Source organism: Hippopotamus amphibius, chromosome 3 (genome assembly GCF_030028045.1).
Source record: "Hippopotamus amphibius kiboko isolate mHipAmp2 chromosome 3, mHipAmp2.hap2, whole genome shotgun sequence".
NCBI lineage: Eukaryota > Metazoa > Chordata > Mammalia > Artiodactyla > Hippopotamidae > Hippopotamus > Hippopotamus amphibius.
The window spans coordinates 126191596-126252543 of NC_080188.1; the positions used below are offsets into that span (position 1 = coordinate 126191596).

The 60948-nt window shown below is 51.9% G+C and overlaps 2 protein-coding genes across 5 annotated transcripts; one reads left to right on the top strand and one right to left on the bottom strand.

The window, feature by feature from the left end:
* Positions 1–30224: 30224 nt before the first annotated feature.
* On the top strand, positions 30225–42138 carry SCYL1 (SCY1 like pseudokinase 1). Of its 2 annotated transcripts, none has more exons than XM_057726281.1 (18): positions 30225–30402; positions 30755–30895; positions 31109–31231; positions 31315–31541; positions 31967–32057; positions 32135–32290; positions 34819–34977; positions 35857–35964; positions 36755–36868; positions 38602–38757; positions 39344–39532; positions 39654–39729; positions 40004–40168; positions 40403–40545; positions 41222–41293; positions 41385–41597; positions 41690–41744; positions 41874–42138. In XM_057726281.1, exons 1-18 carry the CDS (start codon positions 30292–30294, stop codon positions 41996–41998), a joined length of 2424 nt encoding a protein of 807 aa, XP_057582264.1. In that variant the 5' UTR covers positions 30225–30291; the 3' UTR covers positions 41999–42138. The 2 variants fall into 2 exon arrangements, with proteins under 2 accessions (XP_057582264.1, XP_057582265.1); XM_057726282.1 differs by having other exon boundaries at positions 41225–41293.
* Positions 42139–42250: 112 nt separating this feature from the next.
* Positions 42251–59271, bottom strand: LTBP3 (latent transforming growth factor beta binding protein 3). 3 transcript variants are annotated; one of them, XM_057726279.1, is made up of 28 exons: positions 58809–59271; positions 55662–55991; positions 55314–55516; positions 55019–55124; positions 54689–54781; positions 54394–54516; positions 53735–53890; positions 53463–53648; positions 52941–52957; positions 52792–52864; positions 52525–52614; positions 50565–50690; positions 50349–50480; positions 50101–50229; positions 49737–49859; positions 49378–49500; positions 46546–46668; positions 46179–46298; positions 45175–45303; positions 44704–44871; positions 44439–44522; positions 44000–44128; positions 43758–43895; positions 43519–43659; positions 43211–43372; positions 43031–43111; positions 42814–42945; positions 42251–42670 (listed from the first exon to the last, which is right to left on the bottom strand). In XM_057726279.1, exons 1-28 carry the CDS (start codon positions 59128–59130, stop codon positions 42519–42521), a joined length of 3891 nt encoding a protein of 1296 aa, XP_057582262.1. In that variant the 5' UTR covers positions 59131–59271; the 3' UTR covers positions 42251–42518. The 3 variants fall into 3 exon arrangements, with proteins under 3 accessions (XP_057582262.1, XP_057582260.1, XP_057582263.1); XM_057726277.1 differs by having other exon boundaries at positions 53735–53893; XM_057726280.1 differs by lacking the exon at positions 46546–46668 and having other exon boundaries at positions 53735–53893.
* Between the last annotated feature and the right edge of the window lie 1677 nt (positions 59272–60948).

Consider the following 60948-nt stretch of genomic DNA (forward strand, 5'->3'; position numbering starts at 1 on the left):
AAATGGATTAGCTCTCCTACACCTGTGCCCTTAGGCCCAAATGAAGACCAGGTTTCAGACTGAGGTAGAGGGGAATAAACGGGATATTCAGAGCAGCTGCCTTAGGACATTATGAAGTTACAAGGAACATGGATGTAGGCCCCAGGAAAGGTGCCCTGAAGAAAATTTCATTTTATGTTAAAGGGAGCCTTAGCTCAAAAGAATTGCACGAAAGGCTCATCATCAAATGTATTATTTATCTCCTCACCAAAAAACATGGCGATTTTAGACCATCTTGTTTAAATATAGCTTCCAGGAAAAAAAAGAGACTCACTTTATCAAGAGAAGGAAGGAATTAGAATATTTTGGAGACAGCTAGTCAGTTCTTTGCAGCAAAAGCTAGAAAAGATGAAGGCAGTAAACCTTAGGGCCTAAATAGTATAAAGGGGGTTCGTGTCCATAATCTCTAAAATATTTTTTACTTACCAACTGGGGAAAAAGAGATAAGAATTTTCTCTCTGGCCCTGGCAAGCCATCTCTCCAGCGCAAGAGATTCCTCTTCCCCCAAATTCAGGGAGAATTAGCCAAAACAACACAGCCATTCTAACAGTGTAAGGAACATGCTGCAATCTACGTGTTAAGGGGAATGGAAATGACTAGTTAGCTACACTGACAATTATTTAAAGCACTTCAGGGCTCTTAACATTCATTTCAGCAGCTCCAGAGTGGGAGATCATAGATAAGAGGGGGGCCTAGGTCCTCCCCGCATCGCACCCCCCGCCCCCCAGCCCTGGAGAAAAGGGCAGTTAAGGAGGCTGACATAAGTACTTGGGGGGGAGGGGGGGAGAGAGTTGGGGAGAAAGGGTGGCATTATGAGGTTGAAATTCTCGGAGTCAAGAGTAAGTTCTGGTACTAATTAGCTGTGTCTGATTTTAGCAAATCACAAACTCCCCAGGCCCCCAAGTCCCCATTTGTAAAATGAGGTGACCCAACTCAGTTTTTCCTCCTTCCAGCGCTAACATTCTACTAAAAATTTTCCAGTCCCAGAGCAAACATCAAGACTGAGTCTGAAGGGAACCATCTGCATCTCAGTAATATTCCACTCTTACAGGGAGAGAGAAAGATTGCTTAAATGAGAACAGCTTCACACAGGGTCACTTTAAAGTAGCTGCTTAAACTAGCTCCGCTTTATTGGGTGTAGTAGGGGAGGTGAGAAGTTAGCTTAGGAGACAGTACCCTCACTTGCTAGAGCCCCCCAGGGCTGCTCCCCCACCCTTCAACAACCATTTCCATTTATAGGAGCCGAAGGGGCTTTAAAAACACAGACTAGAGACTTTTTACAACTATGTCATTATTCAGCTGCCATCCTAACCTATACCATGCCTATAAACTCCCTCTTCCCCTCTTAGAATTTATTGCCTAAACACAAGGCATTGCAGAGGTTCCAGAATAAAACCCCTGGAGGTGAGAGGCGGCGAGAGGGTGGGTGTCGCCACTCTGTCCTGGGCTCTAGGCTCTAAACCACCATGTGCCCTTGTGCGCTCCATTTCATGTCACCACCACTCCATTCTTTTCAAAAAACGAAACAAAACAAAAAACCAGGCAGCTGCTAGGTCAGTCTCTGAGACCCCTTCCGCTTTGAGCATTGTAGACTAAGATCTGGTGACGTACACACAGTCAAGGGATGTTACAGTAAACAGAATTAGGTAACTACAAGGGAATGATGTGCGAATTTTTAATTAACGGATGACTTTGCGACAATTAGGAGGCAATAACAAAGGACGAGGGAGGGGAAGGAAAGGCCCACCGGGGCTGAAAACGGAAGGAGGGCAGCAGGCCCTTAAAGCGGTGAACGGGCGGAGGGGCGGCCAGGAAGCACCCCCGCGCCCGGCCTAAGCCAGCTGCCACCCTCCCCCACGCCTCTCTCCTGGACAGGCACCGGCCCTGGGGGCAGGGCGCGCGTGCGCAGTGGAGCGCTGCGCCAACCGCCACCGCTCCCGGAGGCGGCCCGGACCGGCTGGAGCCGGTTAGAACCGGCCCGCGAGCCGACGCCTCACAAAGGGAGTCGGCGGCTCACAGCCAGCATATCCCTGCGCGAGGCGGCCGAGGGTGGGGGGGGGTGGGGAGGTGGTGCTCGCGTCGCGCCCCTCCCCCATCCCGCATCCTCTACGCTGGCGCCCCGGCCCCGGAAACATACATCTCCCCCGGCCGACCCGATCCGGCTGTCGGAGGGTTCTGGAGGTCGAGCGGGGCCGGCGGGGTCGTGTCCGTGCCGCTCGGTCTCTCCCCAGCTTCTACCCGTCGCAGCCGCTTTAGCCGCGTTGGCAGCCGGTGTCCGGGAAGCTCCCGGCGCCATCATCTTTTCTAAATCGTCAGGCCTCGCCCGGGAGGCAGGTCCCCTTGTGCCGCCCCGGGAACTGAGGCTTCTTTTAGAATCTTTGAGATGCAGCAGCCAGTTCTCCCGTCCCGGCGCTTCCCTCCGCTTTCCCTTTAGGTGGGAAGCTACAGGGGATGTTTAAAAAATAAAACGGATTACACTGCCCAAAGGAAAGGTTTGGAGGAAACCTTGGGTTTCCCTTCCGGCTCCACTTTTTAAAGTCTTGAGGGAGTCAGACCATAGGAAATACATAATTTGTAAAACAAAGGAACCTAGAAAAGCAAGTAAACATTCGCAAACATTTCAGAACACGTTCCCTACCTGAGTGCCTACCCAAGGTCGCCCTGTCTTTGGAGGTAAAACAAGTAGCTTTTTCATGTATTTTAGAGGACACATAACCTTGGTTTTGACAACTTTAACGGAGAGAGAAGGCTGGAAGCTTAGAAATGATTTGCGTTTGGAAAGAACAAGAAGTTGATCCATGCTTGATTTAAAATGTCTATAAACAGGCAGCTGGAGTGTAGGGGTCTCCTTGGTATTTAGTAAGTACAAAATCAATAATAAAAAAGCATGTAACACGTCAAGCAGCTAACACAAGGCCACTCTGATGCCTGGATTTTAAGTCTTTGAGATGGGTGGCCAGCTCTGCTGCAGGGAACAGTAAATTGTGGCGATTTTCCAGAAGTGGGTTTCTACTTTTAGTAGAATTTTTAAGCAGATAGATAACCTGGACCCACCGGATTTCATGAATAAAAAGGCCAACAAGCTGGGTGTAGTATAAACCTTAGCACCACCTCGCAGGATTTGAGGCTGTTGGGGGAGAAACTCCAACACTTCGCTGCTTCTAAAATGGCTGCAGTCTGTACTTGTGAGGCTGAAACTTGGTTATATAATGGAAAGGAAGGGCAGCAGTAAATCAAATTTAACCTTCCTTCAAAAAGCACTCAATTGTACCCACTGGGCTCCAAGGAAACACGATAAGTATTTTTTGTTACTGAAACATCCCCAAATAAAGGCTCTGAGTTTTTATGAGCTGTTTGACGGCCTAAGTGTGATTTTCATTGTTTCCCCCCAAATTTTCAGCTCAAATCTACTTGCTAATAAGTTTTAAATAGCTGGGTACAGAGCTTGCAAGTAAGTTGCATAAACTGTTACGAAAAGTCTAGAAAGTCTCCTGAACCAGATTCTATTTTTTCCCCTCCGGAGGAACTATGTTTGCTTCCCTCACAAAGGCGGCGGAGGGGTATATGAAGGCTGGCGGTGTGAGTTGTCCTTGCTCTATAAAAACGCCTCTGCGGGCCAGGCTGTAGGCATTGAGGCAGCGATGGCAGAGGCGCCTGTGAGGGAGGAGGCGCTGCTTGAGGAGCCCGCAGATAAGTTTTTCTGCTGGAAAAGATAGGAGTTAGTTTAATTCTGTAGGAATTGTAGTGAGAATACCGAGCTATTGCTTTGCGTTGGATTCTTAAGAGTAACTTTGACAACTTAAGATTATTTTAGGGAAAATATGAAGACTGACTTAAAGAGTAGTTTGAGAAAGGAAGAGAGAAGAAAAAAGAATTTTAGAACATGAGGGAGGTTAAGCGCTGAGGCTTCTTGGAGTGAATAAGTTAATTTTAAAAGGAATTGCTGAGATAAATAGGACTGCAAAGTGCGGAGTTTTTAAAATAAAAAGCCTTAAGTTGAAGGTCAGTCTTCTAGATTAACGTTAAAATGTAGGGTGAGATAAAGAGAACCTGACCATCATTTTAAAAAGTTTAGTATATGATAAAAATATTTTAGAGGCCATCTTTTTGAAAAGATTAATTGAAGGTGATTTAAGAAATAGGCCTTCAAATTCACTGTGTAATAAAAATTGCGTCCTTTGACGCCTACTTGATCCTAAGGCTTTATTTGCTAGAAGTGATAGAAAAATTAATTAGGAATGGTAGGATAAGGATTTGGAGAAAGAAGATTAGAAATTTGAAGTGGAAAACTCGGAAGACAGAAGTACAGGAAGGTGAAGAAAAGACAGAAGATAGGAAAACTAGAAGATAAAAATACGCCTTTTAGAAGACAGGAAAACTAATTTAAGCCCAGAAGGTAGGAGGCAGAAGAAAAAGTAGACAAAACTAGAAGAGAAACAAGGTTGAATACGGTCGAGTATTTCAGGTAGAGAATGAAAAATCAGCTTTCGGACGCAAGTATACAAGGTAGACGGCAAAAAGAAATTAGAAGATAGAAGAGTTCAAAGCCAAAAAAAAAAAAAAGGATAAAGTACAGGAACAAAAAAATAAGGAAATTAATTTTTATGGTTATAAAAATTTATTATAAAAGCCCATCAACTTAATTCTGGTGGTGCAGAAGTTAGATCTGAGAAGATGAAGGTATTTAAGCTACTGTAGACCAGGACCAACTTAGGAGACTGTCCCAAATCTAGAAAGGAAGTTTTTAAAATCACAGCAGAAAGCTACTGGAAGGACTGAAGTAATTTAAAAACTAAGAATGTTTTTGAAAGTTAAAAGTTTGAAAGGCCTTAAATACAGTAGCTTAGTTTCCTCTGGAAAATTTAAAGGACTTTATAACTGAAGTAAATCCAAGAGCAAGAATAACTAACCATCAAGTTAACGTTTTTGCATTGGACTTTGAGCTAAGATGAATTCTTAAATCCCGAGGACTAGGCGCTAATTTACAGCTGACCCAGGTGCTACACAGAAGTGGATTCAGTGAATCTAGGAAGACAGGAGCAGCAGACAGGAATCCAGGAGCCAGTGTTTGGTGAAGCTAGGACTGAGGAGCAAGCGGCAGTTCGTGAAGATAGGAAAGAGGAGCCCGGAAGCCAGTGCGGTTTGGTGAAGGAAGCTAGGAAGAAGGAAGGAGCCCTAACGATTTGGAGGTGAAGCTAGGAGAGGAGTCCAGGAAGGAGGAAGCCAGTGCGATGTGGTGATGAAGCTAGCAGGCGGCTTGGCGGCTTGGCTTGGCAACCACGCGGAGGAGGCGAGCAGGCGGTGTGGAGGATAGATAGAGCATCCTAGAGCGGCAGCCCAGTGTGCAAGGCCCGCAGGGAGAGCCAGTGGTGTGGTAAAAAATCCGTGAGGTCGGCAATATCGTGGTTCTTTGTTTCTTTGTTTTGTTTCTCTTTTTTGTAACAGTATGGTAATATCTTTGAATTTCCTAATGGTAATGGGGGAGTTGTATACTTAAGCATAAAGGGTTTTATTCTGGGGATGTAGGCCGATGTTCGGGTGTCGTAGGTTTCTCTTTTTCAGGCCTATTTTCTCATGCATCTTTTCTGGAGCTTTTGAGGGCAGACTTCCAAGGCCCGGAGGAGTGGTAGATGGCAAGTGTTTTTGTTTTTTAACCAATATGCGAGAAAACGAATTTGATAGAACAACTTTGAGACAATCTCAGCAAGTTTTGTAAGCAGGTTTTCTGTTTAGCTTGGGGTAATGAAGCATTTCAGTTTTGTGAATAGAGGACCTATTTTTCTTTCCTCGCCCTGTATTCTAAAAAGTTTTCTAAATATGTAGTTTGGGTGTGTAATTCTGGGGGAAAGTTTGGGGTGGGGGGCAAAATATGTTTTGAGTTTTTTTCCCTTTAGGTCTGTCTAGAATTCCAAAGGCAAATGACTCAAGGTAACAGGAAAAAAGAAAATCCAGTATCAGGATAATCAGGACACCACAGGTTTACAGTTTCTAGAAACTAGAGCACAAGCACCTCTCACTTTGAGGTCTGTGACGGAGCTGTCCATTGGAGAAATGGCTGGTAGTTATCCTTTTTTTTTCCCACCCCTTAATCAGATTTTTTAAAAGTATGTGACTGGTTATTGTTCCTTGAAGTAATTTGGGGTGGTTTTAACAGGGAAGAGGGTGGGGGAGAAAATGTTTTTTTCTAAGATTTTCCACAGATGCTCTAGTACTATTGACAGACTGAGTTAGAGAAGGATTGTACTGCTACGCTGTTTGGCACCAGCACCTTCAGGGATTGGAGCAGCTTTTTTCCTTGGAAGAGTATTCCCAGTGAAGCTGAAATTACAGCACAGTGCAGCTTTGGTTCATATTCAGTCATCTCAGGAGAACTTCAGAAGAGCTTGACTAGGCCAAATGTTGCAGTTAAGTTTTCAAATAATGTGAATTTTAAGATACCTTTCATTGAAGGGGAGGGGCACATTTTGGCAATTTGTAGTTGGCAGTGGCTTATGGTTGGGATTGGGAGGGTTGGGTTTAGGTAATTGTTTAGTTTATGATTTCAGATAACTCATGCCAGAGAACTTAAATACTTAGGATGGAAAAACTAAAGAAATCTCAACTTCCAAGTTGGCAAGTAACTCCCAATTCTCTAGTTCCTGTTTTTCCCCAATTTTTGAATTTGACAGCTGGGGAAGTTCATGAAGATCCACTGGATTTAAAGTGTAGGGCTTGGGAAAGGAAAATGTTGCACTGGGGGTTGGTGTAGCCCACTGGGCTGACTTAGATAAAAAGTTGGGAATTTTTTAAACGCTTAAGTTGTTTGGATATGGTAGTGTGTGGTTCTCTTTTGGAATTTTTTTCAGGTGATTTAATAAAACTTAATACTACTATAGAAACTTCAGAGCAAAGGAAGTGGCTTAATGATCCTGAAGGGATTTCTTCTGATGGTAGCTTTTATAATATCAAGTAAGATTCTATTTTCAGTTGTATGTAAGCAAGTTGTTTTTTTAGTGTAGGAAAAAAAATTTTCGTATGACTGCAAAACAAGATGTTAAGGTATGCTTCAAAATTATTGTAAATTGTTTTGAATTTGCATCTAAGTATTTGTAAATCATAACTGATAAGAGGGTGGGCTTCTGTCGATGAGGGAGGGGAAACCTTTTTTTTTCTGTAGACTTTTTTCAGATAACATCTTCTGAGTCATAACCAGCCTGGCAATATGATGGCGTAGATGGAGAGGGGAACAGCTCCTTGGTGAATGATAAGTAAAGGCAGAAAAAATTGTATTTCATACCTACATTGGGGAAAAGCATAACCCTGAGAATCCTTACTACTGATGAACACATTGTCTGCATATGCAAAAAAAAAATTAAGCAAATGAAACCTACCAATTTAAAGTTAATGGAGTCTACTACTTTAAAGTTACGGCTTATCAAGCTGTATCCACAAAAATAATGAATTGAGAAATAAAATAACGAAATGATGAGAAATACAATGAAGATCAAATGTCCACCTCAATACTGCTTTTACAAAAGCAGAATAAAAAAGCGAAATGAAATGAAAATGATAATACTACACATTAATGCTGGAATAAAAGAAGCTGAAATAATTGAAATGAGTGGGATCAAGTGGATTGAAAGGAGGCTGTGCTGTTTGCCAATCTTTCGTTTGCCTCAGACAGGTTTCATTATCAGAAGAGTTGCTTCATTTCATCTGGGAGCAGAAAACAGCAGACAGCTGTTAACAGATAAGTTTAACTTGCATTGCAGTATTGCATGTTAGGGATAAGTACTTTTACTAAGAGCTGTGGAGGGATTCCAGGATTGTGAGGAATTTTCCCATCCAGCCATTTAAAATTATACAGGACTTGGTGTGCCTGTGGGCTTCCATGGTGGGAATAGCACACTTGACTCAGAGGCTGGTAATTCCTTAAAGCCTCTTGAGATTAACAAAGGTAATGTGTATAAAACTAAGAACACTTGTTTAGCATTGCATCTCTGAAAACCCAATTAAAGGATAGCATAATGTGCTGTTAACCAGAATTCAGATTATGTTAATCTTGCTAAAATTTAAATGTTACATGTATTGTGCAGAAGACCGTTAAATCTTTCAAAATAAAATACTTTATTTAGAGAATGTATGCTTTTAGAAAGCTGTCTCCTTATTTAAATAAAATATTGTTTGTCTGTAGTTAGTGTTGGGCAATCTTGGGGGGATTCTTCTCATCTTTCAGAAACTTTGTCTGCGAACACACTTAAATGGACAAGATCAGGAATTGAGCGGAAGAACGAATTTAACTTAAGGCAGGAAAAACAAATTTTATCCTTCGTAGAAGTGATGAGCATTTAATAATTCCAGGCACATGGCAATAGAGGCCCTCTAAATAAGGAATAAATACCTCTTAGACAGGTGGGAGATTATGATCAGAAGAACAGGTAACTTACACCTACACTGTTTTCAGAAAGTCAGGAGTCTAGTGGTTAAACTAGAGTTATGAGATATGCTGTCCACATTTCCAGTTTGCATGTTAACTTTAAATGCTTACAGTCATATCATCTAGTGTTAGCCAGTGTTTACGCTATTGGCCTTCTATATAGGCACTTGGTGTGGTGGGAGGGCATGTGGGTTTTTTAAAGAATTTTCCTTTGCAGAGGCTTCATTTCATCCTCCATGAAGCTGTTCAGGATTTTGACTTGCATATAAACGCTTGGCTCTGCGTTCTGTTCTAGTGAGTGTGTGAGACCTTGCAGTGAGTTTATCAGCGTACTCAAGTAAATTTTTTCCCCCAATTTTGGAGGGAAGGGAGGAGAGGGTGGGGCTTACTTGTTTTAGTTTTTTTTTTTTTTTTGCAGACTACACAGAATGCAGTTGTCTTGACCTCAGGTCTGTCTGTTCTGTTGGCAAGTAATCAGTACTGTTCTGATCCGCTGCTATTAGAATGCATTGTGAAACGACGGGAGTATGATTTAAAAGTTGTATTTCCCCCAATGTTTGGAGTAGTGATTGTTGAAGGAAAATCCAGCTGAGTGATAAAAGGCTGAGTGTTGAGGAAATTTCTGCAGCTTTAAGCATTCATGTTTGTGATTGAAGCAAAGTCCCTTTTGCTGTGCTTTTTTAGGTAAAATGCTTTTTTGTTCACTTCTGGTAAGGGGGTGGGAGGGCACTGAAGCCTTTAGTCTTTTCCAGATGCAACTTTAAAATCAGTGACAAGAAATAAATTCCAAGTGAGCAAGTCTTCAAGAAATGTAACTGGCAAGTGGAAATATTTAACAACAGTTCAGTGGTCTTAGTGCAATGTCTTTGTGCAGGTTTTTCTCTCCCCCTCCCCTTGGTCTTAATTCTTATATACAGGAACTTTCAAAACAACAGACGTATTCGAAGGGCCAGAGAAGCCAGACCCAGTAAGGAAATAGCTTATTTACTTTTAATAAACAAACCAAACATTGCATTTTAAATGTGGGGATTGGGAACCACTAGTTCTTTCAGATGGTATTCTTCAGACTATAGAAGGAGCTTCCAGTTGAATTCATCAGTGGACAAAATGAGGATAACAGGTGAACAAGCTTTTTCTATATTTACATACCAAGTCACATCCGTTATGGGTAAATTAGTGCTAAGTGACTTTTCAGCTTTATGCTGGAGTCAACAGCATGAGCAAGTTGTTTGTTGGCCTGGGGGTGGAGGGGTGAGGTGGGCGCTAAGCCTTTTTTTAAGATTTTTCAGGTACCCCTCACTAAAGGCACCGAAGGCTTAAAGTAGGACAACCATGGAGCCTTCCTGTGGCAAGAGAGACAGCAAAGCGCTATTATACCAAGGTCAATGGTGTCGGCCTCACAACTCCATCTTCTGTTAGGAATGAGGACTTGCCTCAACACCCTTGGCAGACAATGCATTGAGGCTGTTTCTTTTGGGGAGTGAAGCATCCAAAGGAATGCTTGAATACCATGTATACCCCCTGGGCTTGTCCTAACACTTAATTCAGCTGTTTTTATAGCAGCTCTTACTTAATAAAAGCCCGAACCTCGAGTGATGCTTGAAGGGGAGGGAAAGGGGGAAAGCGGGCAACCACTTTTCCCTAGCTTTTCCAGAAGCCTGTTAAAAGCAAGGTCTCCCCACAAGTGACTTCTCTGCCACATCGCCACCCCCTGCCTTTGGCCTAGCGCAGACCCTCCACCCCTCACCTCGATGCTGCTGGTAGCTTGGATCCTTGGGGGCATGATCCATAATCGGTCTTAAGGTAATTGGTGCCGAGGTCTCCGGTGGGTGCACTACTAGAAACGACCACTCGTTTGCCTGCAAATAGTTACTGATATTAAGACCACAACTAAAAAGCTCTAAGATGATGTAAATGTGTGGCATTGTGATCCAGTGATTAGAAGAAACTTAAACCAGTAAGAGGAGAAATTACATTTAAGAACTGTCATGTTGGGTGGGAAAGTATAACATAAACTGAAGGAGACAGGTGTGTTAGCAGTTGAGAGGGCTGTTGGGTGGGATTGCAAAAATTTTCTGCTAAGACTTTTTCAGGTGAACATAACAGACTTGGCCAAGCTAGCATCTTAGCTGAAGCAGATTCTCCAGTGCTCTTCAGTAGGGTTATTTATAAAGGTTTTTCTTTTCCTGAGAAAACAAAATCTTTTTGTTTTGTTTTCTCAGGTTTTGCTTTTTGGCCTTTCCTAGCTTTAAAAAAAAAAAAGCAAAAGATGCTGGTGGTTGGCACTCCTGGTTTCCAGGACGGGGTTCAAATCCCTGTGGCGTCTTTGCTTGACTTCAACTTCTGCTCTCAAGACTTTCCATTTTCCTCCTCTTTCCTTCAGGCGCTAGGCTGTAGAGTTAGGGGAGGTGGGAGATAAAGTTGGTTACAAACTATACCTTTTCATTGGATTTGTCAGTCAGAAGTGGTTGGTATTTGTATTTACATGAGAACTTAATATAACTGCCTTGTCTTTAATTTTCAGGTACTCCTCATGCATCTAGTGCTTGGAGAAGTCTCACTATTTTGAAATTTTTAATTACGTATTAATAAAAATTGAAAAGCTTTTCATTGGTGTGATTCATTTGTGTATAACCCAAACTTCTGTCCATGAATAAGGCAGAAGATGGGTGTTTCGTGGGTGTTCTACCTTGTTCCTGTTTAAGCTGTCTACTTATACTGCACTGTAGTGCAGCCTAATCCCCAAGTAGAGCAGGCACCTGGAGGGGAAAGTGGTATAGTGGGTGAGTGACCTGAAGGACCCAGTAACAGAAAGGACACTTCCTTTAAGACAGCCTACTTTGCTATTTAGCAGTTGTCGGTGAGTTGGGCTGGGAAAAAGAAAAACAGCTGGGGGACATGCAGAGGAGAGGTGTTAGACCATTACTTCTATGAAAGTACTTACAGCCAATTAAAAAGCCCTGCTGTTCCCCTGACGTCTTGGGTGACTCTTAGTCACAGTCTTTTTATCAGTTCCCGAGCTGCAAGTTGGGCATGTGGCCACCTGTCCTGTGGAATGGCCTGTATACCAGCAGATAACCCCTCTCAATTGCAACCGTTAGGTCCCACCCACCCTCTAAAACCCTGAGATGGTGTTTATGTAGTCCCTGAACGGGTAGGAGAGGCTCCTTCCAGTAAACCTGGCCAGTGACACCTAAGTGGAACACAGTTCTGAAGATGCTGCACCCAGCACAGGTCTCCCAGCCTGGCTACACCCTCAGCCCGGGGGGCCTCAGCAGACAGCTCTTTGTGCCATGTTACTGAGCTCAAGTTAAGTTACTCATGTGCTGCAAATGGGGAAGCAAGCTCTGATTGGGTCACTGGCAAGGCAGCAGGGCTGGGATTTGAACCCTGGTCTCCAACACTTCAACTCTGTTGCTTTTACTTCAGTGCATGAATGTCCTCACATAATCAAATGTCCAACTATATAGAAAATAAACAAGGGCCTACTGTATAGCACAGGGAATTATATTCAATATCTTATAATAACCAATAATGGAAAAGACTGAAAAAGAATCTATAATATGTAATTATATATATATTCACTTTACTGTTCACCTGAAACACTGTAAATCAACTATACTTCAATTAAAAAATAAAATCAACTGTCCAGACGTGTCAGCAGCAGACCAACCCCCAACACAATGGTCCCTGAACTGGGTTAAGTGCCTATTCTGAACTGATGCCCAGTTTCAGCATCTTTTGGAGACTTCTCTGTTCTTGCAAAGCTGGAAGACTCCCTGGAAGCACAAGGACTTCACTGGAGAGCAAAGGAGTAAGAGAGGAGAAGCTGGGGGTTCACCAGTGGCTACATGGTTCCTGGTGCTGAGCAGGCTCAAAATTGGCCAGGATTGGAAAATGTCAAGGCCAGAGACCAGTGACAGGAAGGGGCAGAGAAGGAGGCCGGAAGTCATTTCCTCCTCAGCATGAAAAGAGGATGGAGGGCTTCCCTGGTGGCCCAGTGGTTAAGACTTCACACTCCCAATGCAGGGGGCCCGGGTTTGATCCCTGGTCAGGGAACTAGATCCCACCTGCCGCAACAAAGATCCCGCGTATTGCAACTAAGGCCTGGAGCAGTCAAATACTTAAAAAAAAAAAAAAAAAGAATGGAAAAGAAGGCCAACATAAAATTCCTCTGAAGGTTAGGTCCAATTCAAGGGCTAGGTCTTGATAATGTAAACTAACCCCAGGCAAGTCCTTTATTTACTCCTCCAACTATACAAAGGGCTTTCACATTGGGTTTGTTTTTTGTTTTGTTTTGTTTGTTTGTTTTTTAATTTCATTACCCTCATAATTCCAGTACTGCAGTGTGTGACTAAAACAAACCTGGTTTCACGTGATAGCTCCACCATTTCCCAGCCTCTTTAAACTTGCCCTCAAGTCTCCCAGGCCCAGGGCTAGTTGGTTTGGACTTGGGAAGCAGATTTCTGATTTCAGTAGAAGGGTACAACTAGGAGAACGAGAAGAGTTGGAGGGAGGGGCAGGGTATTGAGGAAAGTGAGAAGTGGAAGTGTCTAGCAGGGATGTTGATTCAGAAGCTCAGAAAATCTAGGAGACATGGGTCAGATCCTGGCTCCTGGCTCTAACAAGCTGGCAAACAGAGTGTCACCTGCCCTTTCCGGGTCTCTGTTTTCCCTCTGGTTAAATGGGAATGTTGCCCTGTCTGCCTGCTGTGGGAAGAAGAGTAGCCAGGGAAGATGCAAATTTACGGAGCTGGAAATGAGTGGACTTTTGCCGCCCTCTAGTGAACAAATGCAGTGTTGCATACCCTGTTCTTGGAATATTTCATAATACACTTTATTCAACAAACGTTTATTTTTAATTTTTTTTAATTGGCTGTGTTGGGTCTTTTTTGCCGTGCGCGGGCTTTCTTTAGTCGCGGTGAGTGGGGGCTACTCTTCGTTAAGGTGCACGGGCTTCTCATTGCCGTGCCTTCTCATTTGTGGAGCACTGGCTCTAGGCACGTGGGCTCAGTAGTTGCAGCACATGGTCTCAATAGTTGTGGCTCACAGGCTGTAAAGCGCAGGCTCAATAGTTGTGGTGCATGGGCTTAGTTGCTCTGTGGCATGTGGGATCTTCCTGGAGCAGGGATCGAACCCGTGTCCCCTGCATTGGCGGGCAGATTCTTAACCACTGCACCACCTAGGAAGCCCAACAAACGTTTATTTTTATTACGTTTATTACTTGAGTAGTATTCCATTGCATGGATATTATAATTTGCGTTATTTCCCACTTTTGGTAATTATGACTAAAGCTGCTGTAGACAGTTGTGTACAAGTCTGTGTGGATATAAACTTTCCTTTTTCTTTCTTTCTTTTTTTTTGGCTGCTTTGGGTCTTTGTTTCTGGCGACAACTTTCTCCAGTTGTGGAGAGCGGGGGCTACTCTTCTTTGTGGTACTATTCTTCCCTGCCCAGGGATCAAACCCGTGTCGCCTGCACTGGAGGCAGAGTCTTAACCACTTCGCCACCAGGGAAGTCCCAAACTTTTTTTGTTGGTATGTTGTATGGTAGTTATATGCATAATTTTTAAGAAATTTCCAAGCTATTTTCCAAAGTTATTGTACCATTTTGCATTCCCAACAACAGTGCATGAGAGTTCCAATTGCTCCATACTCACCATCATTTGGTATGATCATAACTTTTTTTTTGGCTGTGTTGGGTCTTGGTTGCTGCACGCAGACTTTCTCTAGTTGTGGTGAGCAGGGGGCTACTCTTCTTTGCAGTGTGTGGGCTTCTCATTGCGGTGGCTTCTCTTGTTGCAGAGCACAGGCTCTAGGCTTCAGTAGTTGCGGCCTGTGGGCACAGTAGTTGTGGCACACGGGCTTAGTTGCTCTGTGGCATGTGGGATATTCTGGGACCAGGGACTGAACCCATGTCCCCTGCATTGGCAGGCAGATTCTTAACCACTGCGCCACCAGGGAAGTCCTAGTATGATCATATCTTCAAATTTTAGCTATTCTAGTGAATATGTAGTGGTATCTCGTGATTTTAATTTTCATTTCTCTATGACCAATAATGTTGAGTATCTTTTCGTATACTTACTTGCTATTTATGTATCTTCTTAGGTGTAGTGTTTATTCAAAAAAATTGTTTTGCCAGTGTGGTTAATGGGATGTTTTATCCTTTTATTGCTGAGTTGTAACAGCTTTTACATTTACCAGATACAAGTCCTTTGTCAATGTATGTTTTGAATATATTTTGTCTCAGTATGTGCCTTGCCTTTCATTTTTTGTAACTGTCTTTGAAGAGTAGAAGTTTTAAATCTTAAACAAATCGCTGATGTGCACAGTAACATGGGGAAATTTCAAAATAATTATGTTGTGAGAAAGAAACCAGTTTTGAAAAAATACAGGGAATTTCCTAGCAGTACAGTGATTAGGACTTTGTGCTTTCAGGTTCAGTCCATGGTCAGTGAACTAAGATCCTGCAAGACGAGTGGCATGGCCGAAAAAAAAAAAGTACATACAGTCTGATTCCATTTATACAAAATTGTCGAGATAGGATCAATATGGCGGAGTAGGAGGATGTGCGCTCACTCCCTCTTACAAGAGCGCTGGAATTACAATTAACTGCTGAACAATCATCGACAAAAAGACACTGGAACTCACCAAAAAAGACACCCTACATCCAGAGACAAAGGAGAAGCCGCAATGAGATGGTAGGAGGGGTGCAATCGCGTTAAAATCAAATCCCGTAAATGCTGGGTGGGTGACTCACAAACTGGAGAACAGTTATACCGCAGAAGTCCACCCACTAAAGTGAGGGTTCTGAGCCCCACGTCAGGCTTCCCAACCTGGGAGTCCAGCAACAGGAGGAGGAATCCCCAGAGAATCAGACTTTGAAAGCCAGCAGGATGTGATTGCAGGACCTCCACAGGACTGGGGGAAACAGAGACTCCACTCTTAGAGGGCACACAAAAAGTGTGCTCACCAGGACCTGGGGGAAGGAGCAGTGACCCCATAGGAGACTGAACCAGACCTACCTGCTGGTGTTGGGGGGTTGCATGTGGAGGTGGGGGGTGGCTATGGCTCACCGAGGAGACGGGGGCACTGGCAGCAGGGGTTCTGGGAAGTGCTTGTTGGCGTGAGCCCTCCCAGAGTCTGCCATTAGCCCCACCAAAGAGCCTGTGGGCTCCTGTGCTAGGTGGCTTCAGGCCAAATGACCAACAGGGTGGGAGCACAGCCCCACCCATTGGCAGACAAGCAGATTAAAGTCTTACTGAGCTCTGCCCACCCAGCCCTACCCACCATTAGTCCCTTCCATCAGGAAGCACCCACAAGCCTCCTAGATAGCTTCCTCCACAAGAGGGCAGACAGCAATATCAAGCAGTAACAGCAGTATTTCGTCTTGTGGAACTGAAAACCACAGCCACAGAAAGATAGAGAAAATGAAAAAGCAGAGGACTTTGTACCAGATGAAGGGACAGGATAAAACCTCAGAAAAACAACTAAATGAAGAGGAGATAGGCACCCTTCCAGAAAAAGAATTCAGAATAATGATGGTGAAGATGATCCAGGACTTTGAAAAAAGACTGGATGGAAAGATGGGAAAGTTTACCAAAGACCTAGAAGAATTAGAGCAAACATAGATATGCAACACAATAATTGAAATGAAAAATACACTAGAAGGAACCAATAGCAGATTGAGGCAGAAGGGCGAATAAGTGACCTGGAAGACAGAATGGTGATAATCACTGATGTGGAAAAGAATAAGGAAAAAAGAATGGAAAGAACCAAAGACAGCCTAAGAGACCTCTGGGACAATGTTAAATGCACCAACATTCACATCATAGGGGTCCCAGAAGGAGAAGAGCGAGAGAAAGGACCCGAGAAAATATTGGAAGAGATTATAGTTGAAAATTTCCCTAACATGGGAAAGGAAAGAGCTACCCAAGTCCAGGAAGCACAGAGAGTCCCAGGCAGGATAAACCCAAGGAGAAGCACACCAAGACATATAGTAGTCAAATTGACAAAAATTAAAGACAGAGAAAAGTTATTAAAAGCAACAAGGGAAAAATGACAAATAACATACAAGGGAACTCCCATAAGGTTTACAGCTGATCTCTCAGCAGAAACTCTGCAAGCCAAAAGGGAGTGGCACGATATATTTCAAGTGATGAAAGGGAAGAACCTACAACCAAGAATACTCTACCCAGCAAGGATCTCATTCAGATCCGACAGAGAAATCAGAAGTTTTACAGACAAGCAACAGCTAAGAGAATTCAGCACCACCAAACCAGCCCTACAACAAGTGCTAAAGGAGCTTCTCTAAGTGGGAAACATAACAGAAGAAAAGGACCTACAAAAACAAAAACAAAACAATTAAGAAAATGGTAATAGGAACATACATATTGATAACTACCTTGAATGTAAATAGACTAAATGCACCAATCAAAAGACACAGACTGGCTGAATGGATACAAAAACAAGACCCATGTATATGCTGTCTACAAGGGATCTACTTCAGACCTAGGGACACATACAGACTGAAAGTGAGGGGATGGAAAAAGATATTCCATGCAAATGGAAATCAAAAGAAAGCTGGAGTAACACTACTTATATCAGATAAAATAGACTTTAAAAAATATTGTAAGAGACAAGAAAGGACATTACATAAAGATCAAGGGGATCCATCCAAGAAGAGGAGCTAACAATTATAAATATATATGCACCCAATATAGGAGCACCTCAATACATAAGGCAAATGCTAACAACTATGAAAGAGGAAAAGGACAGTAACACAATAATAGTGGGGGGCTTTAACACCCCACTTACACCAATGAACAGATCATCCACACAGAAAATTAATAAGGAAACACAAGCTTTAAATGACACAATACATCAGCTTGATTTAATAGATATCTATAGGACATTACATCCAAAAACAGCAGATTACACGTTCCTCTCAAGTGCACATGAAACATTCTCCAGGATAGATCACATTTTGGGTCATAAATCAAGCCTTGGTAAATTCAAGAAAATTGAAATCATATCAAGCATCTTTTCCGGCCACAACGCTATGAGATTAGGAATCAGTTACTGGAAAAAAACTGTAAAAAACACAAACACATGGAGGCTAAACAATACACCACTAAATAACCAAGAGATCACTGAAGAAATCAAAGAGGAAATCAGAAAATACCTAGAGACAAATGACAATGAAAACACAATGATCCAAAACCTATGGAATGCAGCAAAGGCAGTTCTAAGAGGGAAGTTTATAGCAAGATAGTCCTACCTCAAGAAACAAGAAAAATCCCAAATAAACAATCTAATCTTACACCTAAAGAAACTAGAGAAAGAAGAGCAAACAAAACCCAAAGTTAGTAGACAAACTGGGACATTTGTAGAGACATGGATGGACCTAGAGACTGTCATACAGAGTGAAATGAGTCAGAAAGAGAAAAACAAATATCGTATATTAACACATATATGTGGACAGTAGAAAAAGGGTGCAAATCAACCGGTTTGCAAGGCAGAAATAGAGACACAGATGTAGAGAATAAACCTATGGACACCAAGTGGGGAAAGCGGGGAAGGTTAGGGGGGAATGAATTGGAAGATTGGGATATCAAATTGTACACTCTAAATATATGCTGTTTATTGTCTGTTAAAAAAAATTAAAATTAAAAAAAATTGTCAAAAATAAAAACTAATCTAAATAATAGCCAATAACAGCTGACTAGGAGTTACAAAAGGGCGCAAGGAAACCTTGGGGGTGGTGAATGTGTTCATTGCCTTGATTGTTGGTTTCATGGAGGTACACATGTCAAAACTCAAATTATATTTCAATTATTTGCAGTGTATTGCACATCAATAAACCGTACAATAAATGCACACCCATGAACAAGCATCTCTTACACACTTAGTGTGTGCCAAACACTGAGAAGATGCTGGGGATGCGAAGAGAAACAGTGGGCTCTCTCCAGCAGCTCACGTCTTAAAGTAGAGCCCTCCCTGTCGCTTCCCCTGGGAGGTGTCTCCCAGGCCCATCTCTGCTCCCTGCTCATCTGCTTTCACAGACTCCCTGTTAGGGTTCCCGTGCGGATTCCAGCTGTGCCCTGGATGGGCCTCCATCCAGTCTCTGATACCCACATCCCTCTAACCAGAAGTCCCTTCCTTCCCCCTGTAGGAACCACCCACATCCCACATGCAGCCCCTCCTGGCCCATCTCTGGCCTTCCCTCACGCCTTTCCCCCTTTCTGGAATACTCTCTGCCCAACCCATCTCCAGTGTAAATCCCACTGCTTCAAGGTTCAGCTTAGAATCTCCCTCAGCCCTCGCCTGGGGTGTCTTGCCTTGAGCTTCCCTCCCGCGTGTTCCCCAGCCTCCTGGGTCTTGTGTTCTGGCTTTCCATCCAAGTCCTGCCTGGACACTGACCTGGGGCCATGCTCTGGTTCACTCGGCTAAAACAGGAGGACCACACTCTCCTGAACTGACGAGCGTGTACACGTGTGCATGCGTGTGAAATTCCTGGTCACAGACCCTGGTGTTGCTACACACTTGACAGCTTTTCATCAGAGCCACTCTTACAGATTTATACTGCTTTGGACAGTGATTCGTTTTTCAGAACAATTTCTCCCCTTCCCCCGCCCCTTTTCTTTCTTTTTTATTCTAATAACCTTTTTATTTTATAATGTTTTTAGACTTACAGAAAAGTTGCAAAAGTAGTACATCAAATATAATGGCTTTTTTTTTAACCAAGAAACGTACTAAATCAACTCACTATTACATATGCTATTTCAACATTATGGTTTCAGGCAAAGAAACTCAACACAGCAGTTTGAAACAATCTGGAACAAATGGAATCATGGACCAGATTTGGTCGATCCCAAAGTGCTTGGCTTTGGAGGCAATCCTGCCAGGCCCAAGGGTTGGCAGAGTGGAAACAGAAAGATGGCCCTGGCCTTGCAGATCGAGTGACGTGGGGGCTGTCAGAGGGTCTTGAGCAATGGAGTCAGGTGACCTGCCTTACATTCTCCAAAGACCTCTCTGGTGGCTGGAGGACAGGGGGTTGCAGCGGAGACCAGTGAGGCGGCAGCCACAGGGGCCCAGGCAGGAGAGGCTAGTGGCCTGGCAGCTGGGGGAAGGGCAGTGGAGGTGGTGGTGCTGGGTGATTGGAGATCAAATCGCCTGCTGGTGGCCTTCATGGGATGGGAGAGGAAGCGCTGGGGTGACCCTGGCTTCTGGCCTGGAAAGGTGCTGACGGCATTTTCGGTAGCCCTCACTTTCCCTCAGCACCTGAAGATGTCGTCTGGATTCAGCTGTTGCTTTTCAGAAATTGCCTTCTGTCCTACGTTCTGCCCCCTCGACCCGGAGCCCTCACAAGCTACTTCTGCTTCCTCTGAACTATTTGAGGAGCCTCCAGAAGGGAAGCTTCCAAGGATGAAGCTCTTGGCACCCTATGTTCCCCAGCTTCTGGGGCGGCCGGTCCTCAGAGCTGCCCCCATCACCCCCCATGTAGACATACCCTGCCTCTCTGCCCTATGCGGTCCCGCAGTCTCCCTTCTCTGCGTGGCTCTCCCCTCTCCTGCTTCCTGCCCCAGATCCCCTTCCTCTTCCTGACCCTCCACCTCCTGCACAGCTTCTGTACCACCTGTGCCTCTCATCGCCCACAGCCTCTGCCCTGCCCCAGCCACCAGCTCCCCTCCCCTGCACATCCACAACCCCTCCTGAATGTTCTCTACATGATGCTTTTACTCCTTCCAGTCCTTTCCCAGGGTGTGGCCTGATAGATGTTTCTAATGTGCAAATCTGACCGTAGCCACCCCCCTTGATGGTCCCGTTTTCTCCCAGATTGTCAAGCTCCATGACCTCACTGAGGGGCCATCCGTGATCTGCCTGTGCCCACTTCCTGGCTCCGTCTTTCCCACCTCAAACCAAGGGCTCCTTCCAAGTCTCCCACAGGAATAGGTTGGGAAAGATTTTTATCTATAGACAAATAGATTTTTATCTATAAGCCAAAATGGAGACATTGCCACTTTGTCACACACCCACAATCTTTTTGGGTAAATGTAAAACTCCTTCAGGCTGGGCGAAACACTGTCCTTTGTGAAGATTCTGTTGTATTTTGGCTTTCTTCTTTGAACCAGGAGGCATGTTTTTTGAAAAACTCATCTCCATTATATGTCTACATACAATAATATTCCTACCTTTTTTTTTTCTTTTTTCTTTTCTTTTTGTTTTTTTGGCCACACCGCAGGATCTTAGTCCCCTGACCAGGGATGGGACCCATGCCCTCTGCAGTGGAAGCACAGAGTCCTAACCCCTGGGCAACCAGGGAACTCCCTAAAATTCCTATCCTATCTTTTAAATGTACAGGTTGATGAGCTCTGACAAATGTACCTGTGTAACCACCACCACAGTCAAGGTATTTCAGAACTCTTAATTCTATTCCATTTCTCTGTATGTTTATTCTTATGACTGTACCACACTGTCTTGATTACCATTGCTTTGGAGTAAGTCTTAAAACTGCAAAAGAGTGACTCCTCTAAATTTGTTCTTTCTAAAGATTATTTTGGCTACTCTGAATCCCTTGCAATTCCATCTGAATTTATTTTTTTAATTATTTTTTAAAAATATTTATTTATTTATTTTGGGTTGCGTTGGGTCTTCATTGCAGCACGCAGGCTTCCTCTAGTTGTGACGTGCGGGGGCTACTCTTCATTGCAGTGCGAGGGCTTCTCAGTGCTGTGGCTTCTCTTGTTATGGAGTACAGGCTCTAGGCATGTGGGCTTCAGTAGTTGTGGCATGTGGGCTTCAGTAGTTGTAGCTCTCAGGCTCTAGAGTGCAGGCTTGGTAGTTGTGGTGCACAGGCTTAGTTGCTCTGCAGCATGTGGGATCTTCCCTGGACCAGGGATCAAACCAGTGTCCCCTGCATTGGTAGGTGGATTCTTAACCACTGCACCACCAGGGAAGCCCGCCATGTGAATTTTTAAATCAGCTTGTTGGGGCTTCCCTGGTGGCGCGGTGGTTAAGAATAGAACACGGGTTCGAGCCCTGGTCTGGGAAGATCCCACATGCCATGGAGCAACTAAGCCCATGTGCCACAACTACTAGCCTGTGCTCTAGAGCCCAGGAGCCACAACTATTGAGCTCTGCAACAAGAGAAGCCACCGCAATAAGAGGCCTGTACACTACAATGAAGTGTAGCCCTTACTCTCTGCAACCACAGAAAGCCCCCACACAGCAACAAAGACCCAACGCAGCCAAAAATAAACAAACAAACCAGCTTGTTAATTTCTACAACGAAGCCAGCTGGAAGTCTGATAGGGATTGTGTTATATCTGATAGAGTATTGCCCTCTTAACAGTATTGTTTCTGATCTATGAATATGGAGTGCTTTCCCACTGACTTAGATCTATGTTAGAGTTTCAACAATGTTTTTGTAATTTTCAGAGTATAAATTTTGCACTTCTTCAGCCAAATTTATTCCCAAATATTTATTCTTTTGATGCTATTGTAAGTGAAATTGTTTTCTTAATTTCATTGCTGATGTCTAGGACTTTTTAATATTGATCTTGTATCCTGCAAACTTGCTGAACTCTTTTATTAAATTTAATAGGTTTTTCATGAACTCCTTGGAATTTTCTATGTAAAAGATCATGTCATCTTCAAATAGAGATAGGTTTTATTTTTTATTTTTTATTACAGTATAGTTGATTTACAATGTTGCATTAGTTTCAGCTGTACAGCAAAGTGAATCAGTCATACACATACATATACCCACTCTTTTTTAGATTCTTTCCCCATATTGGCCATTACAGAGTATTGAATAGATCTCCCTGTGCTATACAGTAGGTCCTTATTAGTTATCTTTTTTATATATAGTAGTGTGTATATGTCAATCCCAATCTTCCAATTTATCCCTACCCCCTTACCCTCGATAACCATAAGTTTTTTTCTACATCTGTAACTCTATTTCTGCTTTATAGGTAAGTTCATTTGTACCCTTTTTTTAAGATTCCACATATAAGTGATATCACATATTTGTCTTTCTCTGTTTGACAGTTCACTCAGTATGACAATCTCTAGGTCCATCCATGTTGCTGCAAATGGCATTATTTTGTTCTTTTTAATGGCTGAATAATATTCCATTGTATATATGTACCACAACTTCTTTATCCATTCCTCTGTTGATGGATATTTAGGTTGCTTCCGTGTCAAACATAGTTTTAATTATTTCTTTCCAGTCTAGATGCTTTTTGTTTCTTCTTGTATAATTGCCCTAGCTAGAACTTCCAATACAATGTTGAATGGAGGTGGTGAGGTGTCTTGTTCTTGACCTCAGGAGAAAAAATCCAGTCTTTCACCATTAAGCATAGTGTTAGCTGTGGGTCTTTCATAGCTGCCCTATCAGGTTAAGGAAGTTCCATTCTATTCCTAGTTTGTTGAGTGTTTTTATCATGAAAGTGTGTTAGATTCTTATCAAATGCTTTTTCTGCATCTATTGAGATGATCAATTTTTTTTGTTTTTGTTTTATTCCATTAATATAGTGGATTACATTAACTGATTTTAGATGTTAAACCAACTTTGCATTCTTAGGATAAATCCCACTTGATCATGGCATATAATTCTTTTTATATGTTGCTGGATTTGATTTACTGGTTTGGAGAGTTTTGTGTCCATATTCATAAGAGATTTCGGTCTCTAGTTTTCTTATGATGTTTTTGTCTGGTTTGGGTATAGGGTGATAATGGCTTGATAGAATGACTTGGGAAGTGTTCCCTCTTCTATTTTTTGGAATTGTTTGTGAAGAATTAACATTCTTTTTAAATGTTTGGTAGAAGTCACCAGTGAATCATCTGGGCCTGGACTTTTCTTTGCATGTAGCTCTGGTGGGGTTTTTTTTTTTAATAAGTTTATTTTTATTTATTGGCTGCATTGGGTCTTTGTTGCTGCGCATGGGCTTTCTGTAGTTGTGGAGAGTGCGAGCTACTCTCTTTGTTGCACTGTGCAGGCTTCTCATTGCGGTGGCTTTTTTTGTTGTGGAGCACAGGTTCTAGGAGCACAGGCTTCAGTAGTTGTGGCACGTGGGCTCAATAGTTGTGGCTCTCGGACTCTAGAGTGCACGCTCAGTAGTTGTGGCACACGGGCTTAGTTGCTCTGCGGCATGTGGGATCTTCCTGGACTAGGGCTTGAACCTGTGTCCCCTGCATTGGCAGGCAGATTCTTAAGTTTGGTGGGGTTTTTTGTTTGTTTTTTACTCTTTGGCCGCACTACGTGGCTTGTGGGATCTTAGTTCCCTGACCAGGGATCGAACCGTGTCCCCTAAATTGGAAGTGCAGAGTCTTAACCACTGGACCACCAGGGAAGTCCCTGTGTGTAGTTTTTTTGTTTTTTGTGTGTTTTTGTTTGTTTGTTTTCTTTTTGGATTACTAATCCAATCTCTACTTGTTATAGATATATTCACATTGTTTATTTCTTCTTGAGTCAATTTTGGCAGTTTGTATCTTTCTAGAAATTTGCCCATTTCATCTAAGTTGTCTAGTTTATTGGCATACAATTACTTATAGTGTTCCTTTATAATCCTTTTAATTTCTATTAAGTCATTAGTAAAGTCCCTTCTTTCTTATCTGATTCTAGTAACTTGAGTCTTCTTTTTTTTTTCTTGGTCAACCTGGAGAAAGGTTTGTCAAGTTTACTGATATTTTCAAAGAACTCAAAGAACTAGATTTTGGTTTCATTATTTTTCCTCTATTGTTTTTCTACTTTCTATTTAATTAATTTCCACTCTTTTTAAAAAAAATAATTAATTTTTTCCAGTTTTATTGAGAAATATCCTTAATTTTTTAAAGTTTCAGGTGTACAACATAATGATTAGATATTTGTATATGTTGCAGAATGATCACCACAATAGTCCGTTTAATATCCATCACCATACGTAGTTAGAAAACATTTTTTTCTTGTGATGAGAACTTTCAAGATTCACCCTCCTAGCTACTTTCAAATATGCAATACAGTATTAGAAACTATAGTCACCATGCTGTACATTACCTCCCCATATCTTATTCATTTTATAACTGGAAATTTGTACTTTTTGATCCCCTTCAACCAGTTTGCCCATCCCACCCCCCACCCCCAATTTCCACTCTCATTTCTATTATTTCCTTCCTTCCACTTACTGTAGGCTTAGTTTTCTCTTCTTTTTGTAGTGTTTTAAGGCAGAAGTTTAGGTTATTGATTTGAGATGTTTCTTCTTTCTTTATATAGGCATTCATAGCAATAAATTTCCCTCTAAGCACTGCTTTGGCTGCATCCCGTAAGTTTTGATATGTTTTGTTTTCAGTTTTGTTTGTCTCAAAATATTTTCTAGTTTCCCTTTTGATTCTTCCTTGGCCTTGAAATTGGTTATTTAGGAGTTTGTTGTTTTTTAATTTCCACATATTTCTTTCTGTAATTGATTTCTTTCAGTAATTGATTTCTAATTTCATTTGATTGTGTTCAGAGAACACACTTTGTATTATTTACATATTTTAAAATTTATCGAGGCTTATTTTTTGGCCTAGTATATACTTTATTCTGAACACTGTGCCATGTATATTTGAGAGGAATATATATTCTGCTGCATTGTGTTTCTTTGATTTCAAGGACTCTTGTGATTACATTGGGCCCACCAGGAAAACCTAGGATAATCTATAATAAGGTCAGCTGATTAGTAAACTTAATTCCACCTACAATCTTAATTCCCCCTTTGTCAAGTAACATATTCATAGGTTTTGAGGATTAAGATATGGACATTTTTAGGGGGGTCATCATTCTGCCTGCCACAACAGGCCAGAACCATAAACAGCTTCTTTTTCTAAGGCATCGTATTTACTAAACAAACAAGCGTAAAAATAAAACAAAAACCACAGAATCATTTTTGAAAGGTAATAGTAATGAAGGCAAAGTAACTTTTACCTTAAAGTTATTCTCATATGATTTTTCAGACTTTTTTTTTTTTCTCCACATCACTCAGCTTTGCAGCATCTTAGTTCCTTGACCAGGGATTGAACCCAGGCCAACGGCAATGAAAGCACAGAGTCCTAACCACCGGACCACCAGGGAATTTCCTAAATGTTTCTTTATTTATCAATTTTTAGACAGGGCAGAGCACAATTCAAATACTTTCTAAAATTAAAGTTGGGTAACTGCCACATAAGATCCACCATTGTTTCATAGCAGTTTTTCTGTTTCATGACCGAAATCTCCTAAAATAAGTAGAAAAAACACAACTGATGGTTTTAACCTGTGGTAAGTCATCAAGAGACAAAGCATGACCATTAGCAAGTAGCTCTCGGGATCTTGCAGTGAGCTGAGCAAGAAATATTTTCCCCTGAAGTCTTTGGATCCCTATTAGTTAAAGTTTCTATTTTCTTGTAGGGAAAAATACCACCACTGGCAAAATACAGTTGGAGGGGGGACTTTCCAAAACATACATACATACATAATATGTACATTTACATTATAAATATGTTTTTATAATGAAAAAGCATATAATGAAATTATACATATACATGTGTATGTGTGTAAGTATATATATACATATATACATAGTTTCCTGTTTACAAAAGGAATTCACACTTATTGTGAAAAACTTCAAACATCACATCACAGAAATAAATATTATGTTGAACTGTATGAATTTGCCAATATTTCACTATTTTCACATGTAACGACAGCAATTTCATACTCTTCAACCTAATAATATAGCAAGGAGAGCTCCCTGTAATCCCGGTGTCCTGGAGGAAACCACTGGCATTTGGTATGTATCCTTCATGCTGGAGAGTGTGTTAGTACATATTTATGGTTCGTGGAGTTATTACCACAATGACATAACATGAGTAATTTTGCAATCTGCTTTCTAAGCACTTTGTAGAGCAAAGCAAATGCTAGCACTAGTTGTGCTGCTTCCCCCCTCTGGAACTTTAGTTTTCTTACTTGCAACAGTGAAACTAATGATTCTGGGCCCGTTATTAATTTATTGACTCAGCTCCAAATCCATCGTGTTTGCCTGCTCTGTGACTATGAATCCAGGCCCTTTAAATAATCTTCCTTTGCCAGATGGCACGATGTTAAATATGCCACTAGAGGGCGCTAAGAGACACTGCTTGAGGAAGCGGTTTTACTTCCGGGTTTTGATGAGCTCCTGTCAGCGGGCTTCCGCAGCGCAGGGCCAACTCCTCTAGCTCAGCTCCCCAGGGCAGCTTTTCCAGCCGCGGGTTCCTGCAGTGCCTCTAGGCACTTGGGCTTCAGTAGTTGTGGCACTTAGGCTCAATAGTTGTGGCTCACAGGCTCTAGAGCGCAGGCTCAATTGTTGTGGCACACGGGCTTAGTTGCTCCATGGCATGTGGGATCTTCCTGGAGCAGGGATCGAACACATGTCCCTGCATTGGCAGGCAGATTCTTAACCACCGCGCCACCTAGGAAGTCCCAGGATGTGGATATCTTTGAGCGGACATTTTTCAGCCTACCACAGCCATGAAGTAGATACTATTATTCCACCCATTTTACGGGTGAGAAAACTGAGGCACAGAGAGTAGCTAACTTGCCCAAAGTCACACAGCTCATAAGCAACAGAGCTAGGATACGGGCGGTCTGGCTTGATAATCTAGGCTCTAACAATGACATAGCTTTGCATAAATCTTTGCATACCTGAATGAGGGTTTGTGTAGGATACATTTCTAGAAGCGGAATGACTGGGGCAAACTGCTTAGCAGGTATTGATTGCCAACTTGTCCTTCACTACATCTGTGCCAATTAGTTTCCACCAGCACTGCCTGAAATCCCAAGTTCTTCCTCACCCCAACTCTTCATGCTCTGAGGGCAGAATGCTACTTGAATACAAAGGATTTGTATTCAAAGCCAAAGGATTTTTACTGCTTCTTATCAACTTAGGAACTGAAAAATGTTTCTCTTCATGAAATGAGAGGAACATTACTTACCTAATAATAAACAAAAAATTACAGTTGGAATAAAGAGCCATCAGTTTCCTGGAGAAAATCAAATCATTTCATTACTTTACACTGACCGTGATTCCAGCTTCCTTTCCTCACTAAGACTTGAACACTCTACCTTGTAGAGGCACCACTTCAGCAGTTTTCTTGATATTTTCCGCCTCTGTGGGTTGTTTTCATCTCTCATGTCATCTCCTGAAGATCTCTGGTTAATAAATCACTTCCAGCATTAAGCCTTTCCAATCACCCTCTCTTTATCTTGCCTCCACACCGCAAGTGTTGTTTACAGCTTCCTTTTCAAGGCTTTCCATTTCCCTGCCCAGTGTGCTATTTATATGGGGCCAAATACTTCTACTCACCACAATGACAAACACTTATATAATTACTTTTAGAGTCTTCACTTTACAGATGAGGAAGAGAAGTGAAGTGATTGGCTCAAGATCCCGCAGAAATGGGATTCGAACTGAGGCATCTGCTTACAGGTTCTCCTGCTTGGCATCCTACCGTATCTCCTCTGGAGCAACTGGCCTCCTGATGCGCCTGTGAACCCCAGGCCTGCCTGCCCTGGGACCTCCTTGGGTCATGGCAGGGCTGCAGGCTGTGTCCTGGCAGGTGAGGGAGGCAGCCAGCAGCACTCAAGTCCTGCCACTTCCTACTGCGTGAGACTTCAGAGCCTCAGTTTCCTCATCTGTAAGATGGGAACAACATTGGTCCCCCTCACAGGGCAATGATGAGGAACTGGTATTATCCTCATTTTGCAGTTGATGAAATGGAGGGCTCACAGTGTGAGGACAGGCTCAAGGTGAGAACCTGGGAAAGGGATGCTGTTCCTTCCTAGGCTGCTAGCCTCTCTGCACTGAGCTCTGCTGGAGAAGCTGGGTTAGTTAGAGAATCTGGGCGGCAAATCTCTTTTCTGGTTCTTCATTTGTAACTATGCTTCCTGGTGTCCTCTGCCCAGTCTGTTCTACCTCCTCGCTGTCCTGTGCACTGGGACTCCCAGATCTCACCCCAGCCCAGTGGCCCTGCCCTTCCTGCACCGGTTTCCTTTCCAGATGAGGCCCCATGCACGGCACAGGCCTAACATTTGGCAGGTGCATAGAGAATGTGCCGCTAGCTAAACACCACCACGTGAACCCTGTGTTCTTAAACCTTCCCCTCCACCCGTGATCTCTACTCCACCCCAGCCTGCCACACTCCATCACTCTACACTCACAAACACACAGCTCAGGTTTCAGTAGGGTAAAGTTCCAGACTCTGGGACTTCCCTGGCAGTCCAGTGGTTAAGACTCTGCATTTCCAATGCAGGGGGCATGGGTTCGATCTCTGGTTGGGGAACTAAGATCCCACATGCCACGTGGTGCAGCAAAAAACAAAACAAAACAACAAACAAACAAAAAAACAAGTTCTAGACTCTGTATCTCTATATTCTGGCATTCAAGCCCTCTCCCTTGACAAGATGCTACCCACCTTCCAACATTGCAGATTCCATATTCACCATGTTGTCGCCGTCTTCCTAGTGAAGGCACAGAAGAATCTCTAGTTATTATTTCTATTCTGCCCCAAGCAGCCAACACTGTGTCTGATCCTTCCTCTGAGTGTCCTGCACAGGTACTTGGACAAGAAAAGGAAGAATAAGTCTCTGCTGAGCAGCTGTTTTATGTTAGGTGAAGCACCCCAATTTATAGATGGGGGAACAGAAGCTCCCAGGTAAGGTGAGTTCCCACAGCCAGTGAGGGGGGCTGGGCTGGGATTCAAACCCAGCTCTACTGACTTTAGCATCCCTGCCCTTGAATCTGCTCCCAAAGGCATCCCAACCAGACAGTTCATAATCAGTCCCAGAATCTATCCATGCTCCACAGGGTGTGGTTGTGGGTCTGTCCCCAGCCCTGGATCTCCTGAGAACTTACCTGCAGTGGAGCCATTGCCAGCCCAGCCCCTTCTGGACACTGGGCTCTGTCCTGCTAAGGGATTGGGTCTTCATCAGTATGAGTGGCATTTGAGCTTCTGATGCCAATTTGCTGCTGACTGGCACAGGGGGACCTCTAGAAGATGCTGGCCCTGGAGTCCAGAGAGCCAAGTCTGCTGGGCCCAGGAGAGCAGGGGCCCCTTCTGGCCCTCTGGCCTCTTCTGGACTTGCTGGGCTCTTCCTCTTCTATCCTTCTCCTTTCCTGAGGTCACTGCCTTTTCCCTCCCCAGGTCCCCTCCCCCATCCCAGGGTTCCTAGACTTTCCCAGGACCTTTGCTTCACTCTGCTCCCCAACCACGCTCCTTTTCTGGGGCTCTGCTTCCTCGTGCCTCTCTCCCCAGTCACTCCATCATTCCACCAAAGATGCCTCACCGGATCCTGAAGGTGCCCACTGGCGGGTGGGAGAGTGTCTGGCTTGGGTACAATCGCCCTCCCTAAGTCTTTTCCCCACTGAATACTGCACCCCTTCATGTCTGTCTCTCTGTCTGTCGACTTCTTCCTCCATCTGTCTCCCTATGTCTCTGCTTCCTTGCCTCGGTTTCCCTATCCTCAAACTCTCCTCCTTATTATAACGCTAGGAGATGGACTCCATTACCACCCACATTTTAGATATAAGGGCACAGAGGCGCTGAGAGTTTGGGTGACGTGCCAGGGCGGCACAGCTGGTAACCAGCTGCGCCCGGCCAGCGCGCTCTAGGCCCGGCTGCCGGCCTAAGGTTGGTCTCCAGGCTGCCAGCAGTCCTCCGACCCCTGCTCCGCCCACCGGCTCCACCCACCGACCGTAGCCCCGCCCCGCCCCGGTTCGGCCCCGCCCTCGCCCCGCCCCGTCCCGGCTCGGGCGGCCGGAGGACCCGGAGCTGAGGCGCCCGAGCCCGCGGCGGCGGCGGGGACGATGTGGTTCTTTGCCCGGGACCCGGTCCGGGATTTCCCGTTCGAGCTCAGCCCGGAACCCCCCGAGGGCGGCCCGCCCGGGCCCTGGGTCCTACACCGCGGCCGCAAGAAGGTGAGAGCGGCCCCGCTCCGCAGGCCGCGGCCGACCTCGGTCTCGCCTAGTCAGCGCCGCCGGCTCCGCCGCGTCGCGCCCGCCTGACGTGGCTGCGGAGCCTCCAGGGCTACGGGCCGGGGGAGGCGGACGTGTAGTGCCGACGTGGCGGGCGGAAGGACCGAGGGACCTACAGGCGGACCCAACCGGAGTTATGTGGGCCCGACTCAGTCCCCAAGGGGTGACTTGGGGAGAGTCCTGGCCGGCGGCCCTTCCTTTCCGGCACTAGACCAGCTCCGGGGACCATCCCGGAGGTGGAGTGGCCTGCCCGGGGCCCAGCCCACTCCCCTGAGGCCCCTCTGCCCTCCCCCAGGCCACAGGTAGTCCGGTGTCCATCTTCGTGTATGACGTGAAGCCCGGCGCGGAAGAGCAGACCCAGGTGGCTAAAGCTGCCTTCAAGCGCCTCAAAACCCTACGGCACCCCAACATCCTGGCCTACATTGATGGACTGGAGGTACCGACCTGCTGCTCAGCCTGCCCCATCTCTGCCCCTCACTTTCTCCCAGTCTCCCACTCCTGTCTTCTGTCTTCTTGCTGGTTTCCAGCCCTTCTGCCCCAGCACCCCCCAGATTTGACCTCCCTTTCTCCACCCCTCTCCCCATCATGTCTCTCATCTCCTCTTCCTCTCTCCCCGTCCCTCCCTGATACCCCGTGTCCCCTTCTTCAGACAGACAAATGCCTCCACGTAGTGACAGAGGCTGTGACCCCACTGGGAGCGTACCTCAAGGCGCGAGCGGAGGCTGGTGGCCTGAAGGAGCTGGAGCTCTCCTGGGGGCTACACCAAATTGTGGTGAGGCGGGGGGCAGTGGTGGTGAGAGCAGGGGAGGGGGGGGCTTCAGCTACTGGGCTGTGATGGATTCCTTCTGCCCCCAGAAAGCCCTCAGTTTCCTGGTCAATGACTGCAGCCTCATCCACAACAATGTCTGCATGGCCGCTGTGTTCGTGGACCGCGCTGGCGAGTGGAAGCTTGGGGGCCTGGACTACATGTATTCAGCCCAGGGCAATGGTGGGGGACCTCCCCGCAAGGGGATCCCTGAGCTTGAGCAGTACGACCCCCCGGAGTTGGCCGATGGCAGTAGCAGAGCAGTCAGGGAGAAGTGGTGGGTGACTGAGGGTGGTATGCCCCACCCTGCCCTGTTTTGGAAGCCCCTACAACCTAAGGACCCCTAAACTAGCTGGCACTCCCCTGTCCCCTGCCTCCTGGCTGGGGAGGGAACCAGGGTGGGGCCCACTCTTTGCTCCCAGGATCCTCAGGAAGGCGCGGCAGAATAAACACAGGCTTTGGGGTTAGGTGTTCTGAATTTGGAAGCTATGTGACCTGGGGTGGATGTCCTTGCTTCTCTGAGCCTCAGTTTTCTTATCCATCAAATGGAGCAAATGAAACCTGCTTCTTGGGGCCGATGGGATGATCAGCTGAGGAACACAGCCCAGGGCTTGCCATGCAATGAGTGCCTGGTGCCCAGGGTAGATGGAGGGCTGTGTTGGCAGGTGGCAGGACCCTGAGCAGCTCGGGTCACTGCCTCAGGTCAGCCGACATGTGGCGCTTGGGCTGCCTCATCTGGGAAGTCTTCAATGGGCCCCTACCTCGTGCGGCTGCCCTGCGAAACCCTGGGAAGGTGAGTGTCTGACCTCACCCTAGCCCCTCTCCACCAGCCAACCAGCCCTTGCTCTGACCCTGACGCTTCTCCCACAGATCCCTAAATCACTGGTGCCCCATTACTGTGAGCTGGTTGGAGCCAACCCCAAGGTGCGTCCCAACCCAGCACGCTTCCTGCAGAACTGCCGGGCACCTGGTGGCTTCATGAACAACCGCTTTGTGGAGACCAATCTCTTCTTGGAAGAGATTCAGGTGAGTCCCCTGCCCTAACCTGGGCTCTTGCCCTATGTTCCTACCCCTGTGCCCCCTCCCCACTTTATAGGCTCCCTGATAATTAGACCCCTGGAGACAAGCACAGACTGTGGAGCAAGGCTCTCTGGGTTCAAACCCAGGCTCCAACTGTTGTTTATGTGTGACTTTTTTTTTTAATATTTATTTTTATTTATTTAGTATATTTCTTTGGTTGCGCCCAGTCTTAGTTGCAGCAAGCTGGCTCCTTAGTTGCGGCTCACCAGCTCCTTAGTTGTGGCGTGCACGTGGGATCTAGTTCCCTGACCAGGGATTGAACCCGGACACCCTATATTGGGAGCACAGAGTCTTAACCACTGCGCCACCAGGGAAGTCCCTCTGTGTGACTTCTCTTGGCTAAAGTTCAGTCCTAATAATAGCACCTACTTCAGAGGAGCAGGGTAAGGAGTCAGTGAGTCTGAAGCGCGTAGTATGGTATCTGGCGCACAGTGGGTGCTTAGTGACTGCTCCTGGCACTCTGATAACTGCACACATACATTCCGGGCCTGGCCCTGGTGTTGGGCTGTGGGGTGGGGAGAGAGAGTCAGACCAAATCCCTGCCCTCTAGGACCTATCCGGGGGTGGATCAGGTCCCCACCCTTGGGGACTCTCATTGGGGGAAAGGGATAGAAAACACATAAATGAGGAAACCTGTTTCCTGGGATGTGGATAAGTGCCAGGAAGGAAAATAGTGAGGGTGGGGTGCTTAGGGAAGGGCTCTCTCAAGGGTGATGTTTGAGCTGTGACCTGAAGGGTGTGAAGGTGGGTGTCATGGGGATGGTAACTAGGGAAGTATGTTCCAGGCAGAGGGAAAGCAAATGGAAAGATGGTGAGGAGGAAGCCCTCGGCTTAACCTGGTTGAACCTCAGTTTCCATATCTGCATGGTGAGGATAACTGAGGTATCTGCTGACCCCTAGGGTTGTTGTAGGGAATGAAGGAGGGAGGCTCTGCCCTGGACACCCACTCTGACCCGACCTTGTGCGGGGCACACAGAGAGGTGACTGAGAATCTGGAATGGGGGAGGAGTGACGGGCACTTCCATAGACCTCGATGGTCTGTGGAATCTTGACTCAGATAGGGACTGGGAGGCCTTTGGAGGATGGGAACCTGAGCTGAAGGAGAAGGTGCTGGAAATGCTGAGCCCTGTTGCCTCCTGGGCAATGTGGGGGCAACAGGAGCTCTGTTACATGGAGTTCTCCTCGCATGGCTGGCTCTGCCGAGCCGCCCTTCTCCTTACCATGTGCCCCATAGGAACTAGGCTGTTTCTGGCGGGGTCCTGAGGAGAGTGTGGGAGGGCAGTGCCCAGGGGCCCCTCTTCCCATCATTGAGCGGAGCGGTGGAGAGAGCACAGCTGACTCAGTGTGCAACCTTGGATGTGGTTTGGCCTCTCTCTGGGCCTTTGCTCCCCCGAACCCTGTCGTCAGAGCACCAAGCCTGCCTCCCACTGAGCTGCTTGAGGGCCAACCAGCTCCTCCCCAACCCCCGTTAGAGGGCACTTTTTTTGGGCCAGGCAGCAGCTGTGGCAGTGAGGGTACAGTGGAGAGCCCAGGAACTTTGGAAGCACATAGGTCAAGGTTATAATCCGTGGCCGGCCGCTCTTGGCTGGTGACCTTAAGCCTCAGCCTGCTGCTTTGTAAATGGAGGAATGACAGCACTTCTTCACAGGGTGCAGCACAGCACCACTGGCTCACACCCTTCCTTGACTGCTTCTTAGCTGTGTGACTTTGGGCAAGCTCCTTGCCCTCTCTGTGCCTCAGCTTCCTTGTTGGATTATTTCATCTGTGTAAAGGTTTTAGCATGTAACCCTGCCTGGCATGTATTCTGTGCTCAGGAAATGTGAGTTGTGGGTATGACAGCCTCGGGGAGGTTAGGAGGATTGAAGGAGACCATTGAGCCGACAGCCTGGCCCGTTTGGGCTCAGTGGGAGGACCAGATCTGGAGGTAAACTGCACCTCATCCCTGCCTTTCCCACAGCCTGCTATGATCTCCACCCACGGAGCTGCAGGGGTGCCCAACCCCACCAGGGCCAGGGCGGCCGAGTAAGCCCCTTGGCCTTGGTAAGCCTGTTTCCTGGTCTGCATCATGGGGTTAATGGTACTCACACCTGTGTTGTCCTGAGGAGCAGAGGCAACGCTGATAGAGGGCTTGATCCCCCTAGTGGCTGCTTTCATAGCAACAGGTCAGGTGGCAGAGTCCGTAATGACAGTCACTGAGTGAGCATCTCCTGTGTGCCGGGCGCTGTGCTGGCAGCTTTCGTGTGCGTTTTCACGTTGAATGCTCAGAACAGTTCTGGGAGGCAGTACAGTTACTACTCCTTTTTACAGGCGGGGGACCTTGCCTAAGGTCAATGGCTAATTAATGGGAGACCTGGGATTTGAACCCAGCCCATCTGGCTCCACAAGCTTAAGTTTTCCTTTGGGATGGAGGTGACCCCCTGTCCTTGCCCGTGGCTGAATGTCCTGCTCCCTGCATCCTGTCCGCGCTCCCCCAGATCAAAGAGCCAGCTGAGAAGCAAAAGTTCTTCCAAGAGCTGAGCAAAAGCCTAGACTCGTTCCCTGAGGATTTCTGCCGGCACAAGGTGCTACCCCAGCTGCTGACTGCCTTTGAGTTTGGCAACGCCGGGGCTGTTGTCCTCACTCCCCTATTCAAGGTGAGCGCGGCCTGGAGCCTCAGGAGCTGTGGGACCCAGAGACTGGCTGGGTGGAGGCCTGAAGCGCAGAAGAGAGGCCGTGGGTGGGGCCAGCCTTGCAGACATCTTGGGAGGGGCAGCCTGGTCAAGGAGACCCAAGCCCTTGTGAGGAAGAGCTTTGACATCTGGTGGTTCAGCAAGCCAGGGCCACCTGACCAGCTGTCAGGGAGGCAGTGGGGACTTCTTGTCCTTGGAGAGGGGAAACCCTGCGGCTCCAAAATTCTTTTTCCGAAGACCCCTTGCTTCAGAGCCTACAGCCCTTCCTCCATTTCCCCAAGACAGCCTCCCTGGTCTGACCTGGACGCTCTGGTTCCCAGGGCCCTGGGGGATCGCCTGCTCACCACCTCACTTTCCTTCCTCCCTGACCACTCGGTGCTCAGCAATCTTGGCTTCTAGGGGCTGGATCCTCTTCCCCCTCCTCAGACTCCAGCCCGCCGTTACCTGGGCACCTGCCATTCCCCGCTCAGTGGGAGAATCCTTTCCCCAAAGGAACTTGGCGTGGGGGAAGTGGGGGAGACAGCAAGTAAATCCTATGCAGTTGAGAACCCCCAGATATTATAGGCAGAATTCTGTGTGCATGTGGTATCTAGGTGCTTGATTATAGAGAAGGGCACAGAGCTTTTGTGAGCCTCCTAAGACCCAGAAAGGCGAAAGGCAGGGCTAACTGAGATGGAGTGTGGACAGAGGGGCTGCTGAGGAGGTGTCTACACCACCCTACCACCATCACCCCGTTCCCACCCTGGGAAATCAGCCGGAAGCCTGGGGAAGTTAAATGAGCCCAGCGAAGTCATCTCAGTCCTGAGGACGTAGCTGAGCCCCTCTTCCTGCTCCTTCTCTCAGGTGGGTAAGTTCCTCAGCGCTGAGGAGTATCAGCAGAAGATCATCCCTGTCGTGGTCAAGATGTTCTCGTCAACCGACCGGGCCATGCGCATCCGCCTCCTACAGCAGGTAGGGGCCGTGGGCAGACCCTGCTCTGTTCCACCCTGCCCAGACCCTACCCTGGCTGTGGGGGAGGCCCCTGCCTCACCTCCAGCCCCAGGCAGCTAGCTCAAGCCCCTGCACTGGCTGCACAGGGACCTCAGAAACCCCTCCCTGAAACATACACACAGGTGAGGGACCAGTAAGGCCATGCTCTCAGGAAGTCAGGATACTCATGGGGCTCATTGTCAGCTTTGGGAATGTCCTGCCTGCCCAGGCTGCAGGGTTCAAATGCTTCACTTCCCCCTGCACTACCCAATCTTCCAGCTCGGTCCCCTCTAGAGTGGGGACAATGTTTCCCTTGCCAACCCTGGGGCAGCAGGGAGCATCAGACAGAATTGATGGGATCGAGGGTGGGAGCCACCTGAATGCCAGGAAGTACCTGGTAGCTCCCAAGTATCATTCGCTCTTCACTGCCAAACACACCAGCCCTCCTCACAGCGCTTCTCTGGGCAGGACTTACACCCCTTTTCTATAGAAGAGGCGGTGCAGGCTCTAAGAGAAGGTGTGACCACTTTGCCTGCCGAGCAGGAGCAGAGGCCAGGCCCTCCAGCTCCCAGTCTCTGGCTCTTCTCAGCACCCTCCTGGCAGCCTCACCATTCCATGTGGGCCTGAGGCCAGACACAAGGTGGGGGGCTCAGGAGACTCCCCTGGCTAGCCAGTGCCTTCCAGGTGGAGAAATCATGCCAAGGGTGGCCCCCTGGCTCTGGCGAGGGGTGGAAGGGCTGACCGTGTTCTCATGCCCCAATCCGGGCCACAGATGGAGCAGTTCATCCAGTACCTTGATGAGCCAACAGTCAACACTCAGATCTTTCCCCATGTCGTGCATGGCTTCCTGGACACCAACCCTGCCATCCGGGAGCAGACAGTCAAGGTGGGTATGACCAGGCCCAGCGGGGGCCACCCCTGGTTTTCTGAGGCTTAGAGGGGGCTCATCAGAGGACACAGAGGCCTTGGTTTTCGCCTGTGGTGTGGGAGGGGCAGGCACTGTTCTGCACGGGGGTCCAGGCTATAGGTGCAGCTGGGCAGGTGGTGGGGAGAACAGGGTGAGCATGGCCTATAGTCCTCCATTCAGCAAACACTTGCTGAGCACCTGTCTGTGCCCAGCCCTGTGTCCTGTGCTAGGATGCCGTGTGCACAGGCAGAACGCTCCCTGCCTTCATGGAGCTTCTTTTCGAGGAGATGGGGAGTGGGCTTGGCAGACAATAAACATAATTAGAAAGAATATATATTACATTAGAAAGCGGTGGAGAGTGTGAAGAGAAGGGTTTGCAGTTTTAAAAACAGTGATCAGGGAAGACCTTGCAGAGGAGATGACGTTTAAGGGGAAAGGTGAAAAGAGGTGAAGGATTGAGCTATGTGGAGATTTGGAGGAAATGTGTTCCCTGCAGAAGGAATGATGGGCAAAGGTCCTGAGGCTGGCTTGTACCTGGATTGTAGGAGTAGCAGCAAGAGGTTCTGTGTGGCTGAGGGGCATGGTTATGGGTGGTGGAGTCTGAAAGGCAATGGTGGCGTTGGGGGCCAGGGCCTCGGAGGGCATGGCAAGGACCTGATGCACCCATGAGAGTGAGACAGAAGCCCTGGGAGATCAAGCAGAGCACTGATCTGACCTGTTTGAAAAGGATCACACCGGGTTGCTGTGTGGAGAACTGACAACTCAGAACAAGGGTGGAAGGTGGGACACTGCTAGGGGCTGTTACAGCAGCCCAGAGGGGAGAACACAGTGGCTCAGATCCGAGTGGTAGCAGCTGGTGGAGAGAAGGGGCGGCGCGTTCTGAAGGTGGACTGACAGTATTTGCTCATGGGTGGATATGGAGTCAAGGATGGCCCTGAGGTTTTGGCCTGAGCAACTGGAAGGCTAAGTTGCCATTTACTGAGAAGACTGGGAGGAACAGTTTTTGGGAGGTGGTCGGGCTCAGTCTTGGCATGTCTGTTAGCCAGGTGGACACACACTGGTTATGTGTATGTGAGGTTTAGGGAAGAAGTCTGGGCTGGAGGTGCCCATGTGGGCACAGTCAGCTAACAGGGGCATTCGAAGCCATGAGATGGGTGAGCTCACCTAGGCTGAGACATAGAAGAGGCTTGAGGAGTAGTTCTGGGCTGTCTGAACAGTAAAATCTCAGCAAAAGGAGACTGAGAAGGGGCAGCAGCCGAGGGCAGAAGAGAACCAGGAGAAGGCTGTGTCCTGGAAGAGCAGAGACCAAAGGTGCAAGGAGGAGGGAAAATTCAGGGCTGTCTGAGCTGCTCAGAGGTCAAGTTTGGTGAGGATGGAGAATTGGCCATTGTATTTAGCAACATGGAGATCACTGGTGACCTCAACCCAAGCTAATTGGTAGAGACTGTATGTGGATGTGTTTTTGTGAAAGCCTGAGTAGAGTGCAGGCAGCAGAGAGCTGAAAGAGAGGGATGGCGGACAGGAGTGTAGAGCAGTGGGGGTTCCCTTCCTCAGCATTCTGGGTAGGGGCCAGGACCAGGTTGGGGAGGGCTTTGGCAGGTCTCCTCAGCGCCCAGGGCCTCTGGTGGCCTCTGTACCCTCCCAGGAGGCTGCTCTTGCATGTGGCAGTCTGCCTGCTCCGGCTCACATTTCCGCTGTCTTCCGTCCTGCAGTCCATGCTGCTCCTGGCCCCGAAGCTGAATGAGACCAACCTCAACGTGGAGCTGATGAAGCACTTTGCGCGGCTGCAGGCCAAGGATGAACAGGGCCCCATCCGCTGCAACACCACCGTCTGCCTGGGCAAAATTGGCTCCTACCTCAGTGCCAGCGTGAGTGTCCTGCGCAAGTGCCAGGATATCTGTCACCGTCACGGGCCCACAACCAGGGCCCCCAGGGTCAGATCTCCTTGTGCGGGGGCTGTCATCCTCCCAGAGACCTAGGCCCCGGGTGCTCCAGCCCCACTCTCTGAGGGCTGAAATGAGTTGCATCAGGTCCCATACCAGTCGGTGGTAGGTCTGGGAACCGAACCCAGGCCTGCTTGCCCCCGCGGCCTTGCATCCCCTCCCCTCAGCTAGGATCGGTGAATGCAGACACCTGTAGTGGCCAGGCACTTAACAGGAATGAATGCATCAGGTCAGCAAGGCAGGTGGGAAGGGAGGCACTGGCCCCAGCCCTGGGGCAGCTGCTGCTCCGGCGCCTGTCGCTCTGAGACAGCATGTGCCCAGTGATCTGGGAGGAGAAGCCAAGATCCAGAGTTTTAAGTAAATTCTCCCCGTTTGTTAGTGATTAACTCACATTTTTAGACTCTGGAGGCCCTGTGGATGGCCTCTGTTCTGGAAAGTGATTATGGCCTGGTGGTTCTGGGCCCTGGTACTGACCCTATACTCATCGAGCCCTCTTCCTGCCCTGCCCCAGACCAGACACAGGGTCCTCACCTCCGCCTTTAGCCGGGCCACGAAGGACCCATTTGCACCATCCCGGGTTGCGGGTGTTTTGGGTTTCGCCGCCACCCACAACCTCTACTCGATGAACGATTCCGCCCACAAGATCCTGCCTGTGCTCTGCGGCCTCACTGTGGATCCTGAGAAATCCGTGCGGGACCAGGTGAGGCACAGCTGGGGCTGGACCCTGGAGCCGGGGCTCTGAGGGATACCTGGGCCCTCGCTGGCCTGGCAGGCTCACAGGAACCTTGGAGGCCCCAGCTCTGCCCCTTGCTACCCCACAGGCCTTCAAGGCCATTCGAAGCTTCCTGTCCAAACTGGAGTCTGTGTCAGAGGACCCCACTCAGCTGGCCGAAGTGGGTGAGTGGCCCACACTCATGTTCCCTGTTACTCTTGCTACATTCTTAACTGTCCCCTGTCATGGCCCCCTTCTACCTCACTGGAGCATCTGAAAGCTGGAAGAGCCCTAGCGGACAGACTGTACCCCCCCCCCCCCCATCTCACAGTCAGGAGAAAGCAGGCCTGGAGAAGAGGGGCACCCACTACAGGTCACTTTGTTTCAGTTATTGCCCTCCTACCACCCTCCCCATGGAAGCCTGAGGTGTCCATACCTGTCTTTCCTATCACTGCCCAGAGAAGGATGTCCATGCAGCCTCCAGCCCTGGAGTGGGAGGAGCCGCAGCCAGCTGGGCAGGCTGGGCCGTGACAGGGGTCTCCTCACTCACCTCTAAGCTGATCCGTGCGCACCCCACGGCTGCCCTAGCTGAGACCAACGTCCCCCAGAGACCTGTGCCTGAGGGTGAGTGTCCCAGATTGGCTGCATCGGTAACTGAGAGGGCTTGGGGTTGCTGGCATCCAGGAGCTGTTACTGACCAACTCCCCCCAGGATGGTGATGGGGACATAGGGGACAGGGTATGGTCTAGTCCCCTCGTGAGCTTCCCCTCCACACCCCCACCCCGAGCAACCTCTGCCCTGTCCTGACACCCTCCTGCAGCCCAGTGATTGGGAACTCAGTGAGCCTCTGCTCCCCAGGACTTCCTGCCCCAGCCCCCACCCCTGTCCCTGCCACACCTGCGACCTCAGGCCACTGGGAGACACAAGAGGAGAGCAAGGATACAGAAGAGGACAGCAGTGCTGCCGACAGATGGGATGACGAAGACTGGGGCAGCTTGGAGGTGAGTGGGGCTGAGGAGGCCTCCCCAGGGGACCCCAGCTTCAAGATCACAGGCTGCCATTCAAGGAGCTCATGTGGGCTTGGCTGGAGTCAGACCTGTCCCCACTTGCACAGCATCCAGGCAAGTAGGTGTCACGGAGCAGCCATTGTGGGTCGGAGCTGAGAGCTGAGCCCCCACTCAACTCCAGAAATGCGAGGCTGGACTGGTGGGGGTTGGGTCAGCCCACCAATCTTCCTCCCTTTCCTCTGCTCCCCGTCCCTCCTATCCCTTCTCTAGGGCCCACCCCGCCCTGTGATCAGCAAGGAGAGGTCACTCCCAGGCCTACAGCCAACCAGTCCTCCCTGGGGGTGGGCTCAGGATGGGCTGAGGATGGAGTGGGGCTGTCCTGAAGGGAATGGGGGCAGAGCTCTGGCCGACAGCAGTCTCCGGCCCCTGAGGCCACAGGCAGCGGTGTGGAACTCTAGATCGTATTCCCCAGCTTCATATAGGAGTGAGGACAGGCCAGGTTCAGCATGTCTACTTTATTGATGGGAGACAGGGCCTGAGGAGAAAATGAGATGGAAGGCAAAAGAAGAAAGGGTGGAGCCCATGGCTGGGCAGGGGCTAGCGGGCTTTCTTGCCCTCTTGGGTGGAGTACAGGGGGCTCTACGCTCACGCTGTCCTCCCCACACTGCAGCAGGAGGCCGAATCTGTGTTGGCCCAACAGGACGACTGGAGTACTGGGGGCCAAGCCAGCCGGGCTGGGCAGGTGAGCTGAGTGGCACAGGGTGTGTGTATGTGGGGGGTGGGGTCCTGCCCCTCCCTTCCTTTCTCTGGCACTATCATCTCCTCTTCTGCAGACCAGCAACCCTGGCCACAAATCCCAGGAGTCAGACTGGAGCAGTTGGGAGGCTGAGGGCTCATGGGAGCAGGGCTGGCAGGAGCCAAGCCCCCCAGAGTCGCCCCCTGAAGGCACACGACTGGCCAGCGAGTATAACTGGGGTGGACCAGAGCCTACTGACAAAGGCGACCCCTTTGCTGCCCTATCAGTGCGTCGGGAGGCTGGTACTCAGGTACTCGGCTCCTGTCCAGTGGGAGGGTGCAGACCTGGGGTGGACCTCAACTGAGAGTAGGCCTTCACTCCAGCCCACACTTCCCTTTTCAGCCAAGGCGGGACTCGTGGGGTGATGACAACTGGGAGGGCCTGGAGACAGAGAGCCGTGAGTGCTTGCCCTGGGCCGACTGGCTTGATGGGCTAGGGCTACCTTCCTCTGGGGCAGACATGGGCTGGGAAGCTGAGACCCAGGTTGTTCAGACGCGGTCAGCCCTCCTCCCCTTCTTGCTCCCAGGACAGGCGAAAGCGGAGCTAGCTCGGAAAAAGCGCGAGGAGCGTAGGCGGGAGATGGAGGCGAAACGTGCGGAGAAAAAGGCCGCCAAGGGCCCCATGAAGCTGGGAACCCGGAAGCTGGACTGAACCACGGGTGTGGGGACTTCTCAGCCGCGGAGAGCAGGCCCCGCAGATGTATTTATTGTACAAACCATGCGAGCCCGGCCGGCCTGGCCAGGCACATCTCACGTGTACATAATCAGAGCCACAATAAATTCTATTTCACACCCCCTGTGCTGGGCTCAGTTTAGCCCCTCCAAGGAGGCTGGGGTCTGGCGTGCTCTTCGGAGTCCGCGCCCACCATGGACATGAACATCAATTTACTTCGAAAGCCAAGAGTAAAGAGGCACGATCTGATTTATCAGTTTCTAGGAAACGCCTTCTGGAAGGAAGGCCGGCAGCGCCAGAGAGACCCAACATCTGCCTGTGAACCGGGTGGAGCTGGTATGGGCGTCCTTGGAACATGGGGCACGGGGAAGGGGTCTGCGGGCCCCATAGGGTCCCTGGGTCCGAGCCCCGAGTTGGGGCACAAGCGAGAGGCCGAGCTCGCCCCAAGTGTCGGGCGGAAACCCCTCGGTGATCGCCGAGCTCCAGGCCGAGGGTGATGTCAGCGCCGGCGCTGGGGCACGCAGGCTCCATGCGGGCGGCTGCGCGCGAAGCCAGCTTTGCAGACGCAGCGGAAGGAACCGCTCGTGTTCACGCAGCGCTCGCTCTTGCACAGTAGCCCGCGCTGGTTCAGCTCTCGGCACTCGTCGATGTCTGGAGGTGGGGGTTGACAGGTACGGACTTGGCGAGGGCGCCGCCGCGGGGCCCTCTCGCCTTCTGTTCCCAGCAGGGTTATGCAGGGCCCCGCCCCGCCCACCTGCTGCCAGCCTGCGGCCCCGCCCCTCGGCCCGGCTCACCCACGCAGCGCGTGCGGGAGGCGTCCAGCTGGAAGCCGCCGGGACACTCGCACACTGCGCCGCCCGGCCGAGGCACACAGCGGCCGCTCATGCAGCGGCACTCGTCCGAATCCTCCTCCGAGCTGTCCTCTTCTGCGCCGGCCGGGAGGATGCAGACGTCAACACCGCCCGCACCGAAGGCCACGGACCCCGCCTCTATCCCTCCCGCTACACTCACCTCGCGGGGGCTTCCCCAGCAGCAGGGGGCTTGCGTCCCAGAAGGAATTGCTCTCACTCTGCGACGTCGGGCACTGGGACCCTGAGAGGGGCAGGGGGCGGTCAGGGGTCTGCGGCGTCGATTCACCCCGGCTCCCGCCCCCAGACTCCCTCCTGGCCAACCCCTTCCGGGCCGGCTCACCGGCGCCGCGCGTAGGGCACGGGCGGCACTGGGCTCCCCAGCCTCGGCCCTGACGACAGCAGCAGTCATCGAAGGTGAGGGCGGGCCCGGCCAGGGGGCCCGCACACATGCCGTCCTCTCCGCGCTGGCTCCAGCACACGTCCCGCCGCTCCGGGGCACGATCTGCGGAGGGGGACCCGGAGTCAGGGAGGAGCCCAAAGCCGGGACCGTCCTCCCCCACTCCAACCCACACTCGCAGGAACCGCGGCCCTGGGTCTCCATGCAGCGGACAGGCCCTGGAGAGCCCCCAAAACGACCCTCGCCCTCACCGGCCGGGCTCTCGGGGAGCTGGCAGTCGCGGCCGGAGGGCCCGGGTACCCAGGGCAGGCGGCACTCGCAGCGGTAGGAGCCCGGCAGGTTGACGCAGCGGCCAGGGCGGCAGGCCGTGGGGTCCTGGCACTCGTCCACGTCTACGGGCAGCGACGGGATGGGTGAGTGGGGGCGGAAGTCACAGCTCGGCTCGGCGAGCCTCCCTCCTGTTTCCCCAGCGGGCCGACCCGGGCCTCACCCATCTCCTCTGGGCTCAGACACTGGCGCTGCGCCGGGCTGTACTCGGCCGGGGGCGTGCAGGCGCAGCGGTAGCCACCACGCGTGTTCTCACACACTCCGTTCCGGCAATTAGACTCGTCCAAGCACTCATCCACGTCTGCCGAGGGGAAAAGCGCGAGTGGTAGGAACCGGCCCCGAGTCGGGTGGTCGTGCGCCTCTCCCAGCTGCTTTCCCACGCCCACGGGGGCCGGCTGCACTCACCCACGCATTCCAGCAGGTTCCCGTCGTAGTAGAAGCCTTGCTTGCAATAGCACTCGTAGCCGGGCTGCGTGTTCACGCACTTGCCCTCCTTGCAGATCTCCGCGCCAAACAATACGCATTCGTCAATGTCTGTGGAGTTGACAGGCCGTGGGCGCCCGCGCGGTCTACCCGCGGGGCCACTGAGGCCCCGCAGCGGAGAACGTGTGGGTGGGGTTTAAGGTGAAAGGGGCGAAAGCCCTGTGCGAGGGGCTTTTCCGAACGCTGACGTTAGACTAGTGGGGCGAGGCTTGGTGGAGGGGCGGAGCAGTCGGTGAGGGAGTGGGCGGGCCTCACCCCGGTACCCGCAACTGACAAGCAAGTACCGGCGGGATCAGGGCGGTCCAAACCTCGGCGAGCCGAGCAGGGCATGCCAGCTGGGCGCGGCCGTGTTGGGGCTTACCACGGTGGGCTGGGATGCCATAGTTGACAATGTTGTTGTCCTGGGTGTAGCCCTTCCCGTCCGGGCAGAGGCTGTGGAACTCAGCTACGTTGAGACAGTGGCCGTGGGGAAGGAAGGAGGCAGGATTGAGTGCGCGCGCGTGCTGGCCACTGGGCGCAGGTCGCCTCATTTCCCACCTACCCAGGGAGGGGCCCTCTCCCCCAATCTGTTTCCAAATGAAGAAACTGAGGCTCTGAAAAGGGAAAGGGCCTGCCCGGCTCCTGACCTGAGCTGTAGACTGGGCAGGGATAGATCTCGCAGTGGTCTCCCCAGCCAGCCCCCAGCGAGCAGCAGCACTCCTGCTGGGTGACATTGGTGGCCAGTACACTGTCGCAGAACACGGTGTCATCGAAGTTAAGGTAGCACTCCTTCTTGTGGTGGGGCTGCTCAACCTCTGAGGGGAGGGGAGAGCAGCTCAGGGTCCTGCAGAATGTCTTTGCCTGTCCACGCTGCCCACCAACCTCATCCCTCTGCTCCCCACATCCCCTGGCTCCCCTTAGCTGCCCTGTGAAGGCCAAGCTCCAACCTCAATGGGGCATTCAAGGCCCTCCTGCAAGACCCTGCTGGGCTCTCCCAGGCAAAAAGATTTCTTCCTGTTCCCCACATTCCAGAGGGTGGGACCAGGATACAACTCTGAGCCCCAGCTGCAGCTCAGGGGAGCTGTCCAGCTTGAAGAAGGAGCCAAGAGGACACTCACCCTCACAGCCGTGCTGGTCCTGGGTGGGCGTGAAGCCCTCATCGCAGACACAAACGTAGGAGCCCTGCAGGTTCTCACAGGCCCCATGGGGAAGGCACAGGCCCGGGTCCTGGCTGCACTCATCTATGTCTTCAGGGAGTGAAGGGAGCAGAAAGAATGGCTCAGAGAGAAACCAGCCCCTCTTTCCCTGGGAGTGTGTCTCAAGGGCCTCACATAAGTTCAGAACCTGAATTTCCACTTTGACTTCAAAATACACAGAACAGGAAATCCACTCGTGTCTGTCTGTGCATGTGTGTAGATATGGGCACATTCAATCCATCATTCTTCATAAAACCTAACAGAATGAAGTCCTAACTCTCAGCTCAGCACTTGGGGATTTTCAGTTTGGTCTCCCAATATCTTTAAGTCTCATCACCTTTTTCTCTAACCACCAGCACCTTCAGCTCTATGTTTAGGGCATAGGTGTCTACTCTCCCTAAAAACACAACTAGCTTCTTCCAGATCTCTGTGCTTTGCAAGTACTATTCTTAGGGCTTGGAATACCATTCCATGCTCTTCTCTGCTTAGGGAATCTATTTATGCTTTAGGAAACCCTATTTATGCTTCAAGTTCCAATTCAACTGTCACTTCCCTGTTGCAATTAATCACTAGTCCAGACCTCTTTTGGCACCCAGCACCCTGAACTGTAAGAATCCATTTATATGTCATTCTCTCCTAGTTGGGAGCCCTGGGTCATTGCTCAATATCTAGCATATAGCGCAGAACCTGGCAAATATTAGGTGCTCAGTAAACTCTTGTTGGATGAATGCAGGCAGGGGTGGGTTGGCACATAGTAATAAGCATCATGTAATTACTGTCATTATTATTGTTATTGTTAATTTCAGTGAAACAGTAGAAGGATAAGTGAGTGGATGGATGGACGGAAAGACAGATCAATAGTGTGTCTAGGAGATTACTGCTCCCTGCCATTGCTCCTTGGGAGCTCTCAGCCAATCCTCCCATACCTTGGCACTTCCGGCCGCCTACCAGCCGATGCCCCTGGGGACAGAGACACCGATAGGAGCCGTTGGTGTTGATGCAATCACCCCCAATGCAGGCTGCCGGGAAGTCACACTCGTCAATGTCTGTAGAGAATCAAAGAGGTGGAGACTCTCAGGGGCTAAGCCCACTCACACACAGCCTGAGGCTGCCAAGACTTCCTGAAGAGCCCTGGGTAGGGCCCACACCCCAGGCTCCATCTTGGATCTGGATGGGGGCTGGCCATGGAGTGCCTGGCTTGTTTACAGGTGGCCCCTGGGCTTGGGGCCTGGGCAGTGAAGGTCTTAGGATAGGGAGGAACAGGTCAGTCCCCCAACTTGAGGCTCCCCTCACCCTCGCAGCGGCTCCGGTCCCTTGACAGATGGTAGCCAGACAGACACTGACACTGGAAGGAGCCCGGTGTGTTGGTGCAGATGCCATTGTCACACACGTCCCCAGCCTCACACTCGTCCACATCTAGGGGGCACAGGAGTTGTCAGAGGGCCGGGATGCGGTGGTCTTGGGCCTCTGCTACCCTTTTCCCACTCCTGCCCATGGCCTAGAGCACCAGAGCTGAGGCCAGTGGAGCTGGACAGAAGCATGGGACCCTCAGCCCGCTCCTGTGTAGCACCTCATGCCCTAACGACCAGGCCAGGTGCTGCTAGGAACCCTGGGCCACATCTGATTCCAAAGAGCTCTGGCCTCCCCATCCTTTATCCATTCTCACCAAGCAATCCTCCCATCCTGCCCTGGGCTTCTTTGCCCCAGCTGCTCTCACGGCTGCCCTTGCCCTTCTCCCACCTGCCATGGCTCCCTTTCTTCCCATGTAAATAAGCTCCCCAATATCTTTGTTCAGAATAATTTCTTCTGCGTGTGCAGTAAAGGGACTCGGCTCTGAGAGCACGGTTCTCTGCAGTCCTTTCTGGTGGAAGCCGGTGGTTGCCCACACCCCAGACCCCTCCCAAATCATGCTCTTCCTCTGAGGTGCACTTGGTGCCAGCCTCTCTATTGCTGTAGCCCCTCTCCCTCTCTCTTCCTCCCCATCCTAGGAGTTTTCAACATCCATTGGGACAGCCAGGCCCAGCCTCTGATCGTCCATTCCTTCATCCCTCGGTTTCTGTGAACTTCACCTCAATGCCAGCCACTCAGTCTCGCTACAAGGAGCTGGAATCTGTGCCACCTTGGGCATCTCAGCTGCAGCTTCCTTCGCACTGCCTCCGCTGTTCCCGAGTCCCCTACTCCACCTCCTCTCACAAAGGCCCGTGAACACCTCTCCTTCCTCCTCACTGGTCTGGCGAAGTCACAGCCCCAGCCTGCTTCTCAGGACCCCGAGTGCTGGGTGGGGCTGGAGCCAGCCACCAAGCTGAGCACCGTGGGCCACTCCACTCCGTCCTTCAGCCCGGTCAGGTCCTCAGTGAGGCTAGTGCCACCTTCTCCTCCTCATCTCAAGCCTTGACACTGGAAAGCCCCTAGGTAGCCCCCCGTGCCCTTGGGCAGTTTCAAACCTCTACCGTTTTCCTCAGCCTACAGCCCACACCCAACTCTGGTGACCCCAGGTCTTACTTCCCCTCACTTGCGGCCTGCATCTTCTGGCCTCCCGTCATGCCACGGAAGCTTCCCTGCCAAGGCCTCCAAGGACCTTCCCGTCTCCCCAGTAAGTTCTTAGTTTACAAGAACCTCATCCCCCCTGGATGCCTCCCCTCCTTCTCAGCTAATGCTCCCTGGGCCCTCCTACCACCCCTGCTCCCCCCTCTCCCGCTCTGATTCCCCTGCCTTCTACGTTGGTAGTGTCCACAAAGCTCTGCCAAGGCTCCCCTCACTGGACACACCCTCCTTGACTGCACCCCGAGGCCCCACACCCCCCCAGTGCACACCCCAAGGCCCCACCCCCTCAGTGCATACCCCAAGGCCCCACCCCCCCAGTGCACACCCCAAGGCCCGCCCTGGTGCACACCCCAAGACCCCCCCGGTGCACACCCCAAGAACCCAAACCCCACCCAGTGCACACCCCACCTCCACACCCCTCCAGTGCACACCCCAAGGTTCCACAGCTCCCCCCACAATCCACAGCTCCAGGTGGGTGTGTCTGGCCCAAGTTGCCCAATCAGTATGGCCCACCCTCTGCTGGCATTGCCCACAGGGACCACCCACTCAACTGTCCAATAAGAAATTTAATGTCTTCCTTCTCAAACATGCCCCACCCCAGGGGAGCCTATCCCGGTGAGCAGAACCCACTGAGTCACCCAAACTGGAAACCTGAGGATCCCCTTTGCCCCTCTCGCCTTCACCTTGACATCCAGTTAACAAGCCCAGGTAACACGTTCTAACATTTCTCTAACATCACACAGTCTCATGACCATCCTGAGGCCGCTGTTCTCATCACATCCACCACTGTCTCTGTCCTGAGTCCCCACCAGACCTTCAACCACTCTCCACAATGTGCATCAGGGAACTTTCTAAAACAAATGACCAGTCTTGCCATTCTTCCCCTTAAAATGCTTCAGGTGCCTCCTAATACCCTCAAGGTGAAGCTCAACCTCCTGGCCAGGGCTTAGGCGGGCCCTTCAGGGGGTGGGGACCTACCCCTCACCTGCCAGCCTCAGCCTCCATCCCCTGCTTACACCTTACACTCCCTGTACACTCCGTGCTGGTGTTCACCTCTGACTTCGCTGGCGCTGAGACTGGCATGCTCCTCCCTCTCTCCTTTCTTTGCCTGGCTAACTCCTGTCAATCCTTTAAGACAAATCAGATCTCCCCTTCTCCCAGCCCCGGTGAGGTTTTCCAGAAACACCCAAATTCCATCCAGGCCTATAGTCCTGCGCTCTGGAGTTGGTGCCTAATGTACTCCAGTGTCTCTGGATCCCAGCCCTCAGCCCGCCTCTTGATGAATAAGAAACATTAGTGTCGGGGGGACTACTGACACCTCCTTTTCTCTCTTTTTTCCCCCTCAAGTTTGAGTAGCGTGCTTTGCAAACATAGCTTCAAGCCTTGCCTCCTAAGAGCCTTCCTATGTAGAAATTCTGGTGGCCCCCTCCTCCACCAGATTCGCTGAGGAGATCAGAGAAGGGGCGGTGTCTGTGAATTAGCTACCTTTTCCCCACCTGTCTGACAGACGGCGTGACCCAGTTCCCAGCTTCCGCGCGCGAGTGGGTGGCGGGTGGCAGGGCAGGGAGGGCTGAAGCTCACCCAGGCAACTGCGGCCGTCCGGCGCGGGCGCATAGCCCTGGGCACACGTGCAGCGGAAGGAGCCCGGGAGGTTCTCGCACCAGCCGGGCGAGCACGGGCTGCCCTCGGCGCACTCGTTCACGTCTGCGGCGGAGAAGGCTCGCCTCGGACTCCGCCCCACTGGACGATGTACTGTGCGGGGGTGGGAGTCCCCTCCGCCCGGGATGGGGGGGGTCCTCTACTCCTGGGAAACCTCGCTCTGGAGGCGACTCCCACCGCCACTAGCCCTGCCCCATCCTAGGCACAACTCCCGAAGGCCCCGCCCATTTGCTTTCGAAGCCCCGCCCCTACCCCTCCCGGGACCCAGGCCCCGCCCTCACCGCGGCAGGCCCCGCCCCCCTGGCTGCGGTAGCCGGGCAGACAGGCAATGCACTTGAAACTCCCAGGTTTGTTCTCGCATTTGCTATCCGGGCAGGAGCCAGGGTCTCGGCACTCGTCGATGTCTGCGCGGTAGGGAGGCAGAGGACTCGTTTGGGGACAACGCGGCCTGCCAAGCACTCAGGGTCCTCGGCAGGGCCTCCCTCCTTGTCACAGATCGACAAGGTGGAGCGGGCCCTCTGGGCTCGGAACCGAAACCTCTGAGAGGCCCAGAGCTGGGCAGAGACGGGAGTGAGGCCCTCCGCCCCGACCCCAGGCCGAGGGGCCGCTGAGGACCCCCGTCGGTCTGGATGGGGTCTTCCCCACCTTCGCACACGGGCGGTCGGGAGGCTTTGAGCCGGTAGCCGGGGTAGCAGTTGCACTTGTAGTGACCGGGAAAGTTGATGCAGAAGCCGCCGTCGCCGCACAGGTGGGGCTTGGCGCACTCGTTCAGGTCTGGAGCGGGAGGAAGGGGGCGCGAGGGGAGTGCGAGGCGGCGGAGGGGATTACCTGCGGTCGGGAGAGGCCCCCGGGGGCCACCCTGCCCCGGCACCGCCCCCGCCCCGCGTGCTCACCCACGCACGAGCGTCCCCCGGCGCCGACGTGCAGGCGGTAGCCGCGGTTGCAGTGGCAGTTGTAGGAGCCGCCGGTGTTCATGCAGATGCCCCTCCCGGCGCCGCACGGCTCCGCCTCGCACTCGTTCACGTCTGAGAAGGGCGCGCGGGCGGGGAGACGTCAGAGGTGTGTCGGGAGCCAGGGCCGCCCCCGCCCCGCCCACTCGCCACGCTCACCCACGCAGTAGCGGTGCTGCGGATGCGACCGGTAGCCCGGGTTACAATGGCAGGAGTAGTCCGAGGGCCCCGGGACGCACTCTCCGTGGCCACAGATGTTCTGGTTCAGTCGGCACTCGTCCGTCTCTGCGGGGGTGGGGGTGGGGCGATAGGTCAGCGGCTAGGCAGGGAGCATTCACTTTCTGCCACGTCCCCAGGGAGGACCTGGATAGCCCATTACTAATGACGCGGATACCTGAGCACCCTGACCTCGGGTACTCCAATCCTAAGATTCCCTACATCTGCATCACAGATAAGCCCCACATCATAACCCCAGGTAGCCCCAAACCATGACCCCAGGTCCCTGCCATCCCTATCTCTTCAAGTCCATGACCCTTGATACTTCTACCCCCACTTACTATACCCGGACCCCAGTCACCTCAATACCTCAAACCCTGCAGCCTCAGCCACACCAACATCCTCTAGACCCAACACCCTTTGCCTTATGGACATACCCCACCCCACCCCATCCCCTGCCTGCATTCCAGAACAGTTCTTTTCCTCCTCCTCCCAAGGCAGGCAGGAGCTTGTTGGTTTCCTGGGCATCCTGGCTCACCCATGATTGTACATAGGTGGTCAGATCCAGGAATCCTCCTCACCCTCTTTCCTATGATTTCTAGTACTCCCTACCTCCTACCTCTCCCTCCTTGTGGCCCCTCCCCTGAGCCCTGCCCCATGCAGCCCAGGCCTTGATGCTGAACTCTACCCCCTCCCAAACACACCTGGCCAGTGGGCTCTTGCAGGCTGCTCTCTTTTCCCAGAGTGCCTCTCCCCAGGCACCCTTAACACCCCCTCCTGTGAGAAGCCTCCCCAGGTGCTTTTTCCTCCACATTCCCACAGCCCCCAGGCTGTCCCTGGGTGGTCCTAGCCTGTGCATACTTCCAGGGAAGCCACCTTCCACCAGGAGCTCATCTAGCCTCCAGTTCTCAATCAGGCTGGTGGCTCCCTTGCGGTTTTGGAGTCCATGCGGACGTGGGCTTGAATCTGGCTCAGCTGTGAGACCTGGGACCAGTTACTGAACCTCTCTTAGCATCAGTTTTCTCATCTGGAAAACGAGACTAACAGTGCCCACTTCACAAAGTATGAGAAGGGTAAATGGTATTTAGAATGTAAAACTCTTCAGTCAGTGCCTGGCCCAGGGCAACTGTTCAGCCATAGCTAGCAATTATTATGATGCCCAAAGCCCTGCAGACACTACCCACAGCCTTTGGGATCAAACCCAAGCCTCTTAACAAGGCTCCCTGCACCGGCCCTCCCCTAGTTCAGAAACACTGATCTGTGTGTGGTTTCTCCCCCTTCCATGAAACCAGAGTTTCATGTTTCCATGCCTTTGCCCAAACTTCTGCCCAAACTGGAATGTCCTTTTTCCCAACCTGCGTGCCCATTTCTTTCCCACTTCTCATCATTAATTTCTAACAATCTTTAAAGCCTGCTCAGAAAGCCTTCTCTCGTTACCACCCTGCATATTATCACAACCCCCAGACCTCCTTCCTTCTTCTCTGATTTATTTTTTTCATAGTGTGAAAAAAATATTCTAGTATGAGACATACTAGAGTTGGACTCACTGATCTGTTTGTTGTCTGTCTACTGCACAAGGACAGGAAATTTTTGTCTGTTTTGTTTACTACTGTATCCCCAGCGCTTAAACAGTGCCTGCACATAGCAGGTGCTCAATAGATATTTGTTGAATGTATGAATAAATTTCTTCTGCCTGAGCTGACCACCATAATACCCGGAGAATTGAGGGCAGAGTGGGATCTCTGCTGCACACCGAGGCTTCCCCAGCGCCCAACCCAAGGCCTGGCACGCAGAAGGTCCTGGATGCGTTAGTGCTTGGGAATGATTGTAGGGGATAGGGCCGAGAAAAACTAAGTTAGGGGCGTGGCTTACCTGGGGCCTGGCCTACGTGGGCGGGTCTTACCTGTGACCTGAGTAGGGGCGATCTCTACCGCACTGCGGGACGGGGGCAAGTCGGGCAGGAACCAGGGCGGCGAGGGCCGGGAGATCAGCTCTGCAGGCAGCAGAGGACACCGGTCAGCAGGTGAGCAGGCTGCGAGAGCCGCCCCTCTCTCCACAGGTCACCGGCTGGGAACTTCACACCCAGCTTCACCGCCCCCTGGTGCCTAGGCTGTGGACTTCCCCAGCAGTGACAGCCCTTGAGGACTGGTCCCTACGGTACCCAGCTCACCAGGGTAGGGCCGGGCAGGAGATGTGGAGACAGTCGGGTGGCTCTGCTGCGCTGACTGCTCTTCGATCACTGGCTGCAGGTGACAGCAGCATAAGCCCTCTGTGTCTCCTTGGCCTCCCTGCCCCTCCCACCTGGGCTCTCATACTCACTGAGTCTGTGCTCACCCCTAGAAGGGAAGAAGATGGGGCCATTAAGTGTTGGGCTGGGAGAAGGGAGTCAAGTCTGGGATTGGCACTTGGGTGTTTGTGGTCAGGGTCTCTAAGAGTTCAGTGATCATGTCTCTGGGTCAAGCATCAAGGGTTAGATCCTGAGATCAGGGAATGTTTCCATCACAGGTCAGTGAAGCAGTGGCTGGACAAGGTCCTTGGCTTAGGAGGTTATAGCCAGGGTCAAATCCCTGGGTCAGGGATCAGAAGGTCAGATCTAGGGGCAGCATCTGAGCTGCATTAGTGCCCTAGTCTGGAAATCAAAGGGGTCCTGGGGTCAGAGGATTGAATCTGGAGGGCCAAAAATGGTCAAATCCTGTTGATCAGGGGTTAAATCCTGGGGTTAGTTACAACATTGGTTAGGGGTCAGAGTGTCAGCTCTGAGGGTCAATGCTGGTCTGGGATTAGGAGTTAGAGGTTAGACTCAGGTCACATCTGTGGTTCGAGGGTCAAGCAGGCCAAGACCTCTCTCTTCCTCTGTGTCCTCAGGTGGTGGTGCCCGGCTGGGGCTCTCAGGGAGCTGCTGGGGCTTGGGTGGCCCATCAGGGTGCAGGAAAAGGGAAAAGTCACTTTCGCCCTGAATGGTGAGCGTCTGGTGGGAGGTGAGGATGTGGTAGCCCTTCCCAGCTGGACAGATCTCCTTGAAGGCAGCTGCAGCCAGAGCAAGAGGCAGAGAAATGAGCGTTTCCCGGATAGGCACACAGACAGCCCTCCGGCCCCAAAGGCCCCAGGCTCACCAGTGCCATCAGCCGGGCAGCGCTGGCACCTGGCACCCCAGGCCTTGCCGACGCTGCAGCAGCAGAGTTGGCGGGTGAGGCGCGTGGTCAGCGGGTGCTGGCACTGGTGCTCAGGGCTCACCAGGCGGAAACATAGGCTCTTCTCCTCCGGCTTGTCTGCTGCAGGGACCAGGGGTCGGCATGGGCATCTGGACCTGAACACTGCCCGCATCCCTCTTCCCAGCTGCTCCAGACCTTGCCTCTCTGGCCCAGACAACCTTTAATCCTGTGCGGCCCCTCATCCCACGTGACCCTGAATTCCTATGACACCTGAAACCTGTGTTATTCTGACCTCGTGTAACCCCTGAAACTTCTGTGACCACTGACCTCATTGACCCCTGATTCTACCTGCTCTAGACTTTATCCCTCCCACTCACCAAGCCCATGGTCTCATATGACCCTGACTCCATATAATCCCTGACCCCATGTGACCTCTAACTCCAGATCTTATGAGACTCCTGAACCCACTGATCCCTGACCCTATCTGCTCTGGGCCTTGCTTCTCCTGCAGTCAACCCCTGACCCCACTCTGACCTCTGTGACCTCTGATCCTTACCCTCTGTTTGGAGCCTTACCCTCCCACCCATGCTTCGTGACCTCCAAGGTTCTCCCAGTCTCACCAATGCACTGTGTGCGGGAGGGGCCCAAGCTATGACCAGGTGGGCAGACACAGCGATAGGAGCCCGGGTTGTTGAGGCAGTCACCATGGCGACACATGCCTGGCATTGCGCACTCGTTGATGTCTGTGGTAAGTGAGAGTTTGTGGCCACAGGGTGACAGCAAGCTGCTCCAAGAACCTCAGGGTTCTGCCCCTGCCCCACCTCCTCCTGCATCCATCTTAGGACCTCCCCCAGTGACAACTGGCCTGCCCCTCCGGCCCACAGCATCTCCACAGAATCTCCCAGCTGGCCGTACCCTGGCAGTGTGTACTGTTGAGCCTCTTGTAGCCCTGCGGGCAGTCAGCGCCCACCTCCCCACGCACAGGCCCTGGCTTCTGCACTCCTGTGTCTGCAGAGAGAGCAGAGCATGGCAGGAGAGGACCCTGGGGGGCCTGCAGAGAGGGAAGGGCGGGCACTGGGGAAGGGCAGGGTGGGATGCTGAGGGGAATTGTGTGGGCAGTGAGAGGCTCAGGCTGCTTGGACCAGGGTCTGCCACTGCAGGGCTGGGAGGGGTGTCGTAGGTCCACCCTGTGTGTCGGGGCGCGGAGTGGGGGAGGGGAATATCTCACTAGGTCAAGGCACTCACACTGCAGCTGGGGGCACTTGTGACATTTGCTCTGGCCCCAGGCAGTGCCGATGCTCCCACAGCAGTCTTCCTGCTTGGTGAGGCCGGGGAGGGGATTGCTGCCACACTGGGAAGAGGAGTGTGGACAGGGGTCACAGGGTGCCCAGCCCCCACCTGGCCTCCCTCCTGAGGCCCTTTTCCTCCTCCCCCACTCAATGTGCAGGCCCCCTCCAGGTTTGAGCCATCCAGATGGGTTGGAACAGGGCGGCCCTGAGAGACTGAGGGCCGGTCCAGCGGCAACTGTGGATTCACTCACGGGCTGTTTGGGCAGCGTGTCCTGGAAGCAGCGGCCCAGGGGCTTCTGGGTGGGTGGCCGGGGGTGCGGGGGCTTGGGGTGCGGCAGCAGGTGCTGGGAGGGGGCCGGGCCCTCGGCGTTGGGCCCTTCGATGCGGTGCACTTGGACCGAGGCCTCAGGTGGATGGTGGACGCGCACGTTCACCACAGGGGGCGGGGCCTGCACTGGGGGGCGGGGCACGGCGGCTTCAGGGCCGCCCCGCAGCGCCCGGTGGCGGTGCAGAGCTTCTCCAGGGCTGGCCTCCGCCCGGGTCCTGCCACCCTACTGCCCGCCCACCTCGGCCTCCCGGGGTCGCCCGTTGCCTGGTACCTTCCGCTGAAATCTGTCCTGGCCCGAGGGGCACCAAGAAGGCCGCATGCTGCGCGGGGGGCCCCTCCCCGGGCCCCGGCGGGTCGGCGATCACCTGGACCGCGTAGATGGCGTGCTTGCTGGCCACAGACTCGCCCTCCGGAGCCAGGGGCGGCAGCGCGCCTGTGGACAGGGCCCCAGCCCGGCCAAGCCCAGGGCCTGAGCCGCCGGTGCCCCCACCAGCTCCTCCAGCGGGCACCTGGCAGAAGCGACCCGTGAAGTCCGGGGGACACAGGCACTGGTTTCGGGAGGAGCACTGGCCGCCGTTCATGCAGGGCAGAGGGCACACCACTGGGGAGGAGAGGTAGATCAGGGCCCAGGCAGACCCTGTCCCCCAGCCCCCAGGCCCAGTCCCTCACCCACATCCTGTCTCTTCCCCTCCTCCCGGCTTCCTGGCTACACAGTGGTTCTGTCCTCCCTGGGAAGCTGGTTTTTGTAACACGTCACACACACACACAGAGAAACTACCCTCTAGGCCCCCCAACATCCTCACACCCATGGGGCCACTGGAGTCCTAAGTCTTGGACTTAAATCCTAGCTAGGAAGCCATGTGCCAGCTGTGTGGCCCTGAGCAACTTCCTTCCCTTCTCTGTGCCTCAGTGTCCTCATCTATAGGGCTCATCTGTCTGTTAAATCAGGCAGTGCCCGTACAGATGCTTAGCGTAGTGCCTAGTACACAGAGGGTGCTTAATAAGTAGTAGCAAGTGATGATGATCCTGATGGAATAGCCTTTCCCTCCCCTTAGGCCTTTCCTGGAAATTCGATCTCCATCTGGTGCTTCCTCCTCCTTGCTCCTAAATTCTTGCCCTGATTCAGCCCTCTCTGGGCTCTCCCTCCCTCTGTCTTGCCATCCCAGGGCCCACACCTCACCACTGCCAACTTGAGCTATACCTCTCCAGGACCTCTCTTAAGCACCTCCACCCAGGGGACCCTGTCAGAAATCAATATCCTGCCTCCCCACCTGCACTTGGCCTTGGACCACCACTGGGAATCCCCGCCTGCCTGGTCATTCATAACCGAGCCTTGAAACTTCATCTCTCCTGCTCCCACTCGGGCCAGTTTCGGCCTCTGTAATGTCTCATAATCCATCTTCCCTCCTCCCCGTGCCCTCTGCCCCTCCCCTCGCCTGTCCACATCCCAAGCACCCTCAGAGAAACTTGCTTCAGGCAAAGCTCTGGCAGTCACACCCCTGCTCACAGCTTGCTTCCTTGCCTGCTCTCCATGGCCCACAAGGAACCTTCTTTCAGCCCATCCCCCTCTGCTCTTTCCAGGTGCACCCTATGCTCCAGGACTCACCTCCCAGCTCCTACAAGTATGCCACATTTTCTGCCTCCCTGGCTTTAATCGTGCCATTCCTGCCCCCTCAGAGCCTTGTCCCCCATCTCTACATATTCACATCTTATCCCCCCAGGCTCAGCTCCTCCTGCAGGAAAGGAGCCTCTCCTCAGATCCCACCACCCTCTGCCTCAGCTCTGGGTGCCAGAGGAGGTGCTGGAGGAATGAATGAAGGAGTGACTCCGTGAGAGGATGGGATCTCTGTCTTTTTGTCACACACATCCGAAATCTAGCCTTGGGGACCTGAGTTCACGTAGCAGGCCCAGCCCCTCTCCTGCCTGCCCCACAGATGCCCTCACTCCCTAGGATGGGAAGGTGGGGGTAAGGCTCTCTGGACACCTGAAGGGCCTCAGACGGACGGCCCATATGCATGGCCATCGGGGCCTGGCTAAAGTGCATCCCAGCCCAGCCCAGCCCATCCTGCCCGGCCTCTTGGGGCAGAAGGGGTGTGTCCTGGGCCGGGGGAGGCAGGATCCTCTCCTTCCTGCCTCCCAGTGAGTCACCCATAGCGGTGAGGGTGACCTCCCAGTGACACCCGCCCACTGTGGCCTGGGCGCCGAGCCTGGGGGATGTGGGCAGCATGGATGGAGACAGCAGCCTGGGCAGAATGGCCAGGGGGCTTGGGAGGCTGGGCCCACGTATACTTACTCACACAGTCATCTCATCACACACACACATGCAGACTCATTCTGACACCAACACAGGCTTACATAAACACTCCCACAATGACTGCAGACATGCACCCAAGACAACACAAAGAAGTAAGTACTTGAGCCCAGTGTGCCACTCCAAAGCCATGCATACCCCCGTGTGTGAGCCATGTGCAAACACGCATGCACATGCGCACGCACACACACACACGCACGCACATCTCATGAGAACTGTGAACCACATCTGTGGGGTTCCTCAGACCTGTGAGTGGGCATATAAGGTATAGCAATGTGTAAGAGGGGCTGTTTTGCTGGTGCCATCCTGGGCCTGGCCTAATTACCCTGTCCAGGAGGGTAATTACTGCTGGGACACCTCCCCCAGCCTGGCCCACAGGGCCCTGAGGGAGAAGAGCTCAGCCCAGGCCTGGCCCTTTGAAGAGAGATGTTGGGAAAGGTGGAATTGGGGGGTTATCAGGGCTTGTTGCGGGGAGCTTCTGAGGCAGAGCTGTTAAGATTTATGGGGGAAGCACAGATGGGGTATCAGGAAAAGGAGAGACCAGGACCCTTCCTCCAGGCCTGCTCCCCACTTGTGAGGCCTCAACACCCCTCCCCTCTAAAACCTTGCCAGTAACTAATTCCCTCACTCCCAGCCCTGAGCTTAGCTCCTCCTCCCAGAGAATGCAGGTGTCTACTGCTGGCAGGCCATACTTGAGACATTTTTTAAGGACTTTTCCTGTTTCTTCTAGCAAGTCAGTTTCCTGGGGGAATACTTCTCCCTTCTCTGAGACCTCCTGCCCCAGCTCACATTTCTCAAAAGCCCCTTCCTGCTCACCCTGACTCCCTCTCAGGATCCAGCACTTTCCTAGAGGCCTGTGGCATCCAAGACCCCAGCATTACCCCACACCTTAGGCCTCAACCCCAACCCAAAGCTGTGAAGTCCAGGCTTCCATGGAGCCCTCCCAGCTCCGGCCCCAGCACTCCAGCCTTCCAAGCCCCCGGGCCCCAGGCGCTCAGGCTCTGCTCTCTGAACCCACGACCCCCAGGGTCACGTGGCCTCCGCTGCGGTGTATGGCGCATTTGTGCCTGCCTTCCCCGCTCCCCCTGCCGCGCCCCCGGCCCTCACCCACGCGGAAGCCGGAGCCCGTGAGCGTATCGGTGCTGTGGCCGTTCTCTCCGATGAGCGTCATGTTGGAGCCCTGCTGACAACTGTCCCGGCACTGGCCCTTGAGACAGGTCCGCTTGCAGATCACCGGCGCAAAGACCACCTTGAAGCGCTCGCGGGCCAGCGCCCCGCCCCCGCCAGCGCCCCTCTCGCCCGCCGGCCCCCCCTCGGCCCCGCCGCCCGGGCCCAGCAGCAGCAGCAGCAGCAGCGCCAGCAGCCCCGCCGCCCCCGCCCCGCGCATCTCAGGGGCCAGGCCGCCAGCAGCCCCGCGGGGCCCGGGCATCCGGGGCCGCAGGACCCGCGGGGGGCGCGCCCGGGCGGGGGCGATGGTCCCGGAGCCCGAGGGGGTACAGCAAGCCGGGAGCCCCGGGAGACGGGTGGAGAGGGCAGCGAGGGAGAGGATGGGAGGAAGCGCGCGGGGAGGGGACAGCAGGCGCGGGCGCGGGCCCAGGGAGAGGCAAAGAGATGGAGGCTCGACTGCGGGGAGCCCAGAAACTTCCACCGCCCCGGGAAGGAGCCCAGCCACGAGCCGGGGCCGGGGGCCTGCGGAGGCCCCAACCTGAGGCCGGAGCGAGGAGGCCGGAGCAAGTGGAGGCGGAGAGGAGGAGCGAGGGGAGAGGAAGGCCGGGCGGCCGGCCCGCTCCGCGCCTCCCCCGGCCGGGCTGGGCTCCCGCGGCCGCCGGGAAGCAGGGAGCGCGCGGGGCGGACGCAGGGAGAAGTGAGCAGTTGTTTTCCCTGGCTGGAGCGCGGCGCGGCGGCGGCGAGGGGGGCTGGGACGCTGGCCCCGGGCCAGGGAGACAGTTTTTTTTTTTCCTGTTTAAAGCGTCGTCGCTGCCGCCTGGGGGAGCGAGGGTGTGCGGGCGGGTGGAGGCTGGGGGGCGGTCCCCGCCCCAGATGCCCGCCCCGCCGGAACCCGCCGCCGCCGCGCTGGGCCCGCTCCAGAGGGCCCTCACCTGGGACCGCTGGCCGCCCCGCCGGATTCCTCCGGGCGGGGCTGGGAGGCCCGCGCCCACCTCCGCCCCGCAGCTTCAGAGTGGGAAACCGAGGCTGGGGGAGGAAGATGGGCCTTGCCCCCGGGGTCGCGCGGAGAGCCGGAGGCCAGGTGGGGCTGGAACCCAGGCCTCTCAGCCCTGGCCCAGCCTCCCTTGCACATGGGGGGGTCTCGCCACCCCAAAGTCACTTCTCATCAGTACTGGTCCACTCCCCGTTGAGGAGAGGACTCAGGGAGGGGGCACCCCTTAGCCAGGGCTTCGGCGGGGTCCCAGGAAGAAGCCCGTGGGGTCCAGAAGAGAAGCGGCTAGAACAAAGCTTGAAATCCAGCTTCCCTGCCAACCCCCTCTAGATGGCTTCCTGGTGCCCACCCTGCCCCCCGCCCCTTTGCCTTGTCTGGCCGGGCTGGCGGGGCTGGCTCTGGGCCTCAGACACTCTGGAATCGCCAAGGTCTGAGCTCAGGGCCTGGCCCCCTTCCCAGGCTAACAGCCGGGAGGAGGGGGGTGATGCTGGAGGGCCCTGGGCTGGGGAGGGGCACAGCAGGGCCCCAGGGCAGGGGTTGGCAGGAGCTGGGGAGGGGCCTTGAGTTTGGTCAAGGCTGGAGAGGAGCCAGGCCTGTCCACTGGTCTGGAAGGGAGGCCCTCGAGGGCTGCAGTTCCTGGGGCCCAGGCCATATCCCCGGGACCTGGCCAGGAGACCCCAGGATTCAGTCTCTGACTCACAGAACTCAGCAGGGGGTGGGTGTGACCAGGGTCCATCCAGAGTGGGACACAGCCAAGTCAGGGTGACGCTCTCTCCGAGGGATACGGGGGTTGCCGTCTGACCCAGGGAAAGGGGGTTCAGGGACTTGCCTCCAGGCACACCTGTGCAAGGAGCTCATGGTTCTTACTTGGAGGGTGGGCTTATTTGGGGGAACTGAGGGAGACTGTTTAGGGGACCCCTGCCCAAGTTGCTCAGTGGGCTCAGGCCCTGTTCAGATAGGCAGGTACTGCAGTAGTAGGATGGGGGCAATGCCACGTCCCCAGGGGAGCTAGGAGGGTGTGTAAGAGCAGCCCCCACACTCCCTCGGGGCTCCGGTCACACACTGAGGCAAGGAATAGTACTGAGTGCT

Coding starts and splice junctions, on each gene's coding strand:
- SCYL1 (XM_057726281.1), top strand. CDS start 30,292: ATGTGGTTCTTTGCCCGGGACCCGGTCCGGGATTTCCCGTTCGAGCTC. Junction 32,291..34,818: donor TCTTCTTGGAAGAGATTCAG/GTGAGTCCCCTG, acceptor GCGCTCCCCCAG/ATCAAAGAGCCAGCTGAGAA. Junction 38,758..39,343: donor GCTCCTACCTCAGTGCCAGC/GTGAGTGTCCTG, acceptor GCCCTGCCCCAG/ACCAGACACAGGGTCCTCAC.
- LTBP3 (XM_057726277.1), bottom strand. CDS start 59,130: ATGCCCGGGCCCCGCGGGGCTGCTGGCGGCCTGGCCCCTGAGATGCGC. Junction 55,125..55,313: donor ACACGCTGCCCAAACAGCCC/GTGAGTGAATCC, acceptor TCCTCTTCCCAG/TGTGGCAGCAATCCCCTCCC. Junction 53,649..53,734: donor CTGCCCGGCTGATGGCACTG/GTGAGCCTGGGG, acceptor CTCTGGCTGCAG/CTGCCTTCAAGGAGATCTGT.